The 55,000-nt window shown below is 40.0% G+C and overlaps 2 protein-coding genes across 2 annotated transcripts; both read right to left on the reverse strand.

Annotated features, from left to right (window-relative positions):
* Positions 1 to 4,876: 4,876 nt before the first annotated feature.
* On the reverse strand, positions 4,877 to 9,342 carry LOC309477584 (uncharacterized protein). The gene is made up of 11 exons (XM_082140859.1): positions 8,760 to 9,342; positions 8,193 to 8,310; positions 7,838 to 8,063; positions 7,442 to 7,718; positions 7,122 to 7,299; positions 6,932 to 7,008; positions 6,588 to 6,768; positions 6,174 to 6,422; positions 5,918 to 6,089; positions 5,676 to 5,824; positions 4,877 to 5,454 (listed from the first exon to the last, which is right to left on the reverse strand). Exons 1-11 carry the CDS (start codon positions 9,054 to 9,056, stop codon positions 5,276 to 5,278), a joined length of 2,103 nt encoding a protein of 700 aa, XP_081996985.1. The 5' UTR covers positions 9,057 to 9,342; the 3' UTR covers positions 4,877 to 5,275.
* An 8,903-nt stretch (positions 9,343 to 18,245) lies between these two features.
* On the reverse strand, positions 18,246 to 47,486 carry prr36b (proline rich 36b). The gene is made up of 5 exons (XM_082140574.1): positions 47,087 to 47,486; positions 33,456 to 34,138; positions 32,592 to 32,685; positions 23,471 to 23,685; positions 18,246 to 23,046 (listed from the first exon to the last, which is right to left on the reverse strand). Exons 2-5 carry the CDS (start codon positions 34,033 to 34,035, stop codon positions 19,343 to 19,345), a joined length of 4,593 nt encoding a protein of 1,530 aa, XP_081996700.1. The 5' UTR covers positions 34,036 to 34,138; positions 47,087 to 47,486; the 3' UTR covers positions 18,246 to 19,342.
* Positions 47,487 to 55,000: the final 7,514 nt, after the last annotated feature.

Here is a 55,000-nt window from a genome sequence, read left to right on the forward strand (position 1 = left end):
CAACACGTTTGATTGTGAAACCCTGGAACATACCCTCTACACATTCAGCATGTGAAGAAATCATTTAGATAAAGATTTGTTCATTACAGAATCTCTGTGAGCTTCCACACACTAATAATTACAGAGCAATAAAACACTGACAAATAAAGTGTCTTGAGTCTGTTTGTATCAGTATTTTTGTTCTCTCATTGTTATTTTGTGTTTGATACAAGATTTTATAGCATTATATTTAAGAGTTTCAATGCAAGTTAATTTTGAATGCATTTTGTTAATATTTAACTTGAAGAATTCCTGATGTTGTTCTGTTCTTTGACCTGTTTTAACAAACCCACACGATCATAAAACTCCACCCTTTGACAACATCTAGGAAGAGACTGACTTTTTATTTCTTTGTCAAATTTAGTAATCATCAGTTTTCTTGCCTTCTCTAAAGATGGAACAGACGGCTTCTGGATGATTATGACACTGATGAGAAGGCCACTTCACCCCACCCCCAACACCTCCCCCCAAAAAACAATACACATTTACCACAAGCCCCTCAAATACAACCACCATACAACAGAACCATAACACAACTGCAACAAAGTTCTCCAGGCCAAACAAAACCTACCCTCTGTCTGGCCTCAGAAATCCCCAGGTGTGATGCAGTATGCAGAAACTCAAGAAACGCCATGCTCTGAATGGCATCAAAGAACTCTTGAGTCTTCTTTATGTCAAGCCATTTACTTGCCTGAACAGTCATCTGCTCAGTCACTTAGTCAGACTTTCCAACTGTTGTGGAAATAAAAAAAAATCAGTCAGAACTTTTTTGTTGTGGTGTGGTGACAGGACACACATTTACAAGTAATGCTGTTTGTGGAGTTGTTTAATCCTCCTCTGCTGAGATCTTCACAGATTTAATGTCTTCTTTTCTCTTCAGTTGATGTCATCTAAGACTGTGTCTGAAGTCAGTTGTAGTTCTTGTGTTTCTGCTCGTCTCTTTTTCTGTTCTCTTCTTTCCTTCAGTGATTCTGCTTGTTAACAGGCTTATTAAGGCTGAGATGACTCCATATTTAATATACACAGATTTAATGGCTCAGATAAGGTCCAGTTCTGGTTTATTTCTTTGCTCTTGGCTGACATGTGGCCAGATCATCATTCCACATTTGTCAGATTTGGGTCAACACGATCTTGCTATCTGGGTTTAGAACAGAAAAGCTCTTTAATCTGTCTTTACGCTGAATAATGAGCATTTAGTTGTGTTAAAGTTGGAAAATGTGCCCCCTTGTGGATCACATTGACACCGTAAAAAAAGAAAAAGAAAAAAAGGGCGCTTTAAAATACCAACATAAGTCAAGTCAAGTCAAGTTTATTTGTATAGCGCTTTTCACAATACAGATTGTATCAAAGCAGCTTCACAGTATTAAATTAAAATAATACAACAAAGTTTGTTTAAAGAGGAATTTATTGATTGATAAAATTAAATTAAATATCCCCAAAATATCCCCAACTGAGCAAGCCAAAGGCAACAGTGGCAAGGAACCGAATGGTGTCCTAAAACTCCATCAGGTGACCTAATGGAGAAAAAAACCCTTAGGAGAACCCAGGCTCAGTCGGGGGCCAGTTCTCCTCTGGCATTTATGAGCTAGAGGCCGGATTGTAGTTTGAACTGTAGGATTATATGAATGCCTGGCTGAAGAGATGCGACTTTAATCTAGTTTTAAACTGGGAGAGCGAGTCTGAGCAACGAACAGTATCAGGAAGACTATTCCAGAGTTTTGGAGCCAAATGTGAAAACGCTCTCCCTCCTTTGGTGGATAAGTAGGTGCTGTTATTTCAAATTCAGGCACTTATCACCTTCAACATATACAGGTGAACGTTGCTATTTATTTTATTATTATTTGTAATAGTTTATCACGATTAAATACCGTTCCAAATTATTTTACATCCTAATCGGGACATATAAATAATCCCGCGGTAACTAAAGAGCCTATCCTTTAGTCGTGCTATTAAGAGTTAGGCGAATAGTCTCTACAAATTCGTATTTTATTATAAGGATAATAAGGATTATAAATATAATAAATTTCCCCTTCGTAGTATAAATTTACCTTTTTAGGTACTCTTCAACCGTGTTCGCTATAAAACAATAACCCTGTCGTAAGCTGCCTCTTTGGCTAGGCTATCAATCAATCAAAGTTCATACTGATTATTCATATATCAGAAATAATGCTCACCCTCTCAGAGTTTTCCCCTGGTTGTGATCGTCCTGATCCCGGAAGGAAAAAGGTGAAGCGTACTCAAAAATCCAAGTTCCAGACAAATGATTATAATAAATATTTATTAAAAGAATCAAAAATGAAAAGAATACTTGTTACAGATTATAATAGAGTACTGAACTAACAGAGAAATGCCAGCTAGGCTTAAAGCTTCTTGCATCCAGAAACTGCTGGGATTCCGGATTGGAGATTGCAAGGAAGAGCAATTGAATTTTGTCCGGGTCTCTTCCTTTATAGTCCGAATTCAGAAATCTTCGTCATATTTACTGTAAGGCACATGACTGCCTGTATCCTGCCTGACTGTCCAGTCATCGGCTTGCTCTCCGAAGATACAATAGTTCCTTTATATTTGTGGACAAATACCCTTGTCACTGTTCCCTCATGTGACTTGAGAAAACCAGCAATGGACAGAAACTCTTTATTCAAAATCATATTTTTAGATAGTCATGTTTTAGCAAACCAGCAAGTTCGCCAGGGATACCCTTAATTACAGGCCTTTTATTGTGACCCTTCCTTTGCTGACGTCGTTTGAAGTGTAGGTGAAGTGAGTGAAATGTCACCCTCAGATGGACCCCCCTCAAAGCACGCATGTGTTTGATACCACAATTAATTACAAATTTGTTTTTATCTTTTGGTCAGTCAGATATAAAACTTACCATTTGAAACGGAACTCGTAGATTATCAACGTTAGATAATAAAATGTATAAAAAGGAAGGTGTGTTAATACAGCTGTTTAAATTAAATAGGATAATCAGTCAGTATAGCCTAAATAAAATTCAGCAGACAATGAGAATTAGAGTGAGGCGCAGTGATTGGTTAACCGTTCTTGTCAAGTGCAGCTAGGCGCGCGCAGGGTGACCACCCGTCCTGCTTTGAGTTGTACCGCACAGCATTTCACCCCTTGTCCCCTTTTACTGTCTATGCTTGTCCCGCACGTCGCATGTTGAGAATATGTCCCACATTTTCATCAGTCTATTGGTTTTTAATTATAAGAAAACGTGCATGCGTTCTTTTGCCTTTTTAAAGGGGTCATATAATGCCATTTTTGTACAAGCTAATATGATTCTTTAGGGTCTAAATTGAAAGTTTGTAATATACTTTAATTAAAAATTCTCATTAGTATTGTAAGAAAACACTCATTTTACCTGGTCAAAAACAGCTCTGTTTTCAGCACGCCGTTTAAGTGCATGTGTCTTTACATGATAATGAGCTTTGCTCACCCCGCCCCTCTGTTCTGTGGGGCGTTTTTGACACAACACACGTGGAGTGTTGCCTTGAGTGTATATTTTGAAGAATGGCAGCGGGAGTCTCTGAGGACACTGACTGTGCAACCGTATCAATTCGAACCAGAGTCAGAGCGGAACAAGATGACGGCCCCGAAGTAGTTCGACAATTAAAGGGATACTTTACCGTTTTTTCATATTAAACTATGTTATTCCCTTAACTAAGACGAGTTGATACATACCTCTCTCGTCTCAGTGCGTGCACTAAATCCCTCTGTCTTGCGGCGAAACTTTGTTAGCCCAGTTCATTTAATATGGGCCAAGCAGAGAAGCTACCAAACACCTCCACGTTTTCCCTATTTAAATACAGTTACTCGCGAAGTGTAACTCGACCTAGGACGGTGACACAAAACAAAACGTTGCGCTTTTCTAAGCGTGTAAAATGGATAACTATTTTGTATGGCGGAATACCATAGCAAGTGCTTGTAAGCACTTCGACTTGGCGCAGTAATATCTTCACTAGAGGGAGCGGGGGCCGGTGAGAGGATTTTTCACGAGTGAAGATATTACTGCGCCAAGTCGAAGTGCTTACAAGCACTTGCTATGGTATTCCGCCATACAAAATAGTTATCCATTTTACACGCTTAGAAAAGCGCAACGTTTTGTTTTGTGTCACCGTCCTAGGTCGAGTTACACTTCGCGAGTAACTGTATTTAAATAGGGAAAACGTGGAGGTGTTTGGTAGCTTCTCTGCTTGGCCCATATTAAATGAACTGGGCTAACAAAGTTTCGCCGCAAGACAGAGGGATTTAGTGCACGCACTGAGACAAGAGAGGTATGTATCAACTCGTCTTAGTTAAGGGAATAACATAGTTTAATATGAAAAAACGGTAAAGTATCCCTTTAAGACTCGAACAGGACGTTTCTGAATGGTTGGTTAACGTAATGTAATTTTGATCTATCTTTGTATGTACTCGCAGGGTAGAGTAGTGAGATACGAACGCTATGTGTTTACTGATGTATACGTTAGTTCATTGACAGATTGATGTTACAGTTAATGGTCATGACATTTTTTTTTCGGTAAATGTAAGCTTGTCCGTGATGCGCAACGTTATCTATGCAGTGTTAGGTACAACTGTCAGGGCTGAAGCACTGACATGAGGTCACGGCAGGAATGTTTCTATCAGTAACGTTAGTTGAAGGACACCTAATACTTTTTTGTAATGTATGTTTATGTGCAGTGCAGTACAGTACGAAAATGTTTTTCAAGTACATCTATAGTATTGTAACTACATTGATATTCCTGTTCCAGGTGTCTTTGTGGAAATTGTGGGCAAATGCCAACAGAGGCTGAGAATATATGCTGCAGGGAGATACCACAGGTACAGTACTTTTCCTAAATTGTATTGCTATTATGCATTCATCTTGTAAAAATATCATATTTATAATTTGTAGGTTTTAAGAAGATTACAGCAGCTGGAAAATCCACCTCAATGTATGGTTGATCATCCAGGCCTGGAACCTGTTTGTTTAAATCTGTTCTCGCTTCAGAATGCATTAAACATCTACTGAGCAGACTATGGGCCTTTAGGTTTAAGGGGAATGGAAAGGTAAGTTGTGTTTTTTTATTAATTTCAGTCATCATTTTTCTCAGCCGTTACAGGTTTTTGGCATACAGAAGTTTCGTCAGCTGGTGTTGGGGCATTCTGGGCTGGAGAATCAGGGTTGTGTTGCCTTCCTGTGTGGTGCGACGAATACGGGCAGAGTTCCCTAATGCACATGGACAATATGTAGGGTTCAGACCTGCCCTTGATTAAACCTAGACACGTAGCTGTTTATCACTTCCTGTTTGTCCGGTTTGTCAAACTGGGACGTGAGATCCTCAGGTATGGAGATCTTCAGGATATCGTCCATATAAGGGGTTGGGTCCACAACAACGTTCTCAAAGATAAGTTCCAACAGGTTGTCCACGTACTCTGTACAAAAAAAAAAAAAAAAATGTTTTGTTATTTTCAGTGTACTCTGAAGTTGTGTTGCTCACTTAGTGATGTTGCTTCACGGTTCTGTACATACAATTGTCTATATGGTGTCTTGTTTAAAAAAATAAAAAAATATACCAAATTTATGTTGAGCTTCTGATATTATGTCTGTACATAGAATGACTATTTTGCATTTCAATAAAAGTTTTTACACTCACGGAAGGTTGGTTCTACTTTCACTGGTTTTGCAGAGCATTGTCCTCTCTTGTATTTTGGGAAAACCACCTTAAATAGTGGCTCTCCAGCTGCTGTCGTGGCTTGGGGACGCCCAGCATTCTCATTAAAATGTAGGGCTGCCAGGTAGAGTCTATAGAGAAGAAATAATGGTTAAACATTACTTAGGTCACACTTGCGTGTTTCAAATTGTGTATGCACTCCTTTCCCAATTATATTGGGTTACCTGCATAACATTCCCAGGAAAGAAAAGACAACATTCTTTGGCGCAAAGCGCAGAATTACGCTGTGGAATGCCTCCAGTGATGAGGTCTGATGGTGAGGGCTCAATTTTTCAACATCCTTTAGAATCCTCTTGTTTCCGAGGATCTTCTCTAATCGAGAGAAGGCAGTTGTTCCTGGTGGGAAAGTGAAACTTTCTCAAAAAAATAGTGCACATAGACACATGAGTTATATTGACACTGCTAATAGGGTAAACATACCTGCTCTCAACCACTTGCTCTTGTCCGTTGTATTGCGCTGCGGATGCAAACACTGTGGGAAAATGGGATCATCATGTGTGTGCATGTCTTGGATATGATTAAGAATTGATGTCCACTTTGCCACTCGCTCTGGCCCTGAAGAAGAAGAAGCCGCTGTCCAATATATGTGGTTTTTTATACTGCGATACCACTTCTGCAGTTTTTCACTGTCTTTGTTCTGAGCAATCTTCAGCAGTCTCTTAGATACTCCTAATAATATAAACAAACAAACAAACTGCAATTCAGCCGTGCAGAAAGATACAGTGTTTATTGAACACAATATAATAAAAAGGAAGTTGTGTTCAATGGTATGGTTTTGTATCATAATTTTTTACTGATAACATAAACAACACATACTCAGACAGGAGCTAATACCTTTTTCAATGTGCCATACATCGTAATACTGTGTGATGTTGGCCTCCCGGAGGTATGTCTGTATTTGAGGGTGCCGGTCTGTAACAATGCTGTCAAAAGTCACACCGTGTGCCCTCAAGAGATCAAGGCTCCTCCTCAGGCCCTCTTTCTCCATGTTGTTGCTCCCGCCAACTTCATTACTCTGATTACAAAATAAAGGGCATACATGACAATTGTTGTCAATCCCTGGTATGTTAGCGAATAGCTAAAGAGTAAAAAATCACTTTGCCTTTTTTTTTTGTACATTTACTTTGTTACATTGCATATGCATTACATCTTGCATAAGTCTGTAATGTTAGACTCACCTGAACTAGTTGCAGATCAATAATAGTGTTGTTCCTTAGGTCCATCACTGAGTAACTTCCAAACTTGGCTGAATGACCTGTACGTAGAAAAGTCATGTTGACTTTGTATTACATTCTGTATTTATTAATTATTATTATTACATATTACAAAGTAATATGTAAACTGAGACAGTTGTTCAGCATTTAGTACCTGGTGAATCTGCCCTCATGTCTCCACCCAGGACAATGTTCTGCTGCTGTCTGAGCTGCTGCATCATGCCATCCTGTGCTGTCCTCCAGCTATGTACAATTGCAGGCTGTATGTACCTCCGGGCATGAACTCGAAAGGTGGTGTAGTGGATCATTTTCAGTTTCATTGCCTGGAATATCTAAGGTCAGAAAAGAGAATACCTTCATTTAGCATGACTTCAGGGACCGTATGTTCATTTATTTTTGTTCAGGGTTGATCTTTTTGATATTACTTGCAATATTAAATTATAGGCAAGACAGTAAAATCCTCATCCAACCTACCCGTTTAACTTTGAAGAAAGAGGCACCATTGGCATACAGTGCAACAGAAAGCTGTAGGTTCCCTGCAGGAGTACTTTGTATAATTGGCTGACTATTCCATTTTCTGAAGAAGTCACAGTGTGGGCACCGTTGTTCAACAGAGAGGAATGTGCCAAAGACTTTTTTCTGTACATTGGTAACACGTTGACACACAGGGCACTGGTCAAAGAGCTGCAGCAGGCAGTTTTCATAAACAATGTAAGTCGCTGTCTTGTGAACCGGCTTTGGAGACTCAAATCTATTAGAATAATAAAGAGTTACTTAAATAATTTCCAAATTCCACATAACATAAAAAGAAAAATGTATACTATCGAACTGATTGTAACGTTTAACAAAAAAAATTGTCTTGTCACTTACTTCACATCTGTTGGCTCAGTCAAGGTTGTGACGGAGTCAGCTGGATCATATGTGGAATCCATAGGCTCTTCCACGTTCATACTTGAGCTGGCTCCAGAAGGGTCCTCCTCTTCCTCCTCTAGCTCCAAGCGAGATCTCTTATTTGGCCTCTTTATTGGTGTTGATGATAGCAGTGGTATTGACTGGCCAACACCAATATCTGGGTATAACATAGTTGTCTGTGTGCCTGTTACATAATAGTTCACATTTTAATACCGTGGAATAATATAAAAAAATATATATATATATTATTACTGACAATACCACAAAAAATTTATATATGACTTCACACTATATAAGATCTGGATCAGCAAACCTGTGCTTTTGTAGTACGGACATAACGTTTTCATTGAGAGCTGATGGGTGCCAACTGTACGCAGTTTCTTTTGGCTGGCCACATGTTGCACCATGTCCAATTCTTCAGATGTGCTTGCCTATACAAAAGCAAATAATTGATCAGATTACATAACTTATTCCGGCGTAATATTGAAAAACATCAATTAGAGTATTTATAGTCTTGAATCATATGCATTTGCAGGATGTAAAAAAATTTTTTTTAGGTATTGTGTTACCATTCATCTTCATGCAGTTATAACTGTTTATTTTTTTACATTAACATTACTTCTTAATCAGTAACAAACACCATTATAAACCATATACAAAAGTAAGCTTAGTGTAGTATTACCACGTTAACTTTAACACCTGTGTACACATTTTTTAATAACACCATAACGCGTTGTTCATTATAAACGTGGGATTATGAATTATATTGAGAACGTCATATATAGAAAACATGCCGTAATGTACCCTGAGTGTAACCATCGTGAAGCGTGCTAGCGATTTGCAAAAATTAATATAAAGGTTAATAAAACGTTAGACTCACTTCTTCTTCTGGAGGTGCAGCAGGAACACGAAGAGTTGGTACCGATCCTTTTTTGAGGAGCAGCTTCTTAGCAAAACCAGCTTTATACTGACCCTCGTTTATAAAGCAGTCTGGTGAAAAATGATTAGCGCAAACAAACAAACGTTCGTGTTGATCGTGGGGAATATTCCCTTCAAAAGCAAAACTCAGCCACTGCGTCTTCAGCGGTTTTGATTTAGGAATATTAAAATGACTGCTGTGTTCATCAATACACCCAAGAACAGAACACCACAATCGCTTAGACGCCATTCTACTCATAGACAGTGCTCCAGGGTATCAACAATGACGCGCGGACTATGATTGACAGAGCGAGGGCGGGACTGTGTTGAAACGCTGGTGTCAATCAAAGATCGTGGGAGGGGCGTCGATATTGTGACGTCACAAAATCGAACAGTTCAATTTGAGAGAGGGGAAAACATATAATAAGATTTTTAAAAAACCACTGGATGGATTTTTATCATTTTATGATGGTTGTGTACAGGCACTGCCAACACACATTTCAGTACAATCAACTTGGAAAAGTGCATGTACCATTATATGACCCCTTTAAGAAAGCATTTTATTTATTCTTTTTGCGGCGTAGTTTTTCACCTATAGGCTATTTAAACAGCGCATCGTCAGAAGTACAAATACAACAGACGTTTTTTAAAATCTTATCCAAAGGTTGAAAAGAAAGGGGTAAACGGTCAGTAGGTTGTGATACGGTTGTAGATCAAAATGTGGACCGGTGATTCGTTCCATGTGTTCCCTGTCAGAAAACAAATGGATAATTCGGTCAATTAAAATTTTTATTGAACAGAATTGATCAACTTGTTGCCTTCTCAATGATCTAATTTCATGTTGTTTTATATTTTATTCGTTCATTGTTTATTTTGTTGGATTTTAGTTGGACTTGGTCACAACTGTTTAAAAAATAGTTAGGCCTATCTGCCTGATGCCTTTGGGCTCAGTGATGTTGAATTTAAATGACATGTACAATAAAGAAATGTTATGTTACATTGTGATGTAATTGTGTTTTCTGGAAGGGACTAAAGATCAAATAACTTTTATGAGCTGAAAGGCAGAATACAAATGTTTTTATTAAGTTAGATAGACATAACAGTTTCAGGTTATGTTTTAGTGTTGGTAACATGTCCCACATTGTCCCACACACACTTATAATCGTCCCAAATTTGGTTGATGGTGGTCACCCAAGCGCGTTACTCTTGAACTCCAATTTTTATCCTTAATTAAATAAACATTATATTGCAGGAATTCTAAGTCATCTATATTATCTTACAAAAACAGGAGGTTATAGGAAATTAGGAAATTAGTCTTAAATATGTGCTGGTATCTGATACATATTTATCATTACAATTATGATTTGAATAAAAAAACTTAAAAAAAACTACAACCAACAGTTTAAGCACACCCATACAACACTGTAGAAATGTCTCCAGTGATTCATTACAATATATCATACATAAAACAGTGATTAACTTACCTCAGAAATGGTAACCTTAGAAAGTATTTAACTGGCTGCTACATGTGCAATAAAGGGATGACAGATGAATCTTTGATTTATTCCTAAATATAACTTGGTTGAACAAATCGGTTTGTCTTGAGAATCCAACACCACATCAGTTGCTGTTATGGTGCATCATCAATAGATGGCACTATTGCAACTCAATAGTCTGTCTAAAACAGGTCTATCCCCAAATGATTCAGCTGCTTCTAAAAGGTAAAGAGTCTTCAGACAATGAACACAATGAACACAATGAACAAAGACAGAGAAATGAAAGAACTGTACAAAGTATGACAGATAAATACTAACTCACAACTCTTGCCAACACAAACCCTTCATACACTGTACATATAACTCTATGTAAAAATACATCATCCACAGCTTCCCAAGTAAATCAGATCGTCAGCACGTAATTTACTAAACCTTTGTGTCTGGAGAGTCCCACACACACACACACACACACACACACACACACACACACACACACACACACACACACACACACACACACACACACACACACACACACACACACACACACACACACACACACACACACACACACACACACACACACACACACACACACACACACACACCCTACCCTCCATTTCTCCCTCATGTGTCTTTTAGACACCTCCTTTTTTCTAGTTGCCATGACATCATCAGTAACCCAGGAAACCCATTGAAAGAGAGGGACCCAGGAAATGAGGTAATGGTTCAGGAATGTTGGGAGAAAAGAGTTTCCCCACAACTGAAATCTCCCTGTCCAGAGGAGAAGAGCAAACAAAGCAGCTCTGTTCACTGCAACATGAGGTCAACAGTCCTTAGACAACAACAACACATTACCCATAATCTAATTACAACCAATGTCAATGTGGAAATCAAACAGTTACAAAGTTAAGTCTAAATATGCCATAAATTACATAAATAAATAATCCAGGACTACAAAAGCTGTTGAATGCGAATTTGCAGTTCATTCCCCATAGGAACCTGATGAACCATCATGAGGTTTAAAACCCTTGGCTCTACTTTTCTTTTGACCTCCTATTTCTATCTAATTGATTCCAATTATAAAGTTAAAATTGTTTACTTTTGTTTTAATTCCTGCATTATTATACATATTCAATTACATACTGCCATTCTAAATAGCATCTTGCAAAAACAGGAGATTAGAGCCCGACCGATATGGATTTTTGGGGCCGATGCCGATACCGATATTAGGGAGTAAAAAAAGCCAGATATCGATATATCGGCCGATATTATTTATCATTCGTGTGTACAAACTTTTGATTGGTATTGTATATAGAATACACAGTATACATAAACAGAATATATATATATATATATATATATATATATATATATATATATACATGCGTTTTGCAATGATCACTCAAATGTGGTGATCAAACACTTGTGTGACAAAGATATGTAATGGAGGCAGGGTGAATGATAGAATGAGAATGATACATTTGAGCTGTAACCAAACTAGTTTGCATTGCATGTTCTATTCTATATCATTTTATAAATACTGTTGCATAATCTTCACTAATGACTTCGTCTTTTAATTTAGTCACGTTATATAAAAAATAACTTGTATCAAAAGTGTCACTGGCAAAACCTTATTATCTTCTATTATTAGTCTTAATTCCTCTAGTCCAGTGGAGGAAGAACTCAGATCTTTTTACTAAAGTAAAAGTAATAATACCATAATGAAAACGTGTTTAATTACATATGCACAGTACTTTTATACTATTTTAAATAAGTAGTCAGCAAAATGTACTAAACGTGAAACTAGGCTACTCTTTATGCAAAATGGCCCTATATAAAGTGTTATAATTATATCAATTATTAGAATATTGCTTGATGTTGAAACGTAGCGTTAGGCAGAATGGGCTTTAACACTGTGTCTAACTCCGGACGCGGCCGTTGTTGCTCGCGTCGCAACAGCTGTTTACTATGGCAAGCCATTTTAATTTTTATTCATTTCCAGGATATGAATTGTTGATATCAAGAATTACATTTTTGATATCAACAATTTACTTGTTGATATCTGTAATTATATTTTCACTAGTGAAATGTCACCATAGGCTGCCATTCAAAATCAATTGTTGATATCAAGAATTGATTTCTTACTAGTAGAAATATAATTTTTTATATCAATAATTGCATTGTTACTAGTAAAAATGCGAATTACTGATATCAATAATGCAATTGTCACTAGTTGAAATGTCTATTCTTGATATCAATAATTGAATTGCTACTAGTTACATTTTTTATTTTTGATATCTGAAAATGTATTTCTGATATCAATATTATTTCAGATATCTAAAACGGCTTGCCATAATCAATCACATTCATGATATCAGAAATTAACATTGTCACTAGTGAAAATTGAATTATTGATATAAAAAATGAACATTGTTACTAGTAGCAATTCAATTGTTGATATCAAGAATAGACATTTCAACTAGTGACAGTTTAACTCTTTATATTAAAAATAAAGGTTTTTACTAGTAAGAATTGTATTTCTGATATGTGAAATTGGAATTTCAACAAGAAATCAATTCTTGATATCAACAATGGATTTTGAATGGCAGCCTATGGTGACATTTCACTAGTGAAAATACAATTACAGATATCAAGAATTATAGTTTTTACTAGTTAAAATTAAATTGTTGATATCAAGAATTAGCATTGTTACTAGTGGAAATGTAATTTCTGATATCAAAAATTGCCATTGTTATAGTAGAAATCTAATTCCTGATATCAATAACTATCATTTTAACTAGTAAACATGTAATTGTTGATATGAATAAAAGTTCAAACGGCTTGCCATAATGCATTGTTATACAGTAAATAAACAATACCCCCGTCTTTTACTCTCACAACGAGCTTATCATACTCGTTTGCTACATTAGCTAGCTAGCCATGTTTTATACCTTGTCAGTGGAGTTGAAGCTAATGTTTGCGCATCTTACACCGTGTCTGAAGTAGAGACCTCCTTTTACTGAAGTGAAAGGGTTGACTGGTGTCACTTCAGCGACATGGGTCGCCATTAGCAAACAATGGAGCACGCTCTGCTGGACAAACTACGTAGTTACACAATTTACAAGCATTTTATCCGCGTTATATGTTCTGTAAAAAAAATAATAAAATCATATTGGCGGCATATCTGTGTCAAATACGCCGATACCGATATATCTGCGACAGGCTCATATTGTCCGATAAAATCGGCAGACTGATAAATCGGTCGGGCTCTACAGGAGATACAGTTTGCAGTCAATTACCCGTTCTTGAAACAACAGGAGCTTTTAAAGTCCATTTTCAAATGATTATTAGCCATTGATAAATTACTGCATTAACTATTGGCAATATCTAAGAAAGCCTGGATTACCTGCAACAGTGTTTCCCAACCCTGTTCTTGGAGGCACACCAACACAACACATTTTCGAACTCTTCCTATTCAAACACGCTTGACTCAACTCATCAGACCTGCAATGGATGGGTCAGATAAGGGAGACGTCCAAAATGTCTACTGGTGTTTTGTCTCCAGGCACAGGGTTAGAAAACACTGGCCTAAAACAATGCCTGCTTAGCTATTTGGTTGTTTTTTAACATGAACTAATAACCCACATGGCCTAAGTGAGGCTATTGGCTAAAAAGGAAAGTCAATTCAGAGCAGGCTCTTACATTTTGATAAAAGATAAAGACTATTTATCTTTCACAAGCATTCACATTATGACTTATCAAGAAAAAAGTAAACATGGTCAATTTTGTTTTCATGTTGTCAAAATACTACAGAAAAGTAATAAAACGGCATTAAGCCATATATATGTGTAGATTTTAAATATGTTTGAGGAAGAGAAATGATCGGTTTATGCTATAAAAAAAACTCTTCAGGAAAGTGCTTGCAACCCATAGACTCAAAATTATAGCATTCAGAATGGATTAGACCACATTAATTACATACAAACAAACAAAAATGATAGTTTGAGGATAAGGGTCAAATAGCATACATCTGTATAATGCAGGTTTCAATCCTGTTCTTGGAGATCTACCTCCCTGCAAAGTTCAGCTCCAATCCTAATCAAACACAACTGAACCAGCTAATTAAGATCTTCAGGAAAACCTTTTAATTACAGACAGGTGTGTTGGAGCAGGATTGAAACTGAACTGGGAGGAAGCTCTTCATAGACAGGATTGGGCACCCCGCTATAATGCAAGTGCAGGTATTAAGCTGCGTTTCCACCGCAGGAACTTTCCCCAGGAACAAGTGACTTTGGGGTGGTACTGAGTGTGTTTCGACTGTAGGAACCAGGGTCTAAATGAAGTTTGGGGTGAAAATTTCCCCCTCAGAAAGTCCCTGCTTGCGAGGTAGTATTTTTTCAAAGTGCAGGAACTTTCGGTGGGACTTGGACACTGAACATGCTGATTGGTTGAATTCACGCAGCATTTTGATTGGTTGATTATACGCAGAATTTTATTTCAACCAAACATTTTTAAAGTAATTTGTGGTGCGTGCAGTAAGATTGTTTGCTATTTCAGTTAAAAAAATACGACCGATGGACCGACGACAAGGTTAAGGCTTTATTAAGCTTATACGAGGACGACGAAATCCAGTGGGAACTGGAAAGTTGCGCGCAGTCCTATGACACCGGACTAATCTTGCCTAATCTTATTGGTACTTTAGACCACGATGGAAATGCAGACAGCAACAGGTCTGGGGAAAAAATTGTTCCTGGGACAAATTGTTCTGGGTAATTTCGGTGGAAACGTGGCTTTGGACAGTATAGAGTTTCTATTATAGTTTAGGATATGGGATTGATATTGTATTATTAGTGCACATGCTTGGCTGATCGAGGAATCAGGCTTTTAATGATGCGTCTCCAGTTCCACCACAGTCCAGTCGCCTTGCGGGGAACTGGCTTGGCTGCTGGGGGAGTAACTACTGACTGAAGCAACTGTCGCAGCGGAGCAGTCGAAGTGGGACATGATGTGTGGCCACAGGCTGCTCTCCAGAGGGCTGAGGATTCCCCCTCCCTGCCCAGGCAGGTACAGGAGTGGAGGACAGCCGTCCTCCCCGGCCAGAAGCAGAGTCTGGTTAATCAGCTGCTGGACCATGTCCAGTTTTGTGTTCCAGTCCAGCTCCTGTGGCGGCGGTCGGCGAAGGTTTCCGTTGGCAACTCTCAGTGGTAGGTCCGTCGGGATCGAATGGCCAGTCTGGTTGGGAGAACCTTGGTTTCCCCCAGATCTGTTCTCCTCATCCTCTTCCTCCTCTCTGGTCTCCATGGCCTCGTAGATGGTGCAGAGTCCAGATGAGGGTGCCAGGAGACACGGTGCTTGCCCTTTCAACTGCGGCTGCTGTTTGACTCTCTGTTGCTGCTCCATCTCAAGCTGGCGCTGCAGGAGCTGTCGCCGTAGCCGGTGTTTCTGCTGCTGTTGTTGCAGCTGCAACTGAAGCAGCTCTCGACGTTGCCTCTCCAGTGCCCTTTGCTGTTCCTGCCGCTGCCTTTCCTCCTCCAGACACAGGCGTTGCAGCCGTTCCTGCTCCTGGCGCCGTCGAATGTGTCTCAACTGCAGCTGGTGCTGCTCTAACCGTCGCAGTTGCATGTTTGGCACCAATGCAGTCAGTGGGAACCTCGGAGGAACATCAACATGCTTGACATCGATACGAGGCTGTGGCTGCTGTAGCTGCCACTGTTGGTCCGGCAGAGGAGCAAGGTAGTTATTGTCATTAATTTCTTGGATTAGTCTTGGATGGTTACCATTGTCCTGTTGGCTAAGTGAAACTTCACCAGTCTGTATGCTGATCCAGGGTTTCCCTGTGGACAGTCAAGAGCACTTGCAATATGCGTTTATTGACAGAAGCATTTATGACGACGAAGGGTGTGACCGAACAGGAACAAAGGAAAAGCACAGACAGAAAGAGGAACAGGCAGACAAGAAAAGAAAACACATAAACCAAACAACAAGTTAGACAAAACTTAATGAAGTCTGGAATCGAGTTTTCCCGCACATCCTTCCTGTAAACACCTTTGAATATTTTTTAAAACTAGCAAACCATCACATGAGGAATAATCTGTGTTCAATACATTCTATACTGTGGCATTCTGTTGGTTACCAAACTAAATAATTTATACTGGGTTCTGTTTGTAAAATCAAAAAAGGATCTATGCGCCAAGTGCTCTCAAGCCAGAGAAGCTGTGGATAGAGCTTAAATTTTACTTTCAATATTCCTTTCAAGTAATATTCAGTCTACAGTGTTAGACTGTGCAGCTCAAAAATGTCACCAGCAAGATTCAAGAGAGTAGTTCATTTTGACTTAAAATATTGTAACTGTAAAGAAATCTTTCAGAGTTTGAATGTTAAGCCCAAAGTATACTTAGGATTTTTACGCAGATGTGCATTGAATTTGTTTTGCACTAATCAGCTGTTCAACCAGGTGTCAACACTGGCCGAGATAGTTGTTCCACAGTAGAAAACGAAACTAAAAAGACAGAACAACAAAATAACGGAGACTGCAACAACAACAGATGCCCGCACTGACAAGCACTTGTGAAAGGGGGTTATGAGATAGCCATAACTTTAGTTTAAAAGAATACAGAGACATGTTTATTGGTCATAACTTCTGGAGAAAAATCGCAAAGACAACAGACAAGGATGAAACTTTCTAGAGTGCATGTGTTGACCGCCTGTGCTCGTGCATGCTATCAAATGGAGTATACTCAAATGGAGTATGAAAGGTTTCGTGTTCGACTATATGCATACGTTACCATATATTCAAATAAAAACAAAGAAAATATATTTTGGGCTTCATTCTGGCAATTCAGGTATGTAATCAAATAAATGAGGTGTCATATCTAAACCAATCCAATAACTGAAGTGGGTTGCAGAGGGTCTGATTGTTTGGAACAGTAATTGGGATAAAAATAAAAAATGTAATTGGCAATGTAGCAGAACTGAATTTTTCACTGCACATGTACCTGAAATACATTTATAGACTACATGAATAGGACTTAAAAATGTAAATGAATCATATATAAATATAATAAATAAAAAAGTACTAATAATAATATTATATAATATATTCATAAAAAAACAATAAGACAAATATATATAACATAATCTAAATAAAACATAAAATATTATAAATTAAATAAAGATAAAATTCCATTAATGAAGGCAGTTTTTAAGGGTAAATGATACATACATACATCCACATAAAATTATAATAACCTAAACTTGCTCCTTTTTAATCTTTAATTAAAATAATGGATTTGTGGGAATTTGGAGAGAACAACAAAATCATTCTCTCAATGTTTGTCACCTGGCATACATAATTTCACATAACAGAACAGACAGGGAGCTAAATGGATGATAAATTGTACTTTGTTAATTTCACCTCCAGATATTTTTGATGTAAAATGACTTTTTTTGATGACGGGTGGTTAAAAACAAAGTAAGAAAGGAAGTGCTGAGTAGATGAGTGAGAGAGAGAGAGAGATACTAAGAGATGGAAAAGGAAAAGCAAGAAAGAAGGTTCCCTGACACACCCTTACAGGACCAAATGTAACATTCAGGCAGGTTTTGAAATATGTGTGTCAAGTTTGTGTTTATGCATTTATGTCTAATGATGCTACATGAAAACAGGCAATTCTTGAAATTCATCAATTAATTCCTTGAGATACCATGCAACTTTGTTGTGTTTGGCTTTCAGGGAGGGGTCCTTTTCTGGTGTTCAGTTTAGGAGGAATGACATGCTATTGAAGAGGGGGGTTAAAGACTATGAGTACTGACTGTCATTTCATCAAAATACATCTGGAATAAACACCATTTCAGCAGATATCCATTTCCTGTTCAAATAAAATTCCACAGGAGCACTCGGATGAGAATAGACCATCATGCCACTCAAAAAACAAAACAAACAGGAACAGACAGCCTTGCAATGATGTTTAATGGAATTTTGGGGAAAAAAACTTTAGTTATTGTGAATCATTAATGTCCAAACATCCTTGGATGATGTCTGGAATCATATCAAGATTATAACAATTTCTTAATTAGTTGCACATGCAGTTCCAATTCTTGTTGAAATGTCCCAATACTCACAGTACACTGACCTGCGAGCATCATTTTATGTTTTACAAATGCAAGAAAACACTTGAAGTTCCATGAACAGAAATAGTAGTCCGTTCTGAAGTACAAATGTCCAACTACTGTAAATGAAAGAATCCAGATCAATCTGAGCCCAGTACTTTAAAGCACTTAAGTTACGAGCCAATCTATGTTATCCTTCACTAAAATGCGCAGCAGTAGCCCAAAACTAACAAAACACAAACAAAAATTGGAGTATGACTTGCCATCTAACACTTATTCACCCCCCTATGTCAAACACTTTGAGAGTGAAAAGCTTCTGAAGATTATCTAACCTGTATTTAATGCTAAAACAGTTAGTGCTGGACACTGGAATAAGTTTAAAAAGACAGTAAAGCTACTTTTACAGTGCAGGAAAACTGATGTGTGTACAAACATTAAGGTAAGACAGGGATCTTAACAACAAATCAAATTAAAACAAGAAAAAAAAAAAAAAAAAGTATAAAAAATTGACATTTGATTGGTAAAAACAGTAGGATAAATACAAAGGTAGTTGGAGTCCACCAAGTGTTTATTTTTTTTTGCATTTTTGTCCTTTCATCAAAGGACGTTATCTTAACTTAGTCTAACATTGCAGGTTCAGGGGTGCCATGAAGCGCAGTGTTATTTAAAAAGTACATTCTAATAGAAAATGAGAATAGCTACTGTACATACACAAATTTAAGCCATACAATCATAACCATCACCGTGGTAATAAAAGAACAGAGAGCAGCTCAGACAAAGCTATAATCCCTCACCTGGCGGCTCCATTTTGTCTTTCCCCTTTCTATTACTTATTTCTAATCATTTCTTCACTCGCTAACCCCACATTTGGAAGAAATGAAGGACACAGGGTGGGAGCTTGGGGTCTGGGGTAGACAAGGTGCATTCCGAAGTAGGGACTTTATACGTTACCTGCCAGAAAGTTATCAGTCTTATCACATATAGCAGAGTAGTAAGGTGGCTGGCCGTCTGAATCGTCCCCATGTTGGGGTGAGAGGTGCATGGGGGACTCGGGATCCATTTCCTCCATAGAGCCTGGGTCTGTCTTACTACACAGCATGTAGTGCTCGTCAAACCCAGCATCTCTCTCTGTGGGCTCGCTTATAGGCAGCAAATCCACTGGGCAGCCCAACAAGTCATCACTGTAGGCGGTAGCTGCTGGCAGGGTGAGCTCCTTGATGAAAGAGGGATCCTTAGCCTCTTCCGGAAGCTGCTCTTCATTTTCCAAGCTAAAGATACCTGGGCTCTTTCCACAGCTCTCAGCCATTGAGTGGGCATTGGAGATGGATGCGGAGCAGTCAAAACCATAGGAGGCCACAGAGTTGGCTGACTGAGGCGTATCACCATCTTCCTCTCCAATCTGTTCAGGGGCCTCCTCATCCTCCTCCAGGGCTGCAAGGTTGTGGGGGACTGTGGTGTTGTCATCAACTGTGACATCAGGGTCATTTATCTGCATCTCACCCTCTGTATCACTGGCCTCATCACCGGAGGTTGACGGTGATGATGGAACAGAGGCTGGCGCTGTTGCAGCATCACCCAGTACCTCATCGGCCGGCAGAGTTTCTGCCTCTTCCTCTTCCCCATCACAACGCTCAAGGTGAATACCAAGGTCCTGCTCCATGTCTGTCTGCATGGCAGGGACTGGTGTTTGCTGCTTGTCTGATCGGGACTCTACACCTGAGCTGCTGTCATAATCCCGAAGCTCTTCAGGTGTGCTGGTCTCACTGCTGCTGTGAGCAGCTAGGGCTGTCCCACTGAGAGTGCTGGACTGGGACATTCCAATTGCAGGAGCAGCCAAGATACCTGACTCTGCTGGGACAGAGCTCCCAGTATCCTTGCGAATATCAGATTGAGGTTCTGATGCCTGAATCAGAGGTGGACTCATGTCCAGAAAAGCCTCAGCTGGGGATTTGGGTGGTGTATCTGGATCAGCTGAGAATTTGGTGGTTGTGTCTGGATCGACTTGGAATTTGCTAAGTGTTTCTGGCTCTTGAAATCTTGAATATGACAGGCTTGATTCAGACAGGACGGAAGCAGGCTGGGCCAAGGGATCAGAAAATGGATTTGAATGACTCCATGCTGCTTTTAAAGGCATATATGGTGCTGCAGCAGTGTGACCCTTGAGATCTAGATGACGCTCTTCTGTGTAATCATCATCATCTTCATTACTATCATTTCCACAAACTCCAAGTCCACTTTCAGCCATGTGCCTATGGACCATTTCCACATCTTTGTCCTCCTTCTCTAACTCTTTCTGTTTCTTGTAATACTCATCATCATGCTCTAAGCCCAGATCCATGTCTTCCTTCATATGCTCATCTTCCTCATCATCTTCTTCATCTTCACTACCGAAAGACTGAATTCCAGGAGGCCCTGTGAATGGCTGTTCCCTGTCTGTCTCGCTCATGATGAAGTCACCTGTCTTTTTAGCACTGCAGCTGTCTTCAGCATTGAAGGGAGATGTCACTTCTGAGTCATGTTTGTTGCTGCTGTACATGTCATCTGATTGCATCATACCCCAATCACAGCTGGCAAAATCTGCCACCCCCTTTTTAAAGTCATCTTCTTTCTCTGTTCGGGGCACTGATTCCTTTATGCCAATCTCTCTAACCTCTTCCTCCTCATCTTCCTCATCTTCCTCCTCCTCTTTCTCTTCCTCCTCCTCTTTCTCTTCCTCCTCTTCATCGTTGTCTTCATTAATCTCTTCTTCAGCTTTCTCCACTGCCTCTTCTCTTTCTTGCCAGGGGCAGGCAGGAGCTGCACTTCTGATGTGATCCACACCAGTTGAGCCCAGCAGACCAAAGTCTCCCATCACATTCTTTGCTGCAGAGGGCATCTGTATATCATTCTGCTCTTTTTCATCATCATGCTCACTTTCTTCATCCTGCTGACTTTCCTGCTCCTGGTTCTCTATGGTCGCAGTGCTGGTGTACAGTGAAGAGCTCTGTGCCCACAGTTCAGCTGGACCCTGCAACCCCAGTATGGGAGCTGAGCTTGGGAGCTCGACTGGCATGAATGTTGGGCCGGTGGGAGAGGATGGTGGGGACAGTATTGTGGTGCCCAGGGGAGACACAGCAGGCACTGGTTCCTCCAGGCTGACCAGATCCACTTCAGCAGCCAGTTGAGACATGGCATTATCATCTTTATAAGTGTTCATGCTCAGGGTGACATCCTGGGGATAGACAAGCTCTACCTCATCAGAGGTAGGAGAAATAACAGGTGTAACTGTGTCTTCGGGTTCCTCATCAAAGGCAGGAGGAATGACAGGTGAAACAGTTTCAGCAGGTGTCTCATAAGAGGTAGGGGGAATGACAGATGTAGTTGTGTCTTCAGGTGTTTCTTCGGAGAAAGGAGGAATGACAGGTGAAACAGTTTCTTCAGGTGCTTCATAAGAGGTAGGGGGGATGACAGGTAAAACTGTTTCTTCAGGTGCCTCATAAGAGGTAGGGGGAATGACAGTTAAAACAGTTTCTTCAGGTGGCTCATAATAGATAGGGGGAATGACAGGTGAAACTGTTTCTTCCGGTGCCTCATAAGAGGTAGGAGGAATGACAGGTGATACAGTTTCTTCTCGTGCCTCATCGGAGGTAAGGGTAATGAAAGATGTAGTTCTATCTTCAGGTGTTTCTTCAGATGCAGGAAGAATGACAGGTGAAACCGTTTCTTCAGGTGCCTCATAAGAGGTAGGGTGAATGAGAGATGATACAGTTTGTTCTAGTGCCTCATCAGAGGTAGGGGTAATGACAGATGTAGTTCTATCTTCAGGTGTTTCTTCAGAAGCAGGAGGAATGACAGGTGAAACTGTTTCTTCAGGTGCCTCATAAGAGGTAGGGGGAATGACGGGTGAAAGAGTTTCTTCTCGTGCCTGATCAGAGGTGGGGGTAATGACAGACATAGTTATGTCTTCAGGTGTTTCCTCAGAGACAGGACAAATGACAGGAGTAACTTTGTCTTCAGCTGCTTCCTTAGGGGCAAAGACAGATGTAGCCGTTTCTTTAAAATCATCTTTAGAGTCCTCAAAGGAAGCAGGAATGAGAGTTGTAAATGAGTCTTCTAATTTCACCTCAGAGGCAGCAGGATTGACTTGGGTAAACAAGTCCTCAGGTGCCTCTTCAGTGGCAGCAGGAACAAAAGCTGTAGCTGATTCTTCGGGGGCTTCCTCAGAGGTCACCACAGAAACAACAGCAGCAGCAACAGAAGCTGCAGCAGTGGCTACAACCACAGCAGATACCACATCCTTCTTCTCAACCTCTGTGGCTGCTACGTCTGCTGGCTGGGAGGCTTTAGGGCCACCCTTCACTGGCATTGGAGTGCTACTGCCAACTGACTTCTTTGGGCTGCTTGTTTTAGCACTTGGCTTGCTGGCTGTGGTCTTTGAGCTTGCACTGATCTCCTTGGAAGGTGTTGCTTTGCTCTCCTTGGGTTTACTAGTCTTAACATCTGCCGCCTTGCTGGAGGTGGTGGGCTTCTTGGAGGCTGATTCTGCCTTTGCAGTGGAGGCTGACTTAGGTGTGTCAGGTTTGGTGGTCTTGGCTGGTGCTGGCCGGGTAAGTGGAGAAGATGTTGGCTTCTTGGTTGCTGGAGTGGATGGCTGCTTACTGGCATCTAAAGAAAACAGAATGTATAATTTCAAACTCAGTATCACAATTTAAATAGCACTCTAAATACTGTAGACTGAAAGTATCTATTTTATAAAATATTTACTCTTAAAATATCAGTCAGTATCAAGTATTTACATTTACATTTACATTTACATTTATTCATTTAGCTGACGCTTTTATACAAAGCGACTTACAATTGCTATATATGTCAGAGGTCGCACGCCTCTGGAGCAACTAGGGGTTAAGTGTCTTGCTCAGGGACACATTGGTGTCTCACAGTGGATTCGAACCCGGGTCTCTCACACCAAAGGCATGTGTCTTATCCATTGCGCTACCACCACCCCTAAGTATTTGAACACAGTATGAATGCTCCAAGGATTACATCTGTACTACATGGATGCGTTTATTGTATTCCACGAGGTGCCCACCTTTCTTGACGGGTGTTGTGGTCTTAGGAGTCTGAGTGGGAGTACGACCAGCAGGGGGTGCTGTGGTTTTAGCAGGAGAAGGTTTAGCAGTAGTAGATGGTGTCTTGGGTGTAGCAGAAGTTGGTCTGGATGTAGATGTTTTGCCAGGAGTTGTTGGGGTCGCAGGCTTAGGGGCAGCAGGTGAAGAACGAGCAGCAGGAACAGAGCCAACAGACCTGCAGATAGCAGTCAAATCTTAATAACAGGTGTGGTGAGTCATTAAGGCATTTTTTAAAGGGAAAGATCACCAAAAATGAAAATTCTTTAATCACTTACACGCCCTCAAGTTGTTCCAAATCTGTATGAGTTTCTTTCTTTTGTTTTGTGTTCAAAAGAAGAAAGAAACTCATACAGGTTTGGAACAACATAAGGGTGAGTAAATTATGACAGAATTTTCCTTTTTGGGTTAACTATCCCTTTAAGTCGAGATTTTAGAAGAAGAGACTTCAGTTGAGCTTTCATGTCCAGCTAGGACAAAGACCCCTTTCAGTTAAACAGCAGACTGAAAGATCACACAGAGAAGTTCTGATACTAGTGTGTATGAGGACAATTCCATCTTCCTCTTCTTATGACATTTTAGTTGTGGGTGATGGCCCATATATCCCATCTAGAGCAGTGACTCATTGGACAGAGGTATGTTAGTCACAGCACAGAAGGCCAGGACAGGCAGCTCCGTAACACAACCTAGAGCGATGTTAATACTAGCAAAAACATTCTCCTCAAGAAAACCCCTCCCCCAGTTATCTACCCATAATGCCTCTCTTCTATCCTGCGGTGCCTGACTCAGTGATAATATACATGTTTTGCCCTGAGAAAGGGATCTAGTATCTGTCCATTCTGGTCTAGTGCGAGTTAAACTCGGCACACGCCAGTGACTCAATACTTGTCCAGGTCAAGTCTGAGTAAACTAGCCTACATCCTGTGGGTCTGGCTGGAGCTTCTGATTTCCTCTGTCTACGCTCCACTGCATGTGTCTCTCCTGTTCTAAATAAAGAGCTGGAGAGCACGAGGCTGGGCGACAAGGCACAACGAGCACCATGTAAATCTTTCATTGTGATGAGTAAAAATAACCATGCAAATCCCACTCGGGAAAAGAGTATGGATCTCGCTAAAATACATGCTCTATGCATTCCACATTTCATATAGGCAAAGCACTTGCGGGGATGAGATGCTACAAAAATTGTGGTGTCCTACATATGGAGTATCAGGTGAGAGAGTGAGTGGATGAGCAAGAGAGAGAGAGAGATCCTGCAGTGAAAGTTCTGGAACAAAGAGGGCATGTCTATAAACAGATAAACCTGACAGAGAAAACCACACATGAATTAATGCAGTGGTGTGTTGTAGCTCCTCAACCTAGTTTCACTTTACAAAAACACCTACTTAAGCTCACAACCTGGATTAGTACATTAGTCTGTGAGCCAACTTGATAATTAGGCCTGTGTACAGTTCATAAAGTAGGTGTGCAGTTTTTTTGAAAGATGGCCAATATATTTAATAATATATATAATCTATATTATTTAGTTATTAAAGGGATAGTTCACTTTGAAATAAAATTTTGGTATGTTTTAGCTTACCTCAAGGGCATCCAAGATGTAGGTGTCTTTTTTTCCGCAGTAGTTTCAATTTTGATATTTTTAGGTCAAACCGTTCTTGTCTGTCAGTCATATAATGCAGGTCTGTGGTCACCACCTGAAAGAGCATGCACAGAGTCCAAATTAAAACAATTCCCCATCGTCCAAATGAAACAATTCCCCATCGTAAGTACACATTGATGGCCTAAGACACGAAACGAGCGGTTTGTGTGAGAAAACGAACAGTATTTATATCGTTTTTACCTCTTGAACACAGCCACGTCCAAGTGATCTGAGAGCGCGGGTGGGTATAGATATATACACTAGATGTTGCCTTGGCTACTGCAGTTCATTGGAAACCGTAGCCAAGGCGACATCTAGTGTATATATCTATACCCGCCCGCGCTCTCAGATCACTTGGACGTGGCTGTGTTCAAGAGGTAAAAACGATATAAATACTGTTCGTTTTCTCACACAAACCGCTCGTTTCGTGTCTTAGGCCATCAATGTGTACTTACGATGGGGAATTGTTTAATTTGGACGATGGGGAATTGTTTTAATTTGGACGATGGGGAATTGTTTTAATTTGGACTCTGTGCATGCTCTTTCAGGTGGTGACCACAGACCTGCATTATATGACTGACAGACAAGAACGGTTTGACCTAAAAATATCAAAATTGAAACTACTGCGGAAAAAAAGACACCTACATCTTGGATGCCCTTGAGGTAAGCTAAAACATACCAAAATTTAATTTCAAAGTGAACTATCACTTTAATATAAAATAGAAGCCATCATTATAAACATCATGATGAGCTCTAAATATTGACCTTAATGCTTTTTCTCTCTCATTAAGTCATCTCTTCCTTGAATTTACCAGAATCAAAAAGTCATACTTAGTAGACCACAGTAAAGACACACAGCAGGTTGGAATCATAGAGTCAACATATACCAGGTAGAAAATAAATAATTATTTAATGGAACATTGGGGGAAAATTGTGCCTAGTATAGGGAAGAATGTACTATGAGATGAGAAAGACAGAGATGAGAGCGACAGAAAAAGAGAGCGAATGAGAGGTTCTATAAAAGTCTTCCTCTTAATCTCAAACATAAAACTGATATGTATAATCTACAGTGACAGGATGACTCAGTTTAGCAAGAGAGCTTGCAGAGATTAGCAGAAGCATCATTCTCTTGTAACACATGAGACAGAGAATGAGTTCAAGAGAGTGTGGGACAGAGAAACAAAAACCTCATTATTATACAATGAAAGAATACAGTGACCAGGAGTTGTCAAGCTCCAAAACAGGCACAATAATACACCATAACAATAGGCATTTATGACTTGTGCACTGTATTATTTGGGTCTTTTGTGGTACTTTAATAGCACACTGGTGTTGCTTTATTGTCCTTTCAGGAACTTAAAATGTGGTAATTTACTGCTGTCAAGATGATCTTTTAATAAAACTTGGCTGTCTATGCAGCAGAAATATGAAGATATATTGAAATCGGTGCAACATGACTAGAGAAAACAGAGAAAAGGGGCTGTGGCATTCTCTTTTACCAAAAACTTTAACACCCACAATGCACTTTGATTTTGGCACACCCGTCTGTCGATCCGACTGTCCGTGGGCGAAATACAAAAATGTGGAAGTTCAAGCTGTAGTTTTGACAAAAGCCCTGGAGCTGTCAAAATACATTTGCTGACAAATAAACAGTGATATATGGGTGCAGATAATATCGAAAAAAGAGTGCACATTGTTCGTTTACATGCACTCTGTTGAAAATCTGCAAGCTTATCTTTGAATTTTCTGCAAAATATAGAAAGTCATACAGGTTCGGAGTAACATTAGGGTGAGTACATAATGCCATTGATTATCATATTTAAGTAAACTATTTCCCTAATAGAAAAAAACAAACAACAAAAACAAACTAGGCCATCGCTTTCCATTTTATCCTCAATTGAGTGTAATTTGCTGTCAGATCTGTGTCATGGTTGGGGGCAAATACAATGCAGATTAAAACCCCAAAATGCACAGAAGCTTAAAAACAATCCAAGCACATTGACACACAGGCATTTGCGTGAATTGCCTCAAGCTAATGGCACGCAATTCAGGCATTTTATAGATAGCACTTTAATGATTTGTGAGCGAAGGAGAAGCCTGGAGTCGGATTGGTTTATAAACACTGTTTAACTTGCTGTTACATTTGTGAGTGACAAAACTTCCCCTGAAGCCACAGCGGCAATGAGGAAGACGACCTCCTCCTGAGCCAGTGACTGGCAGACTATGGCTGATGAGATTTTAATAAGGCACTCTGGCCTGAAGGGATTCTTTAACCTCAATAAAGAGGTTCACGTCCCTTCAGGTTGAATCCCAATGCATTAGTGAAGCTGTGATTCAGCAGCGTTTGATGAAATTGCGTCTACCTGCTGGCACTCACCTGCGTGTCAGCTTGCTGTGTTTGCTTAATAAAGGCCAATAGTCGTTCATCTGAATAAAATTTGATCTATGTATTTTACCCCAACAGCAAAAAAATTGTCATAAATCTTAATGTGCACATCTGCAGTGATTTCTTGGCTTGCGGCAGCAAATATGCATCCAATCAAAGATGCCTAAACACAGACTCCTGCACTAACTAGACAGCACATGCAGCCAGTTTGTTGTTGTTTAGTGGCTTTCAGACTGTTCCCCACAGAAAAGACCATATGTGATGTGATCTGGGAAAACCCACCACATGGTGAAATTTTACCTATTACAGGTTTTGATATCATATGGAAGCTGGTATCAAGCCCTTTCCAAATCTTTCCAAGTTTTTATTTTTATCATAGCTTGTTGGTAGCAAAAGTTATGTTTATCTGTTTATCGCTATGATTTTCTGGAACGGAATTTTGAGGAAAAAACAGGTTTAATTAACTGTCACCGTCGGGACGCTTGGCACTCTTTTTTTTAAACAGGATTGGTGCGAAATGCGCACTAATACACATTCACTGTACATGTTATGTGATTTATTTTATAGGTAAACTATCTTTGTAGTGTTAAGAGACGGACAGGTGTATGGGATATACGGCGATTGTTTAGTTTTTTTCACCTCTGCGTGCGTTAGAGAAAATGGTCGCATAGAATGCATTAGAGAAAGAGAGTATTTTCAGCTTGACACTATCGCTGTTTTTCTGCACTAAACAAGGGAATTTTGCCAAGATATTTTCAGAGATAAGAGAAAAGATGTTATAGAATAATAATTTGATGGAAAAAAAAAATTGACAAAAAACTGACATTCAAACTGTTTTGGAATTTACTGAAAAAAGCCAAGCGCCACATCCGACGGGTTTTCCCAGATCGCATCACATATGATTATCTTCTGTGGAAAACAAAATGTGGCTATTTTAATAATATATTATAAAATAATATATTATAATGCCTCCATTCAGTTTCATTATACACCATTAAACAACATTCTTACTTTTGTGTCCCATGAAATAAAGTCATACAGATTTGAAATGACATGAAATTAAGTTAATCACTATTTCTTGTTGGTGGGAACGATATATGCTTTAAGGCTTTTAAAATTCGAGGAAACTAAACAATTCAATAATAATTCGCAGCAGGTCACAGCGTCTCACAGCTAAACTGAAAAGACAAATGTGCATTTCCAGAAAACAGCCATGTCAAACTGCAGGAGCGGGACACCAGTGAACACACATAGCCTAGAAAGATGGAGAAATCAGACAAGCGAAGAACACGTAAGCGCTGCAGCAAACTCAGAATCACTGAAGTGTTGTAAAGCATCCATCAAATTGGCTGTTGGGCACTCAGAGAAGCACGCACGCTCCATTTCGAGATTAGGTGCAGTGGCTGCAATAAAACATCTCTCTGGAGGTCTAAACTCTAATGAACGAGAGCCAAAGGGACAAAGAACGAGAGAAACTAATTTATGAGAAATGGTTTAGCAAAAGACGCACCCTTTACCGACCAGCCCATAGCTCTTACATCAGTATGACATCATCATCAGGAAAGAGCTCATCCATTAAGGTTGCGCTACGACATAAATCAAAATGATTCATATTTCGGGTCAGTTCTTTCATGTCTGCATTACCAAAGTGCAACTAGCATGACTTGCATTCATCTTTGCACTGCTTTTATCGACCAACGCTGTGGATTCATTTGAACACGACTGTTTTTTCTTAATGTTGAAATACTTGCTCTCTTTATCTCTCAATCTGGTGTCTGACCGCTTCACAGCAAAGAGACAGCGCTCATAAAGATAATAAATGATATTCGCTTAAATACTGAAACGGGCAAATTATCAATGCTGGTACTACTCGACCTCAGTGCTGCATTTGACACTGTCGATCATAACATACTTCTTGACAGGCTGGAAAACTGGGTGGGGCTTTCTGGGATAGTCCTAAAATTGTTCAGGTCATACTTAGAAGGGAGAGGTTATTATGTGAGTATAGGAGACCATAAGTCTGAGTGGACATCCATGACATGCGGAGTCCCTCAAGGCTCAATTCTTGCACCACTCCTGTTCAACCTGTATATGCTCCCAATGAGCCAAATAATGAGAAAGAACCAAATTGCTTACCACAGCTATGCAGACGATACACAGCTGTACTTAGCCCTATCGCCTAACGATTACAGCCCCATTGACTCCTTGTGCCGATGCATTGATGAAGTCAACAGTTGGATGTGCCAAAACTTTCTTCAGTTAAACAAAGACAAAACTGAAGTCATTGTGTTTGGAAACAAAGATGAAGTTCTCAAGGTGAACGCATACCTTGATGCTAGGGGTCTAACAACTAAACATCAAGTCAGGAATCTCGGTGGGACACTAGAGTCAGACCTTAGTTTCAGTAGTCATGTCAAAGCAATAACTAAATCAGCATACTATCATCTGAAAAATATTGCAAGAATTAGATGCTTTGTTTCCAGTCAAGACTTGTTGCATGCTTTCGTCACCAGCAGGGTGGATTATTGTAATGGACTCCTCACTGGCCTTCCCAAAAAGACCATTAGACAGTTGCAGCTCATACAGAACGCTGAGCCGAACCAGAACATATGAACACATCACACCAGTCCTCAGGTCTTTACACTGGCTCCCAGTTACATTAAGGATTCATTTTAAAGTATTATTACTGGTATATAAATCACTCAATGGCCAAGGACTTCAATACATTGCAGATATGCTCACTGAATATAAACCTAACAGATCACTCAGATCATTAGGATCACATCAGCTAGAAATAGTAAGTAAGTAAGTAAGTAAAGTTTATTTCTAAAGCACATTTAAAACAGCTTGCGCTGACCAAAGTGCTGTACATAATTGTATTGGCCACAGGGTAATAAAAACACATGTAATAGAAATACATTTACAAATAAATTGAGTTTAGGCTAAAACAACATTTACAGAGAAACGGCAGGTTGAATACCAAGGGTTTACTCAAAGCATCGTGAGTCCGCTTTTAGCTATTATAACAGCTGTTTCCACTGTATTTTATTTCCTTTTTTATTCTAAACTGTTTTAATTATTCTTATTGATTATATTCTTTTGATTATTTTAATTCCTTCTATGTAAAGCACTTTGAATTACCATTGTGTATGAAATGTGCTATATAAATAAACTTGCCTTGCCTTGTTTTGCCTTATCCCAGCCTGAAAAGTGTTAAACATTGTAGTGCTTTTAAAACATTGCTCTATTTAGTTCAGCAGTCCAACTGCAACATTGGAGAATGTTTGGAATACCTGTTTGGAAACAGTTATAATTTTTTTGCAAATCTGCGTGGTGCCGCTAGTAGAAACTGCAATCCTACATATTTTATGTAGCAATGTAAAAGCTTTTTTTCACCATTAATGAATATATGTTTTATTTATTTAAAATCCAGTAGGTACAGAAGATGCAGAATTCCCGGTACAACCTCTAATGCTGAAGGCGTATATGCACACTACACAAAGACTCTTCACACTCACACAATGCAAAGAAAAAATGTGCTGCGCCCAAAACAGAGTCATATATTACTGGACTGTGAGGCAAATGTTAAATTATTATTAAGACACTGCTGTCAAAAAAAAAAGTTTTGTTATGCTGCTCAACTGCACAAATTTCGTCTTCCTTGCCCTGAGGTAGCATTAAATACGTGTTAGATCGAAGATGCCCACAGGGTCAAAATAACAATACAAACACAAAGTCCTGCACTAATTGGACAACAAGAGGCCTTTTTGCTGCCATTTAGAGTTTGAGCTTACAATCATAATGAGGCAGAAACGGAAAACAAAGGCTCAGGATGGATTCCCCAGATTATCTTTCCTAAACCCAGTGCTGGAATATACTGCAGTGCTATTAGTGTCATTTACACTGTCTTTCCTTTTCAAGCAGCATGTGATGTAATCTGTGTTTGAGACAGCAGCTTTCTTACTCTAAACACCATTAATCTTGAAATAAACTTCCTGTTCAGCTTTATGATGTGGGAGCAGTCATGGCAGAGCTCTGTTTTTGACTTTTTATAGCATGAATATAAAAATATATTTGTCTTTTTTTTGTCATCTTTTAATGGGTTACTCCTAAACGAATGTTTTTTTTTTTAAATGAACAAGGCTACTTACTAACTAAAACAGCAATTAATTAGAGAAATGACCTAAAACAGCCAAAACAGAACTTTGACAGACTGACTTTTGTCCTTTTTCCTTAATTTAAAAGCACTGGGGAAAAACACACACTTAAAGCATCTTATAAGGAAAAGAAGATGATCAACATCTGTCAAAATCTAAAGAGATCTGCAGAAATGTATGGTTGCAGGACCAAATATCACATTACAAAAGTTCACATGCTACAAAAGTCACAAAAACATTTTTCCCCCACCCACACATAACATCATGAGTCTGAGCTCCTTTACAGGCCTCAGGATGTCCCTCATTGCCTCTATAAACAAGTAACAAAAAACTCCTTCACTGTTCATGGCTGTCTGCAGGCATCTCAAAACAGCTCGTATGAGCTCACTGTTATGATTCCCAGCATGACTAAGATTGTGTCCCTGCATGATAACCATCCTAGCCTCTGCATCTGTCCTGGATATATTGAGATCTGCATTATATCAGCATCTCATTGTGTGAAACTACACACTTTGGGAGGGGACTGGGGGGAGGGGGTGTTGGGGGGGGGGGGGGGCTGACGAGACTGTTGGTATAATTATGGAAACTTTCTGGGGAGTCTAAAATTTCTCTCAATCGTGAGAGAGTTCCCCCTCACAGTTTTTTGTAATCAGGAATTTGAGGACTGTGCCAGTTAATTTCCAAGCAAATAAAATTCTTTCCTGTTCAGGCTTAGAATTGATGCCTAATGCTTTAAGTATTCAGTGAATGAAGAGTAGAGATTGTGAGAGATGTGGACTGCAACGTGAGGCTGAATGAGCAATGCCTGAAGGACTTTGGAAGAGAATGAGCTACTGCAATGGCCCACATTGCGGAATTATAATCTACAAACCCTGGGCTAGGAGCTCAACCAATGAGACGCCTACCTGGTTGTCTTGGCGACAGGTGGCCTATCAGGTTTGGGAGAGCCAGTGGTGCCGGTCTTGGTGGTGGATGCAGTGGCGGGCCTTGAGGCTGGAGCTAGAGTGAAGGATGATGGTAAGGGTGTTTAAGAGCACTGAACAACAAGACAAATACAGAAAGTTAATTTGAAATTTAATAATGTGCTACACCAGAATTTCTTTATTTAAAAAAAATAATAATCTAGCCTACATCAGGGGTCTCTAACCACACTTCTGGAGAGCAACATTCCTGCTGATTCTAACACATCTGAACCAGCTAAACAAGGTTTTCAAGATAACTTGGAAATTACAGGCAGGTATGTTGGAGCCGGGCTGGAAATGAAGTCTGCAGGACTCCAGAACTATGTTTAAAATCGCCCCCTATACCCTCATTCCCTATTCTCTACATTACTCCACTAATATAGTCCATTTGAAGGATTGAATGAAAACGAGTGAGTGAATTCTGAAACTGAGTGCGCCGCTATGGCATAGTATGTGCTTGCTGTTTAATAATCATTTGAAACTTAGCAAGCTGGCAGCTCTAGTAGTAAGATAAAAAGATTTATCTTGAACTCTGTCATGGAAACTAGCATGTATAAACCTTAACTAAACAATTTAATAGTCAATTATATTGTGCTTGAATGTATGAATTTATACCTGTATGATATTACGCTATACCCACATTGGACCAGCGGTTTGGAAAATGGATGGATGTATGATTCAAGACCCTATTTAAGGGTATAGGGGGTGTTTTCGGATACAGCCCAGCTCCCCAGGAGAAGGGTTGGAAACACCTGGCCTTCACTGATCTTCAAGAATCAAGAAGCTCAGATGATTCTTCTGACTAACCTGTAGTTTTTGGTTTAGACTTCAGGCCATTAGCTGGTGCAGCAGGGGCTTTCTTGGGGGGCTGCGCTGTCCCTGTTGTCTTCAAGCCATTGGCTGGAGCACTGGCAGGTCTCGCCGTCCCCATCGGCTTCTTCTCAGCCACCTTGGTAGGGGTCTTGGTTGTGGGTGCAGTAGTGGAGCCAACTGTTTTTTTAGAAGCAGAAGTGGTAGAGGTTTTCTTCTCCAGGCCTCCTGTTGTGGTCTTTTTGGCGACTCCATTAGCTTGCGACTTCTGTGCCCCGTTTGTTAGACGGCTTTGAGCAGTGGTGGGACGGGAGCTGGTCGTGGATGCCTTGGTACCAGCGGTGGGTGCCTTTGCTTTGGCAGGAGCCTTCGTCTTAGCTTTGGGGTCTGCAGGCTTGTCCTTTCCAGTCTCACTGGTTGCTGAAAGTGCCTCTGTTTGCTGTGGTTCACCTTCTGTTTGCATTGTGGGCAAAGCCTGGTCCTGAGCTTCACCCACTGGCGCCACCTCGATCGCAGGACCTGCATTTAATGCTTCCATTGGCTCCATTGTTGCTGTGTCAACACCATCCGGTTTCATCTTGTCCTAGTCCTGGAGGTCCGTCTCAGCAGGAGAGAAATCAGGAACCCAGGACTCAGTGCACTAGTTGGAGTCTACTGCTATCAGACGGCCTTCGATTGACCTGAAAACAAAAGCAACAAAAGAGTTTATCAGACAATAAAAAACAAGTCTGAGCAAGACAGAAATCCGTACCCCCTCTCACTGGCGGACGGACCTAAGAGAACAATCAGATAAAGAGTCAGGTTTGGTTAACATGCAAATGCTTGAAGAAACCGCTTAAGAAAGAGATTAGGAATGAGGTAAATAGCCTGCTGTGCCGAGGGAAAACAACAGCTGATTCAGAGCTTGTGGATCTGTTTAAACTGTAACCAAACTAAATTAAAGCCACACAAGATGATTTTTCCATCTATTAGGAGTGATGGTTGGCATAAGATTACAGCTGTCATTAATACCGTTTTACATATGGCAAGACATCCATCATAAGATTATTTTGGTGCCATTTCTTGTGTAAAAAATATCTGGGTTTTCAAAACCCTTTGGGGGGATTTCTAATTGCTAACTACTAGCAAAGCAGCAATGCCAGATGCATTACCCACAATGCCTTACTGACGCAGATGTTGTTTGCATGATTTAAGAGCAGCAGCTCCACAGCAAAGTTCATCCAGTGGAAGAGGCCAACAAGAGGAAGTGGCTTGGCTCAAATGAGCATGGGAAAAAAATTACTGAGTAAGAGTAACACTGAAAACGCACACTCATAAGGCAGACATCAGTGTCACCGGACACCTCGTCCTCATTATATTACAGAATCTTCCAGTTTCTTTCTGAGGTCGACATTCATTCCTCCACCCCTCAGACTCATTCTGTCCATTACAAAATCTCCTCAGTTAGTCCTCACACAGATGGTCCAGGCAGCTGAGCATCCCAAATGAGAGAAACTTGGGGGAGGGGGAGAGAGACAGTAATGGAAAAGAGAGAGAAAGCCCCGGGGAAAGAACCCAATTCATATATGCTGCCAGATATGAGAAAATAGACATGAAAAGATATATTATGTCTTAGACAGAGATCTATCTATAGTCATCGGTTACTGATAGGAATTGTGTACTTGATGACATTAACAATGACCACATTGACTTGAAAACAACTGTTCACAAGGCATATGAACAATAGAGACAATTTTTTTAGACCTGCAGATTGTTCACTTTGTTCCAAAACAGGGACTTCAATTGTTACAATGACACATATTCTTCTTGGTTTGATTCAGCTTTCAACTGCAATAACTAAAATGCTCAGAATCAGACAGTGCTGCTTTTTACACACCACATTTCCCATTATGAATTATGATACAGTTTGGTTTGTTGGGTTGGTTTGCTTTCTCACCAAAAGTGGTTCACTACAGTGTTCATTTTCAATCGGGCCGGGACAACTTTGTTCAGGCAATCTCGGACTGATTATTTTGGTACGGATCCGAGTGCAATTGCCATGTTATCAGCCTAAATGAACCCAACTACGCAATCACAAAAAGTAACTATATAGTCGGATTAAATAATGCATTAGTTTGTAATGAAGAACATCAAAGATTTTAGCTTTTTAAACTAACTCAACCACATGCAACATCAATTCCACCTCATAGAGCTTAAGGGCTGTTTTCCCTGATGAAAAACATCTCTAGATCACATCTCTCTATTTTAATATTGCTTATAAATGCAGGCTTTGTTGCATCCGCTCTACCCATTCTGAGAGTTTTTCTCTTGCTATTGATCCAGTTTGGAATGATAGATGAGAATCAGATGCAAGAACGTCAGGTGGTGGAGAGCTGAAGAGATTAGAGGAGTGAAACAGCCTCCTTCCGAGAGGAAAACACACTCACCATCACATGGCCTTACGACCTTAACGATCCTGCTGAGGGATATAGACAGCTTCCTCTGCATGTAAACAATAGTGACCCGGGGGGGTCAGAAGCCTATGCTGTCCATCTAATTCTGGGGGGAGGATCTGACCTCTTCTGACTTCTGATGACCTACAAAGTGGCTGATTTTCGACAGGCAAATATGAAAAAAAAAGTTTTTTTGGTACGTTTCATCATCCCTCAATAAATCATTTTTATTGAAGGACATACAGTTCTTGAAACTTCTGAAATCCCAAATTAATCGTGGTTAATGTGTCAGCGCACCCAGATTGTGTTAATAAGTTTAAAAACAAGGAGCTTTGTCATAATTACTGCAGAAATACCCAATGTGTCTATAGGTGTATTAAATAAATAGGGGGCCTACATGGTGGAGGCCTTTGAATATTGTGTTGGAAAATGGGGGGCCTTTGAGTAAAAATAAGATTGAGAACCACTGCTTTAGGAAACCTAATGGCCTACTAAATCTACAAACCTAACGTGCTACAAAATCTTTGTGATAAACACAATGTCATTTAATATAAAACCCAGCTTTAGGGAGCACAAGATGGAGAGAAAATGACCAGAAAAGGTAAATATGGTGGCTTTGTGACCTTACAAACATAAGACCCATCGTACCTACAAACCTTCTTAAAGCACAAACCCTCTTACCGACACTCCGTCACTCTCAGGGACGAACCTGCACACGCCTCATGCTTAATGCCTCATCCAATTATCGTAACCAATCCCTGTGCAGGATCCTAATGCTCCTGAAGGGATGACTCCACTCTTAACAGTAGCCGGGCGAGAAGCGCTCATCCCCTGCAGACCCACATATGATGTAAACAAACACTGCATACACAGAAGCGTTGCATATCTTCTAGAAGCAGTGTTTTTGGCAGGTCTCCAGCGACGGCGCATTAGTCTTTTAATTGTCCCGCCGCTGAACCGCAGATCACCCTCATGCTAATCAGGTCATCGCCGCATTGTAACGGCAAAATGCACTTTGCCCTCTTTATCTGAGGGAAAAGCACAACACAGCCATATGCATTTTTAAGGACTGCATTGTGCCTTAAAAAGTTCCCTGTGTGCAAAGCTTGCTTCTCACAATCAGCTAACCACTGCGGCACAGCAGGTTCTAACAGGCTAATGCCATCTTAACTTTAGCCACTCCGGGCCAAACCCACATCTCTAAAAACTGAAGAACAAGAATACTGCAAAAAATCTGAATAGCTCACTATAGGAAATGTTTTTACCCCCTTTGAATCGCAATCAATGGAGAGATTGTGAGAGATGAAGCACAAATTTGCACACCACCGAGATGCTGCATGAATCGCATGGCTTCTCCCGGCCCGTTTGCATGCACTGGGGACATCGTTGTTGGCGGCGGGCCTCTGATTTGGCGTTTAGTCAGAGGGCTGACTAATTTGTCATTTGCCACAGTTTAGGATTTCACATATCAAATCTGTCAGGCCAATTCTCCATTGTTGTGCCTCCGATCAGATAATACACATTTAAAAAAATTTGTAAGGTTTTTTATGCATGTGAATTCCATATATTTTCCATACTGGCACATATTTGGCACACACAGTTTTAACTAATAAATGAACTTATAACTAATAAAACTAACTGATAAACTCAATGTGATAATATTTATCGAAATGTACAATTTCTCCAACGCAAATATGCCATGATTTTTTGAGTGCAGAAATGAATGTATGACTGACAATGCATCACATTATTAGTTTTTGTTAAAAAACTTTAATAAAAATGGATGGATTTTTTTATATGAAATTCAACACACAAAAAAAAATCTTATATTTAGGCCTAAGTATTTTTATTTTGAGTACAGCATCTTTATGCACCCTCTAACCTCCCCTTCCAACCCCCCACCCCATGCCCTCCGGAGGTTGCAGAAGTCTCCCTCAACCCCTGTCTATCAGTCTAAAACAAGGGAACACTGGCTCTATTCAGAAAGGACCACCACAAACGGGGGCACCGGGGCTCCTCATTGGGGTGGGGCGGGAAAAGGGCAGTTTGCTGGTTAAGAAACATGCTAGTCTGAAGAGTAAAAGGTCAAAGGGTTTGAGTGAGAATCTGTAATCAAATTTTTCAGGCATCTTCTGAGCATTCAGAATAAAGCAAGAATAAAACCTCACGTCAAATCTCATATGCTAATAAAATCCATGTAAAGCCACAGCAGGGAGGAACCGAATACAGTAACACTATACATTTATTTACAGGGCACATTAGTGGTAAAAATTCTAATGTATGACAATTTCTATGTAAACTGATTCTTGTTTCTACAAAACAAAACAAAAAAACACCTCATTAAATTTTTCTGACCCCCCAAAAATCTAATGACCCCAGTCTAAATTAAAGAGTTATTAAATTAAACAACAACAAAAAATATTTTGTATTACAAGTTTTCTGAAACGTTACATTGAAGTATGCAAATGAGGCATTATCTAATTAAATATGCACTAATTTGCATATTTTCCACACAAAAAAAAGCCAGGTTTAAAATACAATCAATGGCCAGAAAAAAAAAATATTCATGTTTTTAGGAATAAAATGTTCATTGCTAAAATTAATCACAAAAAAGTACTTCAATCCCTCCATTCATCATATAATGCTAGCCTTCTCTACAGCGGCACAAGCTAAAGACTGACTCAAGGTGTGATTGAGGCCTGCGTCACAGAACCGCTTTCATGAGTCCATGAATAGTCCATGAATAGTTCATTGGACGTTGGTGTCCATAACACAAACACAATTACATAATAGCACTCAAGAGCGGACGGCGTCTTAGACGCATCTGTGTGGAGATACTGGTTCCCTCTCTATATGCCAATCACATGACTCTCTGACTGAGCCCATTATACAGCATACACATGCCGAGATGAAGTTGGACGGCCCGAGGTGCATTGCAATGAAACAAGTCACCAAAGAAGGGATTGTTGGGGTGGTGGCCCTCGCGGAGGAGGGAAAAGAGGATAGAAACACAAGGAGGCACTGACAGGACCGCTGCTGTCCAAGCTGACAAAAGCCACTTTACTGCCCCCGCTGTGGAGATTGCGATCGCGGCCAGCGCATTCCCAAAACACCCTTGGCCAAAGGTTGGGAAGCCGCTCTGTCCAACACACAAAAACAAACAGATCTGCCCATTCAACAGTACAATCCGCAAGCGGAGCGAGGAAAGGAAGGTAGTGACGTCAGGCTGTAAGAAACCACTTTGAGTGTATTACCCTCAGGGGACTTGATGGAAACAAAACCAATGGTAAACCGAGACTAAACTAGCTGTGATTGAAGAAGCTTTTCCTGCCCGGGGCACCAATTACTCCTGCGGCAGACACCTGGACAGCATCCAGGTGACGAAGAGGTAATCCCTGTACTCTAAGGAAGATTTACGTAAGGTTGCTGGAACATAGGTTATGCCTGGGAGTGAAACACTATATGACTGTCTGAGATGCAACAGATTAGTGACCTACAAAGGGACACTTATAGGCCGTTTGCGCTGGATGTGTGCTTGCGTTCTGTCTGTTTTGTACCGAGACCCTAAAGGGGACATTGTGATGGAAAAAGCTATTGTGTGTGCTCGCCAAAGTAGAAGAAAGAAACCGCAAAACTTTTTCATTACCCCAAGAAACTTTGTTTTTGCACACAAAACTTTTGCCTTCCCCCAAGAAATTGTATATCAATTTGCAAAACCTAAAAGAACCCCGAGAAACTTTGCGTTTCTCTCCCTTTCAAAATCTCTAAAGGAGGGGACATTGTGATGGTAAAAGCTATTGTGTTTGCTCGCCAAAACTACTGCACTCTCAAACAAAACTTTTGACTTCAAGAAATTTTTGAGTTTCTCTCTCTTTCAAAATGTTTGCATCTTGGGGGAACCCTAGCACTTTGCGCTTGGTCACAAATGTTTTTCCTTCCCCCAAGAAACTTTTTCTTGCAAAATTTCTTGCAAGCGTTTTCTCGCTTTCTTGCAAGACATTTGCCTTAACCAATGAAATGTTGTGCTCTCTTTCAAAACGCTTGCCTTCCCCCAAGCAGCTTTGCATTCGCTTGCAAAACCTTTCCCTTCCCCCAAAGAAATTGTGCGTTAACTTGCAAAACCTTTGTATTCTTTGCGAGCAAACAAAGCTTCTTGGTGGAGCTCAAAACTTTTGCGAGCGAACTCAAAAGCATCTAATATTATTTCCATCACCATGTCCCCTTAGTTTTGACTGTAGGTTCAATGTACACCACCAACCCGCTTTTCATGATTTCTGAATGCAGAGGACGATGCAAAATCAAAACGTTGCATTTTTGGGGGTTTCTGCATAATCTGCCATTTAACCTCTATATAACTGCAAAAATGGAGTTGCAGTAAAAATTATTTACACATTAGTGTGATAAAGAAACATCCCTTGATGAAGAAAAAAAAAAGCATGGATGTGCTTGATGTTAAAAAGAGTCTTTAAGCGCAAAAAAGGCACAAAAAATATATATATTTTTTTTCTTATCTAGCATCATAATATGGTAAATGTGGTTTATAAAAAAAATTGCAACGTCACAAATCATTGATTTTGATTTAAAAAAAAATTATAAATAAATAAATATATATATATATATATATATATATATATATATATATATATATATATTTATTTATTTATTTATATATATTTATATATTTATTTCATTTTTTTTAATCAAAATCAATGATTTGTGGCATTGCAATTTTATTTTCACTTGATAAATATATATATATATATATATATATTTTTTTTTTTTTGTGAATTCCCAGTTGGACTGAATGAATGTCAGACAGATATTTTTGTTTGTCATGTCATGCATCTTGTGCCATAAATATCAATCTTTTAAGAAGGCATAGCAAATGAATAACTTTTCTGTTCTATTTTGCTGCAGTCCATCTAGTGGTTTGTGAACATTTACACATGTGGCAGATGCTTTTATCTAAAGCGACTTACATTGCATTTCAAGGTACACATTTACATTCTTATCAGTTCTTGCTTTCCCTGGGAATCAAACCCATGACCTTGACATTGCAAGCGCCAACGCTCTACTGTTTGAGCTTCAGGAAAGTGAACATGAGCACTTCCATTGTAAAAGGACCCTTTAAACAGCACTGTAATTTGTGGAAATGCAATAAAACTGTTTATTGCTGTTCAAATAAAAAATTCTGTAAATTGTGCATCCGTCTGACACACAACGCCAGAGAAGGGTCACATGACCAAGGGAGCTGGTACCAGCATCTCTGTCCATCGCAGGGAGAAACATCGCAACCAGCGGCGGACCAACTCGGTCCCCTGGGGACAGGGAGATTAACACATGACAGAGCTTGTTAACTTGGGACAAAGCATGATGCTAATCCTGTGCGATCCTCCGATGGACACCCGCACAACGGGATGCACACAGGACATGGGCCAGATATGTGCGCCAGCATGTGTACCATGCCACCTGGCGAAGAGAATTAGAGGAGAAATTATGAGATGAGAAGGATATTGATCAGAAAGAGAAAGTGCAGTGGTCGCAGCACAGATGGGAAGTGCATTAGCAGAGCATGTGGACATGCTGAAATTGGGAGGTTTGGGCGCAAGGGGGCCTTTTAACTAATTTGTAATTTGAGGAGCTGCTCAATTCTATTATCTACTGTGAGCACAAAAAAAAGCTGAAGAACCAAATTACATAAGAGCTGATAAAGTCCAGCTGGTGGGGGGTTCGATCAATGGCATCTGATAGTGTGTGTTTGTTTGGGACAGTATGGCCACAAACGTAATCTGCACTGGACAATAAACGTGCCCTTCAGCAAACAGGAGGAAGTGACACTCACTCCACAGGAAATGACTGTACCTATAAGAGGATTATCCTTCTGTTCACAGCTGACTGGCACCTTCCAGATGGACTCTGAGCCTCTGTTCTGACTCAACAAATACAACTTTATAACATGCTAGTTGGAGAAATGCAAATCTTCATGAAGCTGTATACAACCAAACATTGGTTTTAGTCTGTAATGGTTGGGGATCTCAGCTGGTCAAGCCAAAGGTTGTTGGTATAAAATTCTGCAAAAGCGAGTCTCCTTTCACTGTTGTGGCTTTGAGCAAAAATATTCACCCCCTGGTTGCTCAAGACAGACTGTTTTTGTGCTAAAATGCATTGTAAGCTGCTTTGGATAAAGCTCTCCTAAATAATACTATCCCAGAGGAAATCTAATTGCTCAGGTTGTTTCTGGCAACTATCAACCTCTCAGATTTCTCTCAATGAAATACATATAAATACATATACGGTTCCATTGGTTAACATTAGTTTACTACATTAGAACATTTTTATTCTCAAACATTTACATTTTAGTTCATGTAAATTTCAATTGACTAATACAAAAGTTGTAAATATTATTTAATGAACTAACATGAATAACAATGGACAGTTGTGTATTTATTAACAAAGATTAATAAATACTGCAACAAATGCTTTGCTCAGTTATTTAATGCACTAATGGGACCTTATTGTAAAAACTCATGTGGATAGCTGCTAAGATCATTTGATCTTGAAATAATTTGGTGAGAAATGTTTGAGTTGATAATGATTTGGCATCTTGAGCACAATTTGAGACATTGTGATACCTTCTGAAACTCTAGAGGAGGAGCACATGAGATTTTCCTCAAACAATTGCAATAACATACATTGATTTTTTTTTTTACAAATCCCACAGACAGACTAGAATATCACAGAGAATTGGGATGCAACCACCCAAAACACACAATGCTTGCACAAAGCATTGTGCATAAAACTCAAGTTTATTTTTACGTGGATGCATCCGAGTAATATTTTATGAACACTGTAAGCTGGATGCTGAAGGAAATTTAGTCTCAAGCCTTTATAATTTTGGCTGACATTTTCCACTGCATGGAGCCCTACGGCATCAAGACACCTAGTTTTCAGGGTTATTTTAATATGTACTTTCAGACACTGCATGTGAACTATAACCTTTATAAATGCAGTGGGGTCAATACATCCATTAGTAAATTGCCGCACCCCATGAAATCAGTGACACTCTCAAAGATGCCATTCACTGAGTGACATCTGCCAAGACCAGAACAAAGGATACTGAACCAAAATGCATCAAGACAGGACTGCATGTCTGCTCTGATATAATGTTGCCTCAGACGGAGATTATCACAGCAAGAGCGCTACAACTGCACAGCAGACATGTTTACAGAAAGCTGAACCGTCACCAAAAAACACACCCCAAAAAAGCACTCGGAACCCTGCAGAACACCACAGCTGCAACACAATATCCCATCCAAACAGAGCCAACTGTCCTCTGACAACTGCTCAGCCCCAAGAGTGCTATCTTTACCGGAGGAGGGAGAATTATCAGAAAACGACAGATGACACAGGAAAACCACTGTAACTTCCTCTTGGGACAACAGTAAGTGTTCAACACACTTTCAAATATAAAGGCTCCAAAAGAGTGTTTTTCTATGCAATAGAAAAACCATTGGTAATTTTGAGGTGACATAGTTAAACGTTACTACATGCACTTAGTATAGTAATAACAGTAAATTATGCATAATTACTAGTAAATAACCCTAACCCTAACCGTAACTCTATAGTAAGTACATGTTTATTAATATTACTACTTATTTGAGTCGGTACAATGTAACTACGTCGCCTTAAAACAAAGTGTAACCAAACCATTTTTGGTTCCTCAAAGAACATTTCAGTGAACTGTTCTTAAAAGAACCAGTGTGAAGAACATTAAGAATCTGAAGAACCATTTACAACCTTTAGGTTGTTCTATGGATGTTAAGCCCGGGACACACCAAGCCGACGTCAAAGAACTAACGAGTAACGACGACTAAATCTGATCGTGTTGTTGCCTCTCACCGGCTGTGTATCGGCCAAAAAGCTGCGCTTGGACACACCAAAAAGAGTAAAGGCGACTGTCAACTAGTATGCGTGTAAGTAAATATCTGTCTATTTCACCAGGTATCAATAGTCTATATTCGTCATTCAAAAAGGGAAACCGAAACAAGGACTGCAGATATACAAACCATAAACAAAGTAGCGCTATCAGTCACGCTGATCACTTTCTTCATTCCACTCGGCTCATGTTATTATGAAAGCATTCGAATGCTTAGGTAAGATGACGTAAAATCATATAACAGCCTTCTATTTGTTCCGTCTTGACTTCTTTGCTCGCTTTCACTTTTATTCTCGTTCGCTAAGCTGAACAGCCAAACAGAGTTCTGTCTCTCGCCGACGGCCTGACACCGATTCTACAAGCTCAATTTGCCCCCAAAAAACAAGATGGCGTCCGACTAGAGCCGACTGATGCTAAAAAACGTTGCCCGACCGTTGGCTTGGTGTGTCCTGGCCTTTAAAGGCCCCCTGAAATCAAAACGTTTTTTTTAGCTTTTAATATAAATATGTTAGTCTTAAGGTTATGAATAAGCTGGTGATTTCAAAAACAATGACAAAATTCGCATTGAGGAGATATAAGCATTCAAAACTTGCAGTCTCTCACTTCCGCTAAAATGGATCAGGGATGTTTATGACATCACCGGGGACTTCAGCTTCTCATCACATCTTCTGTCCAATCAAATGCTCTCTAGAATCTAAACCTCCACCCCCTATGCTATAAATACAACCTGGCCAAAGCGACCGTTATAACGTCAAGGAGCAAAATGGGTTGGAGAAAAATTGTTTTATTCCGTTTTCGAACTGTATGTTGGTTAAGAATGAAATGGCTAGAATTTATTTACACCTCTACTATTTAATCGGATTCGCTTCCATGGTGCTGTCAAGTACGACTCGCAGTCTTCGAGGTAAACTAAACGCTATTGTCTATTTGAAAAGGGGGAGGAGCCATTCAAAATGTCCCATATCAGCTTCCTGTTTCAGTGGAAATTACGTCAACGCAGATACAACGTACATGCAAAGCTGCGCGTTCCAAGACACTTCAGTGGATCTTTAAATGTTCTTTATGGAACCATCCATAAACCATTTTTAAGAGAGTACAGTGAGCAAGCAAACTTTGGTGGGCAAGATTACGCATATTAGTCACATTCTCTTATGTCAATTTAGATATTCATAAACAAGGATCTGACCTTTCTGATGCTATTTTCTGTCAATTGTTCTCTAGCAAAGCCAGAGCCAATCCCACCCCCAATTCCTTATACAGTCAGTCACACTACCCATCATGCCATGACACATTTGTAATTGCTGGCAATGCCGACCCCCCAAGAGCCTAATCCCTGTAGGCCGGAGTGAGACAGCCACAGCATTGTATCGGGATCATAATATGACAGAACAATGACACTGGAACAAAAATGGATCTGAAATAATTAGAGAGAGTTGACCTTGCATATTCTGAATTCATGTACACTGACATCTTAAAATAGTCTGTATTACTAGAATTGTTTAATCCTCCCTAAAATTATATACAATATCCCAAACAAAAGCAGAAGAGATAGATCTGGAGCTGTGAGATGAAAGCCTCAGGGGGTCGAGGCATCCGTCTTAAACCTTTTGTTTGCCGAGAGGAGAGAAGGGAACTATTAAGCAAGACAAAAGGATGAACTGACTTACAAAGCCAAGATTTAGCAGCATGAAGTAGCCAAACCAACCTGCACCTGCTGCGAAGCGCGTCATTTTGACTCAAGTTGCGTAGGGATTTGAGAAGAAAGCAATGCCAAGAAACCACCCTGTTGATTTTCACTGGCCCTAAACAATGAATATACCAACATAGAGCGAAAAAATACCCCACAAGCCCTGTGCATAGAGGTCACCCGGGATCCTCTCTAAACTCAAAGTACATTTCTAAAAAGATAATGCAGTCAGATTAATCGCTCCTGGTTGTTTTTTATATGCAGAAACATCAATACTTCACAGTAGTCCATTGGATGATATCGAGCTGCTGGTTGTTAACTCTGTTCTGTATCTCGTAAAAACGAACAGGGTGTAGACAGCTAAACTGCACCAGCGGGCGTGTATTTTTGAAGGTTGGGTCCCTTAATTAATTCCTGCGGTATCATTACACTCATCTTTATCGGCGTTGATGGTGAAACACCTTTAACATCCATGGAATCTTTCCACTGCACAAAAAGCTCTTTATAGTTGAAAAAGATTCGTTAGATGTTAAAAATGTTCTTCAAACTAAGAAAAGAATGGTTCTTTTATATGAAAGGTTCTTTGGGGAACTAAAAATGGTTCTATGGAATCAATGCGAAAACTCCCCATTGGAACCTTTATTTTCAAGCCTGCATGAGGTCATTACGTTGAGTTTTACTTAAAAAGCAGATACAGTTATACTTGTATGGATTAAATATGTGAATATAGTTTATATATTTACATTCTGATACATCCAGTATAATAAAGCCTTCGTATACCGGCACATTCAGTCTCTGTAAACTGTAATACATTGTATATGGACCGGTAGCCTATGGTTTTTATACTAAAAGCTATTATACGCCTAAAGACCGAAGAATAGAACGGGTCATATTAGTATGTACCGGGTGTGTGAATTTATTGTGCATGAAGCGGGTGTGTGAATATATTGGATGTGGAGCGGGCGGGTGGAGGAGGCGTAGAACAAAAGAGCTCGAGCGAACGCACGAGCGGAAAGTTTCACTGCATCTGCTTCACACAAAAAAACATTACTCTTATGAAAACTGTATTATAATTTCTTCTTCATCATCTGTCAGTTCTATATGTGTTTTCTGAAGGACTGTCCGTGATTAAATTCGGCCACAGCACGAGTGGGTTTGGCGTCACCGCCCAGACATATCCACCGTTGAAACGGACTGAAAGGATGAACAAGGCAACACGGAATAAAAGAAGGCAATATATGCCGGTTAACGCGCAATAAAAAACGCTAAAACAACTAAACAGATTGCGTGTGATAGATTTAAGCCTATAAATCAAACCGGTGTGAAACCTGATCGCTTCAGTGGCATTTTCATCTGATGATCTCATTTAGGCTATTCCGCCGGCACTGTATTATAATGACCGATGTGAACAAGAACTCATAAATATTAATTTACATATCAATGCATTCAGTCGTAAATCATGCTGTTGAATGAAATGTATCTCTTAAATCGGCACTGACATTTATTAATTCGTTCTGACACAGTGAAAAACGTGTTTAATGAATCACCGCTTGTTTCTAGGGTGGAATCTTACCGAATTTTAAAGCGCTTTTCCTCCAGCAACGCCCAGTCGGTACTCGCGTCTCCTGCCGTTTCTTTCCAAGCGGAACACCGGTGGTCAGCGATGTGAATCGAGACGAAACCGGCAACAAATGTTGAGATTTAAACCAGTAAAGTGAAGCTCTGACGGAGACTGTGTGAAGCTCACTGACTGACTGTCTACCGGTGATAAAGAGATGTGCGCGTCTCCTCCTGGCAGCAGAGAATGAAACGACGCTTGGCGATCCGCGCACGCACGCGCACACGGTACCGGGCGAGAGAGAGAAAGCATTGAAAAGGATGAAAAGCGCGAGCGGCTTCGGTTTCTCCCGCCAGTGACCAATCAGCGCTCAGACTGAGATTTATGCAAATGAGGGATGATGTCATCGCACAGGCCGCCCCGCGTTCTTTCTTTCTCCCGTTCTTTACGCGCCATATCCCTCTTCTTTTCTTCTGCCCCGGACCCCAATGCGCGCCCCTGCCCCCCACGCCCGCGTTCCCGCCGTTTCTTTACACTTTCACTTGTGCACTCAAGATTGCCACACACACAGGGCTGGGCTAATATTAGTAACTAAAACTTAAAAGCAATAAAAAACGTTTTCGTTTAGCAAAATAAATGTAGTTGCAAAGGCAACATTTTGTCTATCATTTTTGTTTAGTTTAAGTTGAAGTATTAAAATAACTAAGTAGGCTACCACTGAAATAAAACATTTTTGAAAACTAATAAAAATGACAAAACACAAATTTACTAAAACATTATATGTATCAACATATTAACAAAAGCTGTAATACTATATTAATGATAATAAAAAATAAAAAAGTTGTTGCCTAAAAATAAGTCATTTCAACTTAAATTACATTAAACTGACTTGTTGAATCTTGTTAACTTATATATAAAAAATTGCTTAACTTACATTTAACTTAAAGCAATGTAAAAACATAATGTTGTCATAACTTTATTGATCATATCATTTTTTTTTTTACAGTGAGCTGCTGTTTTGCTGCATCAGATTGTGACCCAATGCAAAATATGGTCCAACTCTATACACAATTATTAAAATGAATCCAGCTGAACAGGAAATCTGACCATTGATGGGATTTGGGCAGCATTTTAAGCTCCCTTTTAAAATTCGCCACACCTATTTACTTTGCCATCATAACTCTGCATGGATGTATTGTTAGCCATATTTTATTATCTCATGCTCACCGTGGACAAACCATAGACAGTATAAGGGACAAACCTGCACCACATTTTTGAGTTGCAACCCACTTTAGAACCACTAATCTATCCAGATAAAATATGAAACCACAGTATAAAATGGCAAATCAAAAGACATGTCGGGGCAACATTTAGAGTAAACACGAAGGGCATCTCTGTTTGGATTTATTTAGCTAACAGCTTTACGACACCTGTTCTCACCTCACTCCACCAGTGATCAGTTTGCATGCATGTCAATTGGGGGATCAAAACACACATTTGTCCTAATCTCTGAATGTGTTTTGGTAGCGTTTGCTCGTGCTTCAGACTGCTGCTGCTCTCCCTCAAGTCTTTGTCTTGCTTTCTCTGGCGAGACACAGGGTGGGCTTTCGTCTGTCTGCCTCTCTGTCTCGCGATGCTCTGCTTGTCTGACAAACAAAGCTGCATGTAAATGTTCCTCTAGCAGAAGCTGAGGCATTTCTCTTGTGTTTATTCTCTGTGGTTTCTGCCAGGTCCCATGAGTCAGTATGAATTTAATTTGAATAAGTTGCATATCACAGTTTATTCTCTATAGTTTAGAAAATGGTAATGAAATATGAGAAGAACTCAGAGTTATCAAATCAGTTGATATTTCACTGGTTTTGTCCATCCTTCTGTTAGACTGTCTGACAGATGAATTATGTTGAATATCTGTCAGCTGTTAAATTTAAATACACAATTAGATAATACACATTTAGCTCAACCAATGACCAAGCAATGCTTCATTCTGTTCAGTCTGTGGAGTAGAAAGTTTGCATTAGCAATTAAAGATAAAAAACACTTAAACAAAAGATGGTCAGGTCAAAGGCCCACATTTTTATACATTTTACTGGTAATCACTTTATGGAGAATTTTTGGGTATAATATGTCACAGTTTACTTTATTTTGCTCTCCTCACTAACATAAATGAACTATAGTGTCCTGCACCCACTAGTAAAAAAATATCAAAAATTATATCTGGTGTCTGAATAATTTTTGGCTTGACTATATCTGACATTTTAATTTGTGTAGTTGTCACAAGGTTGTCCAAGTTGGATTTGTTGGATGTCAACGGAACGATGACATCACAGTGCTTTTGGAGTCATGCGATGACCTCATGCTTAGCAACAGCACAGCGCCCAGGCAAAATAAAGGGTGACATTTTAGAGAGAGCAGACCTCAGACCTCAGTGTGTTGGTGATGGACATTTTGGGAGCACACAAAGGGAGGAAATATCCTGACCCTTGCGGTAGGGGACGGTGCCGAACCGGCAGGAAGGGGCGGAGCATATGAGCCGCCACTCGCTTCCTATGCTATTTATCTGATTGTTTTTCCCCAATGCCGGCGATGGGCCCTGCAGCTGGGCAACGCAGCTCAAGAACACTGGCACTGCGTCAAACACACACTCGCACAAAAACACAAGCCCCAGCTAGCAAACATGCTGTCAAAGCAGACAGGAACAAACACTCCCTAAAAACAAAAAACCTGGATCAAGAAACATCAGAGCAGAAGTTCAGAGAGCAAAACAATCCAGTTCCAGAAGTAAAATCCAATTCGTTTTCTAGTCTGACAAACCGATTTTAGCATGTAAATAACATATTAATGAATTATGACGTCAATGTTTTCATATTTTTATAAAACTGTTTAATAGCCGAAAGCGAATCAAATTCATTCACAGCAAATTAAAAACGTACTTTTAATCAATGGCTGTAAAGGCCCATTCACACTAAGAATGAACGATACAACTAAAGTCTAATTTTCTGAGAATTGGGAAGTCCACACAACTATAAGACACAGATTAATGATATCATCCTGCTGATGAATGATAAAAAACATCGGCAGCCAATCAGAATCCACCAGAGTTTAAAGAGCTGACGAAACAAAACTGCATCGTTACCTACGTTATCGTGCATTGCTGTATACGATAATAGTTCTAGGTGACGGTGTGAATGGACCTTAAGTCAAAAAGTTTTATATTGTACCATATTTTCTTTCAGTAATGTCATTCACAATGTTTCATATAAGAACTTATGATTTTCAAACACTTTTTTGCTTCTAATTTTGTTTTCTTCAATGATTCATCTCTGAGCTGGTTGGTTTGGTTCATGACTCAGAACTATAGGAAAATAGGTTTACTTCTGAAACCAAAGGCACAGAAAGTGTCTCACTAACCACATTTACATGCAACCAAATAGTCTGTTTGGACTGATGGCTCGATCGGACTGAAAAGGCTTCGTGTAAATGTCTCAAATCCATCTGACTGAGCTCGATACCAATGAAGGGATGGCGTAGACCTGGAATAATACGATCAATAAGAAAAAAATGAGTGTGTAAATGCTTGAATCTGACGGTTTTCTCAATAGAATAAAAAAAAAATACCTTGTGCAGTGGCTTATGTTTATGTACTTCATGGGTATTATGAACTGGTCAGTGCAAGAGACTGAATATTGAAAGCTCTACTGACATAATATGTCAGCTGTTTTAGACAGCCATCAAGACAAAAATGGCAATTTTAGGCCACTTGCGGACATTATTGTAGTGGCTTTTGCTGCATTTATGGCATGTCATAATTACCATAATTATGAGATGACAACACGTGGCTACTCTACATTTACTCTGAGCTGTGAAATTAGCCGTTTCTTCATCAACACTAACAATGCCAATGTGAATCTGCAGCAGTCAGGAGCTCTCAGAAAATTCACTCTATAGTTGTAAGCACGGGTTCTACGAGGATTTGAACGCTTTTTACAAGTCGGATTCTTTTCTAATTAAGGTAATTACGACAGCGTGAACCCACCTTTTCTCAGGTTCTCAATGCGAAAGTTGTGTTCGGAATATAAAATATGTAAACGAACATGTGAATCGGATATATAAACAGAACTTTGAAGATTCAGTAAAAGCGATTTCTGAGAATCATTATTAAACACTGTTCATATTTGAAATCAACCCAAACAAACACACCCCTCCCTTCATTGCTCCGCCCCCAAAATGCATGGAAACGCAATGCAAGAGTGGATGTCTCTTTATCATAGCAGAAGCTAAATGAAGCTGTGAAAAATATGACAAGTTGGTTTGTAAGTCGCCAGCAGCACTGACTCAAAACCAGTGTTACTCACGTATGGGGCAGAAACAACACAACCTTGGCGTCCGTTGTCAGGCCTTCCTGCTTCAGTTTCTCCGGGACTGAAAAGCTTGTCTAATATTAATGCGGGTCCTAAAGCTCTTGCCTGATCATAACCCTTCTTTTTCCAGTGATATTCCTCTGAGCTTTTCTCTTTCGTAATGTCTCTTTGCCAGTTTGTTCACACTTGCCATGTTTGGTTGGATTAAAAGGAACTCTGGTGCGATTGCTCTGTTAGTGCGATTCGTTTGAATAAGTGTGAACGCTGCGATCCGAACCCTGGTGCCACTAAACAAGATGGGTCTCGCTCCGCTTCCAAACGAACTCTGGTGTGGTTCGACTGAAATATGAACACAACACGGACCAAAGACATGTAAACGACCTGTAAGCGTATCTGTTTTTTCTGTTCATAGTCGCAATGTTGCCCATCACAGTTCGGTAGAGGGATTCCTGACGCTGTTTTGGCTAATTTACAGATTTAAAAAGCTCTTCATGAGTTCTCAGCTGGTCAAAATACCATTATATGTAGGCTACGCACATACAACGAGCGCATTTAGCTCAAGCGAACCAAACTACAAGTGTGAACACACCCCAAATGTCCGACTTGCTCTCTCTCCTCCCCCATCATGAATGGACACGCCCCCTACTGCAGATTGGCTCACTCTTGCTCCTCCCCCATCATGAGTGAACACGCAACCTACTGCTGATTGGCTCACTCTCTCCTCCCCCATCATGAGTGGACACGCCCCCTACTGCTGATTGGTTCACTTTATCTCCTCCCCCATCATGAGTGGACATGCCCCCTACTGCTGATTGGCTCACTCTTGCTCCTCCCCCATCATGAGTGAACACGCCCCCTACTGCTGATTGGCTCTCTCTCCTCCCCCATCATGAGTGGACACGCGAGATGTCAGATGTGTTTGACATCAGGGCTGCGTTCAGCCCCGACAAAACGTTGTACAACGTTTTCTAAACAGAAACGGTGATGCGTTGAACACACTGTTCTGATGACGCAAGAGTTGCAACTATGGCAGCTGAGAAGGCCATTCTTCGTGTTCTTTGTGAAGAATTTTCGGAGCCTGATGAAGTCGGTATAAATATGTGTTTAATACTACAAAATATGCCCGATGTTACAGTTACTGCACTTGCCGCCCAGAACAAAAGAGTACATCCCAATCGAGTGAAGGGATTGCTGAAACTGAAATGGGAGCACACATCTTACCCAATTCAGACTAAAACACATCTATTTAGCCTCACATACTGACTTTATTTGTAGTTCATACTGTTTTAATACCCTGTATTTTCTTTCTCATTTTGTTTCTCATGTTTATTTCTTTACCAAATGTCATACACTTGCAATGAAACTAAAAATATAAACAACTACATCATTATGTTGATATCCTATATTTTTACAATAAAACTTACGACAAACATGTCTTCTAATATCCTCAGTTGTTGCGTATACCGAGCTGCATCGAACACATTTGTAAATTACTTTTCTTGAACCCATTGTGCGAGTTCACTTTAATACCGCGTGCTTTATATACATGTTGCTGCTGATTGGACTGCAGTTCTGACACACCCACCAAACAAAAGAAGTTCAACCCGGAAACCGTAGCAAAACGTTACGCACCGTTTTGAACTTGAACGTGCCCCAGGTGTGTTTGACATCGCCTGCGGCTGGATGTAACCGATCGGCGAGAGTAGCCGCATGCAAGCGGGGAGGAGCTGCAAACGGAGACGTGAAGTCGGATATTCTTTCTGGTTCCCGTAGTGACCGCTCACGTGGTGTTTGCATACTTTACCACAGTTGAAGTGAAATAAATGCAATATTTGCCAAATAATACACATGTTTCAGAGACATTTTCATTCAATACTTTATGTATTGCTTCATACAGCGTCTGTTTGAACAAGAATAAAGTTCAACGTAAGCTACTATCAATGAAGTGGAGTCTACGTTTTTTGATCAGTTTTAATTTGATAAACATGACACAATATAACATCGCAACGACATGAAAAGAGTGTTTACTGTTATAAAAAAAACTGATTTGTGAGCTTTAGAGGAACTAAAGGTGTTCGAATAAACACGAAACACACGTGATCGTTGTCATGCGGTGAATCCGGCCAATCGTGGAACAGCTGTGTTGTCATTAGCCCTCCTGCAGCCGCTCTTGAGAAGTTGCGCTGGCTGAGTTCTCCGGCTACTCTCGAATCGCTCTCGCGGTACTTTGATGGCATACATCACAGTCACGTGGCGTTGGCGCTGTATCAAGTCGGACAAAATTTCTAACCGGCATGCACTGCTTCAAGTCAGCCGCCGATTGGTCTGCGCAGAGCTGCATTAAGTCAAGCCTGTCGTGATGTCGAGGAGATGATCTCCTCCCCCATCATGAGTGGACACTCCCCCTACTGCTTATTGGCTCACTTCCCCCCCATCATGAGTGGATACGCCCCCTACTGCTGATTGGCTACAAGTTTATTGTGGTGCTCCTTCAGATCAACTTTCAACAGCATTTTCCAGAAATAGCTTAGTGTACCTTTAAGGATTTGAAGTCGGATTGGATTAATTAGGATTTGTGAAAATTAGTGCATGTGAACATACTTATCAGGCACTAAAATACAGGCAGCTATTCAATGATTTTGTAAATCATTAAGAATCACCTCTCTTACACACATACACACACACACAAACGCACCAGATAAACTCAAAGCAAACACGCAGATGGACTGGGAGTGTGTCGGCATTTATGCGCGCACACACACACACACACACCCACACACACATACAAAGGCTCTTCTGCACGGATGGATACGGCAGCGCATGCAAATGGTGCGTTCAGAGAGCGCGCGCGCGCACACACACACACACACACACACACACACACACACACACACACACACACACACACACACACACACACACGTTTGCACACACAAGCTGCAGCACGGTTACCCTGGAGACACGAACATGCCGGCACTGCACCTGATTAACATTCAGCTTCTGAACGCTAATGAAGCACACGCTCGAGCACGCATAGCGCGCGCGACTCGCTCCAACAACATTATGAGAAAGGAAATATAATGAGTAAATAACATTATACCGATGCTTTAATTACATTATGAGGTCTCGGTACATTAGCCATTAGATATTGTCAAATGAATGTCATTTATGATCAAGTTAATGTAGCCTCCTAAATACACACGGTGACTATTAAACTTGTCTTTTAACTGACCCGTCCCTACTAAACTCTCTTGATTACTTTTGCTTTCTCAAGCCTTTAGTTTCTGAGTGAGCAACGGGAACCAACAGAGCTTAGAGAGAATTTCCTTGTGTAGCCTATTAACTGTAGCCTACATACATTGTCATGTTTATTTATTTATTTATTGCATATTAGCAGCAAAGGCTATTTTAATGGCAAAGTAGTATAAAAAATAAATAATACATGAATAAATAAAGAATTATGTATTATTATACAATTTTATCAAATACAATAATTTTATTAACAATTATATAATCTCTTTGCATTTTATATATTAGAATTTCCCCAGGAAACGTCTAGATATAAAATGTC

The sequence above is a fragment of the Leuciscus leuciscus genome, assembly GCF_965113295.1.
Source record: "Leuciscus leuciscus genome assembly, chromosome: 1".
Lineage (NCBI taxonomy): Eukaryota > Metazoa > Chordata > Actinopteri > Cypriniformes > Leuciscidae > Leuciscus > Leuciscus leuciscus.

Bases quoted from the DNA above. Each gene is read 5' to 3' on its own strand.
- LOC309477584 (XM_082140859.1), bottom strand. From the start codon at position 9,056: ATGAGTAGAATGGCGTCTAAGCGATTGTGGTGTTCTGTTCTTGGGTGT. The intron at 7,719-7,837 runs GTAAGTGACAAG...TTATTCTAATAG, and splicing joins ACTGAGCCAACAGATGTGAA to ATTTGAGTCTCCAAAGCCGG. The intron at 5,825-5,917 runs GTAACCCAATAT...TCTTCTCTATAG, and splicing joins TTCCTGGGAATGTTATGCAG to ACTCTACCTGGCAGCCCTAC.
- prr36b (XM_082140574.1), bottom strand. From the start codon at position 34,035: ATGAAACCGGATGGTGTTGACACAGCAACAATGGAGCCAATGGAAGCA. The intron at 32,686-33,455 runs GTTAGTCAGAAG...CCTTCACTCTAG, and splicing joins GTCTAAACCAAAAACTACAG to CTCCAGCCTCAAGGCCCGCC. The intron at 23,686-32,591 runs GTAGGCGTCTCA...TGCTATCTGCAG, and splicing joins CCTGTCGCCAAGACAACCAG to GTCTGTTGGCTCTGTTCCTG.